Consider the following 68926-nt stretch of genomic DNA (forward strand, 5'->3'; position numbering starts at 1 on the left):
TGAACGTACAGTTTACACTTATGAGAGGAGGACAATACTCAGCTCCATTCATGAGTCCACCATTTGTAGTCAGCACAATTGCTGGTGTTGTGATGCGTGTGGTGGCCTCAAATCTAGAATATAGTAGAAGTAAAATCCCAGCATTCCACTCCACACCAAATCTGATGCAAATAGGAGTTTATAATACATTTATTTGTACGACAGCTGTCGGTTGTCTGTGCATGCTGGGAGTTGTAGTTTTGCAACCACTGGAGGCACTCTGGTTGGGAAACACTGTTCTAGAGTGTCACTTTTGTTCTGGAAACATACTAGGAGATAACATTCTTCTTGGGAATTTCTAGTAGAGAAACCACATCCAGCCTGCAATATAATATTCAAAGAATATGTAACATGCCTTTGTAATTTATCCACAACAGATAAAAGATGTTTTGTATCTTTAATATAACTAGGATACTTTGCAACAGGAGGCTGTAAGATAGAATCTAGTCTTTCGCAAACTCTCTCATTCAAGGAACTGATCCCCACCACTGTAGATCTCATAGGTGGTGGGAATCGGTTCTTGTGAATCTTGGGCAAAGAATGCTATACTGGAACCACAGGTTCATTATCATATAGTCATATTTATCATGTGGGAGTATGGCCTAATTCACATCAGCCAACAAGGAAAATAATTCCCTTTGAAATGTGTGTGTAAGATCCTCGGACAACTTGATATTGTTACGCCGAGCGCTCCGGGTCCCCGCTCCTCCCCGGAGCGCTCGCTTCACTCCCTCCGCTGCAGCGCTCCGGTCACGTCCTCTGACCCGGGGCGCTGCGATCCTGCTGCCAGCCGGGATGCGATTCGCGATGCGGGTAGCGCCCGCTCGCGATGCGCACCCCGGCTCCCCTACCTGACTCGCTCCCCGTCTGTTCTGTCCCGGCGCGCGCGGCCCCGCTCCCTAGGGCGCGCGCGCGCCGGGTCTCTGCGATTTAAAGGGCCACTGCGCCGCTGATTGGCGCAGTGGTTCCAATTAGGGTTTTCACCTGTGCACTTCCCTATATATCCTCACTTCCCTTGCACTCCCTTGCCGGATCTTGTTGCCTTAGTGCCAGTGAAAGCGTTCCTTGTGTGTTCCTTGCCTGTGTTTCCAGACCTTCTGCCGTTGCCCCTGACTACGATCCTTGCTGCCTGCCCCGACCTTCTGCTACGTCCGACCTTGCTTCTGCCTACTCCCTTGTACCGCGCCTATCTTCAGCAGCCAGAGAGGTGAGCCGTTGCTAGTGGATACGACCTGGTCACTACCGCCGCAGCAAGACCATCCCGCTTTGCGGCGGGCTCTGGTGAAAACCAGTAGTGGCTTAGAACCGGTCCACTAGCACGGTCCACGCCAATCCCTCTCTGGCACAGAGGGTCCACTACCTGCCAGCCGGCATCGTGACAGTAGATCCGGCCATGGATCCCGCTGAAGTTCCTCTGCCAGTTGTCGCTGACCTCACCACGGTGGTCGCCCAGCAGTCACAACAGATAGCGCAACAAGGCCAACAGCTGTCTCAACTGACCGTTATGCTACAACAGTTGCTACCACAGCTTCAGCAGTCATCTCCTCCGCCAGCTCCTGCACCTCCTCCGCAGCGAGTGGCCGCTCCTGGGATACGCTTATCCTTGCCAGATAAATTTGATGGGGACTCTAAGTTTTGCCGTGGCTTTCTCTCCCAATGTTCCCTGCATCTGGAGATGATGTCGGACCTGTTTCCCACTGAAAGGTCTAAGGTGGCTTTCGTAGTCAGTCTTCTGTCCGGAAAAGCCCTGTCATGGGCCACACCGCTCTGGGACCGCAATGACCCCGTCACTGCCTCTGTACACTCCTTCTTCTCGGAAATCCGAAGTGTCTTTGAGGAACCTGCCCGAGCCTCTTCTGCTGAGACTGCCCTGTTGAACCTGGTCCAGGGTAATTCTTCCGTTGGCGAGTACGCCGTACAATTCCGTACACTTGCTTCAGAATTGTCCTGGAATAATGAGGCCCTCTGCGCGACCTTCAAAAAAGGCCTATCCAGCAACATTAAAGATGTTCTGGCCGCACGAGAAATTCCTGCTAATCTACATGAACTTATTCACCTAGCCACTCGCATTGACATGCGTTTTTCTGAAAGGCGTCAGGAACTCCGCCAAGATATGGACTCTGTTCGCACGAGGCGTTTCGTCTCCTCGGCTCCTCTCTCCTCTGGTCCCCTGCAATCTGTTCCTGTGCCCCCCGCCGTGGAGGCTATGCAGGTCGACCGGTCTCGCCTGACACCTCAAGAGAGGACACGACGCCGTATGGAGAACCTCTGCCTGTACTGTGCTAGTACCGAACACTTCCTGAGGGATTGTCCTATCCGTCCTCCCCGCCTGGAAAGACGTACGCTGACTCCGCACAAGGGTGAGACAGTCCTTGATGTCTACTCTGCTTCTCCACGTCTTACTGTGCCTGTGCGGTTGTCTGCCTCTGCCTTCTCCTTCTCTACAGTGGCTTTCTTGGACTCTGGATCTGCAGGAAATTTTATTTTGGCCTCTCTCGTCAACAGGTTCAACATCCCAGTGACCGGTCTCGCCAGACCCCTCTACATCAATTGTGTAAATAATGAAAGATTGGACTGTACCATACGTTTCCGCACGGAGCCCCTTCTTATGAGCATCGGATCTCATCATGAGAGGATTGAACTTTTGGTCCTCCCCAATTGTACCTCGGAGATTCTCCTTGGACTTCCCTGGCTTCAACTTCATTCCCCAACCCTGGATTGGTCCACTGGGGAGATCAAGAGTTGGGGGTCCTCTTGTTCCAAGAACTGTCTAAAACCGGTTCCCAGTAACCCTTGCCGTAACTCTGTGGTTCCTCCAGTAACCGGTCTCCCTAAGGCCTATATGGACTTCGCGGATGTTTTCTGCAAAAAACAAGCTGAGACTCTACCTCCTCACAGGCCTTATGATTGCCCTATCGACCTCCTCCCGGGTACTACTCCACCCCGGGGCAGAATTTATCCTCTCTCTGCCCCAGAGACTCTTGCCATGTCCGAATACGTCCAGGAGAATCTAAAAAAGGGCTTTATCCGTAAATCCTCCTCTCCTGCCGGAGCCGGATTTTTCTTTGTGTCCAAAAAAGATGGATCCCTACGTCCTTGCATTGACTACCGCGGTCTTAATAAAATCACGGTTAAGAACCGCTACCCCTTACCCCTCATCTCTGAACTCTTTGATCGCCTCCAAGGTGCCCACATCTTCACTAAATTGGACTTAAGAGGCGCCTATAACCTCATCCGCATCAGAGAGGGGGACGAGTGGAAAACGGCATTTAACACCAGAGATGGACACTTTGAGTATCTGGTCATGCCCTTTGGACTGTGTAATGCCCCTGCCGTCTTCCAAGACTTTGTCAATGAAATTTTTCGTGATCTGTTATACTCCTGTGTTGTGGTATATCTGGACGATATCCTAATTTTTTCTGCCAATCTAGAAGAACACCGCCAGCATGTCCGTATGGTTCTTCAGAGACTTCGTGACAACCAACTCTATGCCAAAATTGAGAAATGTCTGTTTGAATGCCAATCTCTTCCTTTTCTAGGATATTTGGTCTCTGGCCAGGGACTACAGATGGATCCAGACAAACTCTCTGCCGTCTTAAATTGGCCACGCCCCTCCGGACTCCGTGCTATCCAACGCTTTTTGGGGTTCGCCAATTATTACAGGCAATTTATTCCACATTTTTCTACCATTGTGGCTCCTATCGTGGCTTTAACCAAGAAAAATGCTGATCCCAAGTCCTGGCCTCCTCAAGCAGAAGACTCCTTTAAACGACTCAAGTCTGCCTTTTCTTCGGCTCCCGTGCTCTCCAGACCTGACCCTTCCAAATCCTTCCTATTGGAGGTTGATGCCTCCTCAGTAGGAGCTGGAGCTGTTCTTCTACAAAAAAATCCTTCCGGGCATGCTGTCACTTGTGGTTTTTTCTCTAGGACCTTCTCTCCAGCGGAGAGGAACTACTCCATCGGGGATCGAGAGCTTCTAGCCATTAAATTAGCACTTGAGGAATGGAGGCATCTGCTGGAGGGATCAAGATTTCCTGTCATTATCTACACCGACCACAAGAACCTCTCCTACCTCCAGTCGGCCCAACGGCTGAATCCTCGCCAGGCCCGGTGGTCTCTGTTCTTTGCCCGATTTAATTTTGAGATTCACTTTCGTCCTGCCGATAAGAACATTAGGGCCGATGCTCTCTCTCGTTCCTCGGATGCCTCAGAAGTTGATCTCCCTCCGCAACACATCATTCCACCTGACTGCCTGATCTCCACTTCTCCTGCCTCCATCAGGCAGACTCCTCCAGGAAAGACCTTTGTTTCTCCACGCCAACGCCTCGGAATCCTCAAATGGGGTCACTCCTCCCATCTCGCAGGTCATGCGGGTATCAAGAAATCTCTGCAACTCATCTCCCGCTTCTATTGGTGGCCGACTCTGGAGACGGATGTTGGGGACTTTGTGCGAGCCTGCACTATCTGTGCCCGGGATAAGACTCCTCGCCAGAAGCCCGCTGGTTTTCTTCATCCTCTGCCTGTCCCCGAACAGCCTTGGTCTCTGATTGGTATGGATTTTATTACTGATTTACCCCCTTCCCGTGGCAACACCGTTATTTGGGTGGTCGTTGATCGATTCTCCAAAATGGCACATTTCATCCCTCTTCCTGGTCTTCCTTCTGCGCCTCAGTTGGCTAAACAATTTTTTGTACACATTTTTCGTCTTCACGGGTTGCCTACGCAGATTGTCTCGGATAGAGGGGTCCAATTCGTGTCTAAATTCTGGAGGGCTCTCTGTAAACAACTCAAGATTAAATTAAATTTTTCCTCTGCATATCATCCCCAGTCCAATGGACAAGTAGAAAGAATTAACCAGATCCTGGGTGATTATTTGCGACATTTTGTTTCCTCCCGCCAGGATGACTGGGCAGATCTCCTTCCATGGGCCGAATTTTCGTATAACTTCAGGGTCTCTGAATCTTCCTCCAAATCCCCATTTTTCGTGGTGTACGGCCGTCACCCTCTTCCCCCCCTCCCTACCCCCTTGCCCTCTGGTCTGCCCGCTGTGGATGAAATTTCTCGTGACCTTTCCATTATATGGAGAGAGACCCAAAATTCTCTCTTACAGGCTTCTTCACGCATGAAGAGGTTCGCGGATAAGAAAAGAAGAGCTCCCCCCGTTTTTTCCCCTGGAGACAAGGTATGGCTCTCCGCTAAATATGTCCGCTTCCGTGTCCCTAGCTACAAGTTGGGACCACGCTATCTTGGTCCTTTCAAAATTTTGTGTCAAATTAATCCTGTCTCTTATAAACTTCTTCTTCCTCCTTCTCTTCGTATCCCTAATGCCTTTCACGTCTCTCTTCTCAAACCACTCATCCTCAACCGTTTTTCTCCCAAATCTGTTCCTCCCACTCCTGTTTCCGGCTCCTCGGACGTCTTCTCGGTCAAGGAAATTTTGGCTGCCAAAAAGGTCAGAGGGAAAAATTTTTTTTTAGTTGACTGGGAGGGTTGTGGTCCTGAAGAGAGATCCTGGGAACCTGAGGACAACATCCTTGACAAAAGTCTGCTCCTCAGGTTCTCAGGCTCCAAGAAGAGGGGGAGACCCAAGGGGGGGGGTACTGTTACGCCGAGCGCTCCGGGTCCCCGCTCCTCCCCGGAGCGCTCGCTTCACTCCCTCCGCTGCAGCGCTCCGGTCACGTCCTCTGACCCGGGGCGCTGCGATCCTGCTGCCAGCCGGGATGCGATTCGCGATGCGGGTAGCGCCCGCTCGCGATGCGCACCCCGGCTCCCCTACCTGACTCGCTCCCCGTCTGTTCTGTCCCGGCGCGCGCGGCCCCGCTCCCTAGGGCGCGCGCGCGCCGGGTCTCTGCGATTTAAAGGGCCACTGCGCCGCTGATTGGCGCAGTGGTTCCAATTAGGGTTTTCACCTGTGCACTTCCCTATATATCCTCACTTCCCTTGCACTCCCTTGCCGGATCTTGTTGCCTTAGTGCCAGTGAAAGCGTTCCTTGTGTGTTCCTTGCCTGTGTTTCCAGACCTTCTGCCGTTGCCCCTGACTACGATCCTTGCTGCCTGCCCCGACCTTCTGCTACGTCCGACCTTGCTTCTGCCTACTCCCTTGTACCGCGCCTATCTTCAGCAGCCAGAGAGGTGAGCCGTTGCTAGTGGATACGACCTGGTCACTACCGCCGCAGCAAGACCATCCCGCTTTGCGGCGGGCTCTGGTGAAAACCAGTAGTGGCTTAGAACCGGTCCACTAGCACGGTCCACGCCAATCCCTCTCTGGCACAGAGGGTCCACTACCTGCCAGCCGGCATCGTGACAGATATACACAGATTGTGTGTGATATTGCAGCTCAGTTCCATTTAAGTGACAGGAGTCATGTTGTAATACACACACAACCTGAAGACAGGTGACGCACTGATCCTGTAAGAAAACAATTATGATTTTCTAATCCTGGAAAACCTCTTTATGCCTCATTCCCATGGTGAAATTCCATTGCAGCAGAATCCCATTGTTTTCAATGGGATTCTACTGCACCATGCACACTGTGGAGTTTCCATGGCAGAAACATCTGCTGCAGAAATTCTGATTCAGGCCTCCGCAGAATTAATGGACATTCAGCAAAAAAATCCAGCCTTTGAACATACCTTAAGTTCCCTTGTACACATTGTTGAAATGTAGGCAATGCTGAACACCTAGATTAAACTGGGTAAAAATCAGGATTTCTTTTGATTAAATTATGAGCCCCATTTATACTGTTCCCCTCATATACACGTTGAGCCTCATAGTACAATTCACCATAGGCTATTTGTTCAGAATTGCACTGTGGTACTTCTGAATAGAGAAGCCATATGGATTCATCAAATGAATTGTCTAGCAGATAGAAAAGATTAAATAATGGCACTCACCCATTGGGGAAATCTTCATCCCACTTTATGTAAAATTTAGTGTGTACAAACTGAAGACAGTGTCTGTGCGCAGCTCTCCACTGCATGTTTGTACACACTGAATTTTGAATAAAGTGGGATCAAGATTTCCCCAATGGGTGAGTGCCATTATTTCATCTTTTCTATGATGTTATGGACGTGATTCAATAATAGAGCACCTCATAAATGTGGTGAAGAGTGTGGACTCCAGTTCAAGCACTTCCTCTCTGGAGTGTGTGTATTTTTCCCAATCCTTAGGGAGTGCCAGACTACTACTTGCTGCAGCTTTGTTGTATTCAATGAACTGTGTATGTTCAAATGGATTTAAATATTGTATTACTGTAATATGTGCTTTTTGTGGATATGTGTTTTATTTTATGCTTGTCACTGTAGCATACATTTCTCCTGTGCTTAAATGGATTTTTATTAGTGGCTGTTTTTGTATAGGGTTTTATGTATAAAGGAATTAAAGCTGTAAAGATTTTATACTGTATGTACATCTTTGCGCATTGTTGTCTAGACTTCATTCCAAGAGGGTTGAGCAGTGGATTCCACCATTTGTATGTGTTTAAACATCTACTCATGGTTACTAGTAACAATCGTAAGCAACTGTGTGCATTACTTGACGTTGTTAGAATAACACACCTCGGCTTCATATAACAATAATAGGTGAAGAAACGCTGACCACACCAGGGTTGTGCACATATATTTTGGAAGGCAGGGACCCAATTAAAAAAAAGGTCACTTTACTGTGTGTAGTATGCCTGTACTGTGACATCACTGAGCGCATTATCCCTGTAACTTGACGTCACTGTGTATTATCCCTGTAACTTAACATCCATGTTTGTATTATCCCTGTACTGTGACATCACTGTGTATTATGCCTGTACTGTGACATCAATATGTGTATTATCCCTGTACTGTGACATAACTGTGTGTATTATGCCTGTTCTGTGACATCAATATGTGTATTATGCCTGTTCTGTGACATCACTGTGCTCATTATCTCTCTGAGTGTTACATTACTGTGTGGATTATTTCTATACTGTGACAACACTATGTGTTTTATTCCTATACTGTGACAACACTATGGGGGAGATTTATCAAAGGTTTAGACTGTTTTTTCTTGTCTAAATTTGTCGCACAGAAAGTCGCAGTCTAAATATGTGCGACTTTTCTGCGACTTTTGCTCTAGAGGATTTTTAGAACATGATGCATGCAAGTCTATTTTAGACTGAAATGCATTGAAAAATGCATAGGTGCTGAATTTATCAAAAGCGACTTTTCAGCGACAAGTCGCATAGGCTGAAAGTACGCCGAAATGTCAGACCATGTTGGAGCAGGTTTAAATATAGACTAAAGCATAGATCATGCAGTCTGTGCACATAATTTATCAAGAGCTGTGCGCCATTTGATAAATTAGGTGCACAATAGACCAGACTAACCCTCTGTAGTTTGGTCTATATTGATGCGGGACATAGGCAACTTTGATAAATATCCCCCTATGTGTTTTATTCCTATACTGTGACAACACTATGTGTTTTATTCCTATACTGTGACATCATTGGCCCTCATTTACAAAGAAATTCAGGTTGCATTTATCTTTTCCCTTGCAATCCGAATGTGTTTTCCCGTAGGTATTTATCATTGTGTCGCAGATGGTATGTTGCATGTGCGTTTTTTTGTCGCATGTGCATAATTTTGTCGCAGTGGGTTTCAAGCATACTAAGGGTTCATTTTAAACCACATTCATGCGCGGGAGTTTGTGATGAGAAGCTTAGAATAAGTAGTGTCACAATGGCCAGTCAAAAGGATAAAATTTCGGCTGCCTTTGCAGTTTCCTCAATACATATTTCCCTCAGGAAGAGGGTCCTTTAGCAGAAAATGTTAATCTGCCTTACTGTCCACTGCTGAAATTACCCCTAACTTTACTGTTCCTGCTGTTGTTGTGGCCCCTGAAAATGTCCCCCAAACTGCACCTAATATTTTGGCTGGAATGGGGGAATTTGATGATCCTGATAATAATGAAGAAAACTCTCAAGGTCGGAAGAAAAGATTTACTGCTGAAGAGAAGCATTTAATAGTTTTTGAGGTATGTGTTTTTTTAAAAAATCAGTTTGTTTATCCAATATAACATTGAGACACTATTGGCCGAGGAACTAAAGGATGAAATCCAAACTAATTTAGAACATAATTTACCAGCTGACAATGCTGGTCAGATGTTAAGGCAACAGCTGACCAATCAATATTTTGACACCAATTAATTGTACTCCAATACTAATTGTAATATAATGTAATATGCATAATTGTTCCTATATAAGATTTTTTTAATATAAAGTTAATAGGTGAACTGAAAAACAATGAAAAGTTTGACATGAGCAAGTTGAAAATTAAAGAAATAGTTGAAAAAAGCAAACCAAAATGTAATTTATTTCTACTGAAATACTTTGCATAAATGGATAAGCATTCCTGATGGTCATTTTCCCACTGCTTTGAGTAGTCGGGAAAAAATACCCTGAAAACCCTCAATTTCGGGTTGCAAATTTTGATAAATCAGTGGGAATTGTTATAAATGTCGGGTTACGCCCCTTTTTCGGGTTCTGGACAATCCAAGTCGGGTTAATCGGGGAAAATGGTCGCAGACTGTCGCACAAATGCGACAAAAAAACCCGAGAAAACTAGTCGGGTTCACATTAGTAAATCAGGGTCATTGTGTGTTATCTCTGTACTTTGATATCACTGTGCGCATTATGCCTGTACTGTGACATCACTGTGTGTATTATCCCTGTACTGTGACATCACTGTGTGTATTATCCCTGTACTGTGACTTCACTGTGTGTATTATCCCTGTACTATGACATCACTGTGTGTATTATCCCTGTACTGTGACATCACTGTGTGTATTATCCCTGTACTGTGACATCACTGTGTGTATTATCTCGGTACTGTGGCATCACCGTGTGCAGTATCCCTGTACTGTGACATCACTGTGTGTAATATCCCTGTGCTGTGACATCACTGCGTGTATTATCCCTAATCTGTGACATCACTGTGTATTATTCCTGTACTGTGAATATCGCTGTGTGTATTATCCCTGTACTGTGACATCACTGTGTGCATTATCCTGTACTGTGACATCACTGTGTGTATTATCTCTGTACTGTGACATCACTGTGTGTATTATCCCTGTACTGTGACATCACTGTGTGCATTATCCTGTACTGTGACATTACTGTGTGTATTATCTCTGTACTGTGACATCACTGTGTGTATTATCCCTGTACTGTAACATCACTGTGTATTATCCCTGTACTGTGACATCACTGTGTATTATCCCTGTACTGTGACATCACTGTGTGTATTATACTGTACTGTGACATCACTGTGTGTATTATCCTGTACTGTGACATCACTGTGTGTATTATCCCTGTACTGTGACATCACTGGGTGTATTATCCTGTACTGTGACATCACTGTGTGTATTATCTCTGTACTGTGACATCACTGTGTATTATCCCTGTACTGTGACATTACTGTATTATTACTAAACTGTGACATCACTGTGTATTATTCCTGTACTTGGACATCACTGTGTATTATTCCTGTACTATGACATTACTGTGTGTATTATCCATGTACTGTGACATCACTGTTCGCATTATCCCTGTACTTTGACATCACTGTTTGTTTTACTGTGCATCATCCCTGTACTGTGATATGGGTCTGTGAAAAAAAAAAAAAGAGTTATGACTCTTAGAAGGCAAGAAGGAAAAATGAAAATGCAAAAATGCTAATTGGCTGTCTTCAATGGGTTAATCTTGGAATACAGACCCCAAAATAAATTCAAAAGGCCCCCCTCTCCACACACTGCCATATATACTGGTCCCTATACCCTCTATATACAGCTCCCTCTGGTCCTCTATCTCACATATACTGCTTCCATTTCACATACATATTCTACTTCTTATCCCCCTATATACTGCTCCTTATTACCTCCCCCACCCCTACATGCATTGGTTTCTAAACCTTACCTCCCATCACTGTGTATTTTCCCTGTACTGTGGCATCACTGTGTGTATTATCCCTGTACTGTGACATCACTGTGTGTATTATCCCTGTACTGTGACATTACTGTGTATTATCCCTGTACTGTGACTTCACTGTGTGTATTATCCCTATACTGTGACATCACTGTGTGTATTATCCTTTACTGTGACATCACTGTGTGTATTATCCTGTACTGTGACATCACTGTGTATTATCTCTGTACTGTGACATCAATGTGTTTATCATCCCTGTACTGTGACATCACTGTGTATTATTCCGGTACTTTGACATTACTGTGTGTATTATCCCTGTACTATGACATCACTGTGTATTATCCCTGTACTGTGACATCACTGTGTGTATTATCCCTGTACTGTGACATTACTGTGTATTTTCCCTGTATTGTGACATCAATGTGTGTATTATCCCTGTACTGTGACATCACTGTGTATTGTCTCTGTACTGTGACATCACTGTGCGCATTATACCTGTTCTGTGACATCACTGTGTATTATCCCTGTACTGTGGCATCAATGTGTTTATTATCCCTGTTCTGTGACATCACTGTGTATTATTCCTGTAATATGACATTACTGTGTGTATTATCCCTGTACTATGACATCACTGTGTACTATCCCTGTACTGTGACATCACTGTGTGTTACATCTCTGTACTGTGACATCACTGTGTATTATCCCTGTACTGTGACATCACTGTGTGTTACATCTCTGTACTGTGACATCACTGTGTATTATCCCTGTACTGTGGCATCACTGTGTATTATTCCTGTAATATGACATTACTGTATCTATTATCCCTGTACTATGACATCACTGTGTGTATTATCCCTGTACTATGATATCGCTTTGTATTATCCCTGTACTTTGACATCACTGTATGTGTCTTTGTTCCACAACAACTGGTCTGCTGGTTATACTAGTCTGTAGAAGGTATAATCCATACCCAGCAGTCCAATCCTAATAGTATTTGAGAGAGAGTCTTTTTTCAATTTTGGGTTTAGTACACAGTGACTGTGTCTGCAGCATTGTTGTGTACTGCTGGTGCTGTGGGCAAATAATTTTTTCTTTTTCCGTACTGTAGAACATTTTTCTGCCCTCATAAGTGCATACCACATATGTACATCTAAGTAGTGTACTATTTTGTACCTGTTAATTTGTCAAGGGCCGCAGAAGGTGAAGCGTGGCCAGGGTCCCAATGTTGGCACCACGGCCCTGCGTCAACATTTGCTTCGCCACATAAAGCGGCCTGGGAGAACCGTGGCTCCGATGTAGTGGTCCAGCCTGCTGCATCACCCAGTGGCACGCCGCTCCCTCTTTCAGCCAGCCAAGGATCCACCAACTCAGCCAAAGGGAGTTGTGTGTCATACCCTCCTTCTGTCGCTCCAGATGCTCCTGCTCCTCCTACTTTTAGTCAGCCATTCTGCCAATAAGCCATCGAGGAAGCCATTTCCTCGAGACAACAGTATGCGCCCACTCATTCAATGGCGCAGAAGCTGAATGTGCTCCTGTCCAAGTTGCTGGTGCTGCAGTCCCTCCCTTTTGAAGTGGTGGACTCTGCACCTTTCAGAGAACTGATGGCTTGTGCCGAGGCGAGTTGGAGAGTGCCAAGCCGTCATTTCTTTGCGAAGAAGGCAGTACCAGCCCTGCACAATTGTGTGGAAGAGAAGGTGGGCCAGTCCTTGAGACTGTCGGTGTGTACCAAAGTGCATGGTGTCTGGAGCTGTAACTATGGTAAGGGACAATACATGTCCTTTACGGCACACTGGGTGATTGTGGTTCCTGCACAGCCACAACACCAACTTGGACAGGTCACGCCGCTTCCTCCTCCACTCTCTCAGGCCGGTGGTCCTATGATAGTGTGTGAATTTGCCTCCTCATCCTCCACTGTGTCCTCAGCCTCCACTGCCCAGACAAGTCTCAGTGGCCCTTCAGCATACCATGTGTGTAGGGCACGGCAGTGTCACGCTGTTCTTCACATGGTTTGCCTTGGCGAACTGAGTCACACAGGGGAGGAACTGCTAAAAGTCATTCGTAAAGAAATCAGAGCATGGCTTACTCCACTCAAAACTTTAAATGGGGGCCATGGTGACTGACAACAGAAAGAACATCTTGTCTGCGTTGTGTCAAGGAAGCCTGAGCCCTGCATGGCACACATGTTCAATCTGGTTGTGAAGCAGTTCCTGAAGTGCTCCCCCCAATTGCAAGACATCCTAACAATGGGAAGGAAACTTTGCATGAACTTCAGCCACTCGTACACGGCAAAGCACACCCTTGAGCTGCAGCGTCAGAACGGCATCCCCCAACATAGTCTGATTTGTGACGTTGCCACTCGTTGGAATTCCACCCTCCAAATGTTGGACCGACTGTACGAACAGAGAAAAGCCATCACTGATTTCTTGATGATCCAAGTGGATAGGGGGACTCCTCTGTGTATCTTCAATGTGAACCAGTGACAGCTCATACGTAACACCTGCCATTTTCTCAGGCCCTTTGAGGAAGCCACATTATTAGTAAGTCACCAGGATTAGGGGATGAACAAAGTCATTCCACAGTTTCATTTCTTACAACACATGTTGTAAACGATAGCTGGTCAGGGCAATGGAGACATGGCGCCTTCATCTCACAGCCACATGAGCACTGTGGGAGCTGAACTGGAGGAGGAGGAGGTGGGGGAGGGGCACAAAGGAGCACAGTTTAGGTTTCGTCAGATGGGTGGTTTTTCTAGTAATCTGACAGGAGAGGAGGAGCAGGAGCAGCCAGAGGCACTAGAGGGTTATGAGGAAGACGAGACAGAGGACCCAGACACACCGTGGCAGTATGCAGTGGAAATGGAGGCAGGGAGTCCCTCCGAGTCACTTGCACAAACGGCACGATGCATGCTTACTTGCTTGCGTAGTGACAGCCAAATTGTCACCATTCGGCAGTGGGATGATTCTGGATCTCAACCTTATTGGACCCTAGCTACCGCCAGAAAATAGGGGCCTTTTTTACACCCACTGAGAGGGAGGACAAACTGACCTACTACAGAGGCATCCTATGTAGTCAGTTGGCCGATGCCTATCGGCACCATCGTTCATCCTCTCGCAGGTCTGAATCAGGGGGCCACCTGCGTTTACCTTCCACTGCCATGGCTGCTGGAGAGGGGTGGGGTGGCAGGAGCAGTGCCATCTCCATCAGAAGCAGCCTGAGTCTACAGTCACTGATGAGCAGCTTTCTTCACCCGCATAGTGAAGCAACTCATCAGCAGCAGGTAGATCTGGAGCAGGACCTGAACCAGCAGGTGGTGGCATACCTTGACATGCCCATGCCAACACACATTGAAGATTCGCTGGACTTCTGGGTAGCCAAACTTGATTTGTGGCCGCAACTAGCAGAGTTTGCCCTGAAAAAGCTCTCCTGCCCGGCTGGTAGTGTGCCATCAGTGCAGGTGTTTAGTGCAGTAGGGGCCAAAGTGACCCCAAGGGACAACTCGTCTGTACACGAAAAATATGGAGAAACTGAAGAGGAATCAGGCATGGATCTGGCAGGATTTCCAACCACCAATGCCTGATGCATCAGAGTAGATTGACCATGATGCCACACCAACACTTATGGATGGATAGTGCCGAATAGATTTAAGGCGCTGCTCCCCAGTAACAAACATTCCTCTGCATCAGATCTTTTTTCATCCACCTTCGTCTCCGGGTACTGGTATTGCCATCCACCGCACCACTCTGTCACCGGGTCACTTTCAGGACTCCTGCTGCTGCTGCTGCCACATCCAGGCTGTCTCATTCAGCCACTATATGGTATCCTCATGCTTCAACCACCTCCAGGCTGTGCCATTCAGTCACTATATGGTCTCTTCATGCTGCTACAAACTCCAGGCTGTGCCATTTAGTGTTGAGCGGCATAGGCCATATTCAAATTCGCGATATTTCGCAAATATATGGACGAATATTCGTCATATATTCGCAAAATTTGCAGCCTTTTTTTAAATATGTGCTATAAAATTCACCATGAAATTCGTATTTGCATGCGCAATATCGCATGATAAAAGAGCTAAAAGAAGGGAGGGATCAATATGCGTGAAAATTTGCATACACAAATTTTTGGGCGCCCGCCAGTCTGACACAGTGAATAATATTGGAGCCTTGTTTACACCACAAGCTGGAAGCAGGGAGGGATGATCACTGTGATGTGTACTGTGAAAAAAATGTGAATATTCGTAATTGCAATGCTATATTCGCAATATCCACGAATTAGCAAATATGCGCAATATATATTCGCACTGTGAATATTCACGCCCAACACTAGTGCCATTCAGCCCCTGCCATGTTCCCCTTATGCTTAAGCCAACTCCAGGCTCTGCCATTTAGCCGCTATATGTTCTTCTCATGCTTCAGCCACCTCCAGGCTGTGCCATTCAGCCACTATATGGTCTCGTCATGCTTCAGCCACCTCCAGGCTGTGCCATTCAGCCACTATATGGTCTCTTCATGCTGCCAAAAACTCCAGGCTGTGCCATTCAGCCACTATATGGTCTCGTCATGCTTCAGCCACCTCCAGGCTGTGCCATTCAGCCACTATATGGTCTCTTCATGCTGCCAAAAACTCCAGGCTGTGCCATTCAGCCACTATATGGTCTCGTCATGCTTCAGCCACCTCCAGGCTGTGCCATTCAGCCACTATATGGTCTCTTCATGCTTACACAAACTCCAGGCTGCACCATTCAGCAACTATATGGTCTCTTCATGCTGCCACAAACTTCAGGCTGTACCATTTAGCCACTATATGGTCTCTTCATGCTTCAGCCACCTCCAGGCTGTGCCATTAAGCCACTATATGGTCTCCTCATGCTTCAGCCAACTCCAGGGTATGCCATTCAAACACTTTATGGTCTCCTCATGCTTCAGCCAACTACAGGCTGTGCTATTCATGTAACTATATGGTCTCTTCATGCTTCAACCACCTCCTGGCTGTGACATTCAGCCACTATATGGTCTCCTCATGCTTCAGTCACCTCCAGGCTGGGTCATTCAGCCACTATATCGTCTCCCCATGATTCAGTCACCTCCAGGCTGTGTCATTCAGCCAATAAATGGTTTACTGATGCTGCTGGGCCTAAAAAAATGTATGGTAGCACTAGCTACCATAAATCTTCAATTTAAATTTCAAAATTCTTCTTTTAATCTTAGGTTTTGTGAAGCCCTAGTGTCTCTAGAGCTGGGCGGTATGACCAAAAATGTGTATCACTGTATTTTTGTAACTTATAGTGGTTATACGGTATATAACGGTATTTCCCCCCCCCCAAATCATGTGACCCGCGAGCGCTGTTCTGCTCCCCCCCCCCCCAATAATTATCAGCTCAGCGTAGCGCTGTCCCCATCAGGGAACTAATCACATGTCACCAGCAAGTGCTGCCCTCCTCAACCTCCTGTTTGTTGCGGGCCGCCGGTGCTGGAACTCTATACTGTAATGCTGTATCCCTATGCCCGGGCTGCAAAAGATAAACAAAATAAACTTTAACTCACCTCCCGTTGGTCTGATACCGGCCTCACCTGCTTTCTGGGGACAGGAACGTCATAGAGATGTTCTGCCTCGGCCGGTGATAGGTTGAGCGCACTGTCATTAAAGAAGCTGGCACTGTCATGTAAGAAGCCATCTTCTCCTCATGCTTCAGCCACCTCCAGGCTGTGTCATTCAGCCACTATATGGTCTCCTCATGCTTCAGCCACATCCAAGCTGTATCATTAAGGCACTATATGGTCTCCTCATGCTGCCAACACCTCCACGCTGTGTTATTCAGCAACTTTATGGTCTCTTCATGCTGCCAACACATCCATGCTTTTTCATTCAGCCACTATATGGTCTCCTCATACTGATGCCAGCTCCAGGCTCTGTCATTGTGGCACTCTGCAGCAGTGATTCTAATAGCGATTCCTGTCATCTGCATGTCATACTGAATAACAGTATTATTTCCATACCCCAGCACACTCCATATGCGTGTTAGAACCCAGCAAAGTGTTCTACACCCCTATTGAGGCTCCCTGTAGGTCAGAAATCTACGTTTTTCAAAAGTTCGCCCATTTCTAATTACCTCATTTTCCTGGACAAAATATATAGTTTTTTTTTTTTTATGTTGAAAAGATTTTTACTGATTTACTCATTTCTCTGCTCTATATATTGATATAAAGTCATAGGGGGAGATTTATTAAAACCAGTGCAGCGGAAAAGTTGCCCACATCAACCAATCAGATTGCCTCTTTCATTTTTAACAAGGCCTCTGAAAAATGAAAGAAACGATCTGATTGGTTGCTATGGGCACCTGGGCAACTTTTCCTCTGGACAGGTCTTGATAAATGTCCCTCATAATATTCTTCTAAACAACTGCTACTGATCTATCTACTATCCTCCACACTTTACCACAACTGAGAGCAAACAATTACAGAAATGTTTGCAGTGGTCGTTTTCTGAATATTCCCTTGGAGGGTTGTTTCATAAAGACAGACCCTTACAGATTAAAGCCAGGCCATGATACAGGTGATTGAGAACATTAGCTGTTGTCAGTAAAGGATTTTACATGAGCTGTACATTTGCAGTATTCTGCAGTGGCTGTAGTTCAAACAATGTCAGTGCTGTTTTCATCACACCACAGGTAGGCACAATGACACTAATGCAGTATGTCAAGTCTATGAGAGTGGTGGAGCAGGGAGCCAGTGACTCCATTCTCCACTATAGCAGTCTACTGTATCTGTATAAGGATGCCTATACAGTTATAGGAGGCTGTTAAAATTGTGGAACTCCCTTTTTGAAAATACCCCTGAGATAGGTAATACAATGTATTTATAAAAGTGTAAATTATGTACACTGTGAAATAGACATACATTTATAATTTGACATAAAGAAGTTATATAGTAGAAAAAAAATATCCACAGGATAGAGCATAGGTGTCAGATTGCAGGGTCTGACTACTGGGACCCCTGTACCGCACCCGCTTTCCTCATGAATAGAGGCACGGTAACCACGGCTTAATGCGGGGGCCAACGTGCCCCTTTCATGCATTTCTATGGGAGAGCCGGACATACAGCCTATAGCTATCTCCGGCCCTCCCATAGAGATGCATGGAAGGGGCATGTCGGTCACAGTATTGTGCCCTGGACGACACACTGCATTCATGTAAAGAGCAGGGGCACCAGGCAGATCGCAGGGGGCCCCAACGATTAGACTCCCTGCAGTCTGACACTGCAGATAGGGGATACGTTTTTTGATATTGGACTAGGACTACCTCTTTAAAGCATTGCTGCCACTAAAAAAAAAAAAACTTTGACATGTCATACAGACACATTAAAAGTTTTAATCAGTCAGGGTCTGGGTGCTAAGCCCACTTATCACTAGATATAGTCGGGAGAAGTGCTCAGCTGTATACTTCACTCCTCTCAATCTGATTAATGGCAGTAGTGGAAGTACCACTTAAATCTTTGTATGGTACTGAAGACAAAGGACACATGGACCACAGAAGCCTTCTGTATTACTTACAGTGCATCTTAACTAAATAATCACCAATCTTCAGATGACTTTTAGAACTGCCAACTCTTTGACCATAATGTAAAATGATATAGATTTTTTTTCATACTCATTTTACTGTGAGAATGTCAGTAGTGCATAAATGGTGACAGTAATATTTTACTTGAATTCCTTATGGGAAATAGATGTTATGTCTTGCAAATAGTAGCAAACAACAATCTATTTTATAAGCAAAAACATGTCCAAGCCAGGTCTACAGCAGTTTAAACTAAAAATCCCAAAAGAATATTTAAAAACGTAATTGCAGCTGTCAGTGGAATCTTTTGTAGCCAGATGTTATAACTAGAAAGGATTTGTTAAATTTGAGAAGTTCATACACTTTTCACTTTATGTCCCTATATGTAAAAGTGGATCAATAACACCAAAGCCAAAACTCATACCTGTGGCTCTTTGAATCAGTTTCACCTGCATTAACCTGTCAGTACAGATAGGTAGTGCTGATGACACTGGTGACAACAATACTTACCCAGTCCTGTACCGTGCTTTGTGCAGCATTTGTGGGCATAACAAAGTGGTATCTACCGTGAAACTGGACCGTTGGCTCCACGAGCTCTATGGAGCTCTGAGTTTTTCTTCCCTTCCCTCCCTGCTATTGTCTCCTGTAACATGGAATAAAGTGTAACCATTTCTGTATTAACATTTGGTGAGTGCAGTACTTCTATTTCTATACCAGTCCAGATATCCTTTAAGCCTAGTTATACAAACAAATCTGTTCAAAACCTTACATAAATGTATACTATGAAGAACCTATGTAATATACTCTAATACAGTGGTATACGGCTGTCCGGGCATGCTGGGAGTTGAAGTTTTGCAACATCTGGAGGGCCACATTTTAAGACCCCTGCTTTAATAGATGATATGTACACGATACAAGTAGGGTCTCCCTTAGCTTAGCTAATGCTCCCTTTGATTGACTAGTTATCTCCACTTAAATAAAAACGTTAGTTCATAACTTTAGACCTGCATACGTTTCTGTAAATATTTACTATTTCCAAAATATACAGTAATAGAACTGAGGATTCTGTGATTACACTAAATTAAACAATAGGTTAATAGACCACATGAAAATGTAATTACACGGAGCACAAAATACTGATGTCAATTTTATTATTCTGGGCTAAATCCAAAGCATGTCTGTGTGTTTTTTATGCGAACCCTGGGACATCATAACTCTTTCATTGAGACCTCCCATGGTTATTTTTGTTACAATTCCTTTAAGTAGACACTTTAAGTGTCTATTGTCATAGACCTCACAATCAAATAGTTTCTACCTACTTAAAATGACGACCTAAATAGTATCCCACTGTGGGAATAGACCAAACCTGAATCACCTGAATCACCTGTAACACCATAGAGACCCAGAATAATCCAGCTATAAGCCCAGGCTTTCTACAGCTTTCTACATGCTTCTTAGTTCATCTAAGTGAGATTTAAAGTTTCCTTTAAGATGGTTTCAGTGGCACTAAAAAGCCCATAAAATCCTTGTATGAAGGATATTTACAAGAAAAGGATGTGGGACTAGAAGAAACTTGCATTAAGCAATAATTGCATAACAGTATTACCATTAATACTCTCTCTCGGTTTTGATCAGAAATAGTGCTGTTTTCGTCATTGGCATTGTATTAATGTTGACATTTCTGCTCACATGCGATGAATTGCCATTTCTGACTTATCTCCAGGACATTTTGAACATTTGGCTTAGAATGTGCAGTTAAGTTTGCCTCTGGCAGGATTAAAATATGTCATTTAAGCTTCTTGCGTGGGGCTCCAGACTTGCATAAGTCATACTTTACTTTGACAGGTGTTTCCTATATCCAAAATATTGCAGCATACCTACCATGTGGAAATATAAGTACATTGTCTAGGTGAAAAAATGCACTGTAAGAAGTACTTTGGAGCATTTTTGTTCCGGTCAGCTAGGTGGTGGTAATGGGAAGCGGTCAGCTAGAAAAATAAAGGTTAATTACGCAGTAGTAGGGGTATTCTGGTGTCCCCAAAAATGTTGTTTAATGCTGGGGCTGTAGAAAAAATTAAATAAGAAATTGATACTTACCAACCTTTGATCCCCTCCTGTTGCGGATTCTTCTGTCCTTCAATGCTCATCTCTTCTGTCTGCTTCCAAGACAAGATGTAGAAGCAAAGTGAAAATGAACAAAAAGAGGTGCGCTCCTAGTGAAATATTGCGGGGTAATAAGTAAGACGAATGTAAAATATTGCACCTTACCATATGGTGTTGCACTGAGAGTGCAACACCTTCGAAGACATATAGACTCTATGAGCCAATGAAGGTAGCAGCCTCCGCGTCCCTTTTCCCGTGACTCTGCTGTCCGGTAAGAAAATAAGGAAAGGATAAAAGATATGGAACCTCCGGAAGGCGCCGTCCTTGGAAGATGAAAAAAACTTGCCAGAGCGTTAAAAAGGCAAATTTTTATTTCTTAAAATGGTGCACCATTTTAAGAAATAAAAATTTGCCTTTTTAACGCTCTGGCAAGTTTTTTTCATCTTCCAAGGAAGGCGCCGTCCGGAGGTTCCATATCTTTTATCCTTTCCTTAAGATGTAGAAGCAAGACCTTAATGCTTGGACACTCATTGGCCAAAGCAATGTCCTATCCCTGCCAGTGGTTGGCTGAGTGGGCAGGTCCTGCTCCCATCTCTCATCACCACTTTTTCATTTTTCCAAGTTGAGCCATTTCAGCAGAAACTGCTTGCACACCCAATAACTAACTGCAGTGGAACAACACTGCAACCAGTGATTAACAGAGTAGGCAGTTCCTCCTCAGAAGACTTTTCTCCTAACCAGGAAAAAGCAAAGATGAGCAGGGATCGGGAGTCATATCAGCAAACACCCAACATAACACATGTGAACCTGGCTTTATACTGTGTTACAGATGGAGCTATCACATAGCTATCAAAATGATATAACAGCTACTGAAACTATTATACGCACACTATGACTGGCCCTATTATGTACACTATTATGTAAGTGGGGGAATATCGGGAGAGAGAAAAACTGAAAACCGGGGGTGCTCCCGCGTAACGTATATCAAATGGTGTGCACCCTCCACCACACCAAAGTGATATACTGACCTGTTGAGCTGTTACACCTCAATGAACATCTCTGTAGGAAAAAGGTCGGTGGGCTTAGGTAAGACTGCTGCACTCTGACCAAGTCCCAAGCCCCTAAGTGGAGCTGGTTGGCAAATAGTAGAAATAGGAACAAAGAACTTGTGTTAAGTGCCGAAACGCGTAGTCCTGTCTGAAATAAACTATATGTTGTCCTGTGCTGACCTGGGTCTTTAATGCGGCAAAGCTTTCTGTGCAGAACCTCCTAGACCAATCCTTTGTTCATATTTCTATTATTATGAAAATGGATATATCAGCTATGTCAAATGTACGAAACTCAATCCATGCTGCTATCATAAGAATATGCTTCTTTTAGGGTTTAGAAAGACACTACAAAACCATCATAATCTGAGGAACAATATTCAAATCCTTTTTTCAGACAGATGTGATTATTATTTAATGCAATTTTATGTGTAATTTTCCTTTATTGGCAAAAATTTACATAACAGTATGATGGTACCATAATATGAGTACAATCATGAAAATGGAAAAAAAACTATAAAGTACAGTAATTGCCACAATAATTAGCCAAAATATTAGCAAAGCCACAAGAAAATAAAAGTGTAAGGATCTCCTAACACAGCAAGCAGAAAAATGTGATGCTAATAACTGTTAGGGCATATACAATCCAAATATAATAACCTCTATAATGTAACTGAGTGTGACCTATGTTGATATGGCTGCAGGCATGATCAAATTAAGACAAATACAATAATAAGTAGACAAAAGGGGTAATAAGAGGAAAAAGAAATGCAAGAAAGAAAGTTAAAAAAGAGAAGAGAGGGGGAAGGATAGGAGAAGGATGGGGGAAGGGGAGGAAAGGGGTACAGAATGGGAGGCATGAAGTCAGAAAATAGATAAAACACTGAATGGAGGAATGCCACAAGTTTGGCAAAATCCATGAAACAGCATCAAGGGGGCTTACTTGCCTGAGTTTGCTAAGCCATTAAAGTGTACCTGTCGTCAACAAAAACTTTTTATATAATGTAGATAGTACCATTATATGTATATTTGTAATATACATTGGTTTAAAAAAAATGTGCATATTTTTGTCCCTGCAGCTATTGCATGTGTGTCTCTATGAGGAGTCCAAATACAGGAACTGTGGGTGGACAAGCAGGGCTCTGTGCAGTAAGAAAAATCCGGAGAGTGTGCAGTGAGGCTCTATAACATGCTCCTGGCTCACACATCAGGATGATTGACAAGCCAGGAGCCTGCACAGAGCCCTGCTTGTCCTGCCCTCACTTCCTGTTTTTGGACTCCTCATAGAGACACACATACAATAAACCCAAAAATAAACACAATTTTTAACCAATGTATATTACAAATATTCATATAATGTTATTATCTACATTATATAAAAAAAATTCTGTTGACGACAGGTACACTTTAAGATAATGTTGGAAGAGTACAGAATTTCCAGTGATGATTGGTTATGAAATAAGAAGCATGAAATGACAAGAATGTCCTTCTTGGTCGTGGCCAGGGAACCCAGAAGCAATGCTGATAGTGTAACCGATGTGTATTAGAACCTCAGTTTCCATAAAAAACATGATATACATCTAACACCTTTTTCAGAATGACATGATGCCTGGGTATCCCCACCATATATGTAGCATGTTCCCTACAGCATTAAAACAGCACCACAATTGATAAGAAAACATGTCATACAAATAATGAATTTTGTACTTAGCCTTGGACATTGGAGATTATTTTATGCAATTTCATGAAGAAAATTTCATCCGCACGTTATATTCTCAATCTATGGCTCTGTAATACAACATGCTTTATCTGCTTTTCAGGAGCCAAGGTTTCCTCAGTTAGCTTTATTTCTTGTCTCTATCAGAATGACAAGATTTAGTCAGCAAAGCCATTAGTTCATTCAGTAAGAAACAACACATGGCGAAATGCACTGATCTGGCAGTCTAGCCTTTAATGCAATCACTTTCCTAAGGACTTTATGTGAACAAGACTGATGATCTGGTCACCATTAAGCATTTCAAAAATTTTACAATTGTAATAATGTGTCTATTGTGATAAAAAGGAAGAAACAAGAAAGCCAATAATAAAAACCCATTATCTAGATGCTGTTTAGTGTAGCCAACATACCCCAATCAGTGATTATATTAAAACCTTTAGATTGCTGTTGGTCTCCGAACACCCTGTGGGCCAGCTGGATGAAGAGTTGCTTATTTTAGTGCTGCAGCCTCTTCACTACTTACCAGGTACAGGTCCATACTGTACATTTTGGAGCCTGTGTACCTGGTATAGCCCATTCACTTGACCATCAACATCCGGGAAAACTGCAATAGGAAAGAAGATATGGCAGACCGGGGGCTTTCTTCAAGCCTTCACCTACAATAATAACTCATCAGCACAATGTGAGCACATGACAGAGTGAGCCCCCTCCATTTTTCTAACCACTTATATGCTACAGTCCATACTGATTTTGGCTTAATGTGATTAATCAGACCATAGTATCATAGTTATAACTGATATACAACCTGTGCATAAAGCAAACTCAGCTCCTTAGCCCTCTCCAAGGCCTTTCCACACAATCTGTTGTAAATGTATGTCATCCGGTACCAATAAGTAAAAGGGACCCACATACACTGCTTAATAAGATGCTTGATAAACCTTTTTATTTATGTATTTTATACAATAGAGTCATTCAATGCTGCCTTTGATATACAGGCAGCAACACTGTGCAGGGATAAAGAGCCACGGTTGCCCCCCAAGGGTTGGTGGGAGCACTAAATTCCTTTTGATGCAGGTGCAAAGTCCAAACTGGGCAAGGAAGGCTTCACCCACAAACTCTACACAATTCTACATGTGAAGTATATGGAGAAGTGTTTTGGTATGGCTCTTTCTCACATGCACCTGCAACTGTTAGATGGCAGCAAAGTAGAAAGTTCACAGTGTTCACATATGTATTCCATCTGGGGCCTCATGTACTATTGGAGTTTTGTAAATTTGGGTGAAAAAGTATGAAAAACAATCCATTTCACTTTATTTATTAATGTTTTTTTTTTCACAGTTTTAGCTAATTTCCCAAAAAATGGGTGTGGTTTTCAATTGTTTCACAATTTGTGTGGTTTCTGAAATCTTTCACTCTGTTTTTGGAGTCTTTTCTGGCTGTGGTTGTTCACTTTTAAGAGAAAGGTTAATTAAATGAAAACCACCAAAGTTTTACGACATGTGTAAACACATTCATGCATATGAGAGAAAATTTATAAATATTCATTATAAAAAGGGGAAAAAGGAGGAACATTTTGTAAAAAGGCCCATGGTATGAATTACACAGAAAATAAAAGTGAAAGATAAAGGTAGAAAAACACAGTAACAGAACTGTAACATATGACAACCAATAAATCATGGAAGCAGGATCGGTTTCGGGATACTGCGGGGCCATTGTGCAGCCCACCAGCCAGTAGTTACAACAGACACTGCAGCACACAATACAACATTTATATATATTGAAGACATAGCCAACAAACAGGATGACAATAAGACAATTTTACATAAGGGTGAAAATATATAGTATCTAACTTTAAAAGTAGGCATTACAAGATATTAATCTTATGAAAAATATGGAATAACACTGTTAACACTAACATAGGTTTAAATCTCACAGGTCCACAAATCATAAAGGGCCATTTATGCCAATATTTCCTCAAAGCTCTATATACCTAGATCTAAATATCTATTTTAAACAAATACGTATTGAACAGAAATTCAAACTAAAATATAAATTATAAAAATATAAAACATTGTTTTGTGTCTGTAGTATATACAAATATAGTGGTTAGAAACAATAAGTGTTAGTTATCATATTATGCAGTTCCCTCTTCCTTTCTGTAAAGAGATTTGTTGGGTGAGTTAATGGATGAATTCTTGCAGAACTCTTGTCTCTTAAATCCCAAACTTGTTGTAACATATGGTACTACATCATAGGTGTTCTGTCTTTAGGGTACAATGTGGCACAGACAGAACTTCACTTTGAACTCAGACAAAAAGTTACATAAACAAGCCACTGGTTTTTGAACATCGGCCCCTGAATCTCTCTGGGATTATCTCTTAAACCACCCGCTGGTGTGAACAAAACATTGGGAGCAATTCCAAAAATAGTTTCAAAGCTGAAAGGGTTGCACCACATGTGCTTTTTCACCTTGGATGCTCCCTGGGTTCTTTTGACTTGTGACTGCCCTTTAATTTAACCCTTGTCCACTTAACAACATTTCCAAGACATTGCCTTTGCAGAGCACTGGCTGTTTTGTCAGCAAAGAATGGGGTTAATATGTTTTGTTTTTAGAAATGTCTTAGTGTGCTTTCATTAGCCATTTTTTTTTTTAGTTTACCTTTTATTCTCTAGGCAGTGTCCAAAAAACATGTTTCTGAACATCAAGGATGTTTTGATTCTAGAACATTAATTTAGTCCAGGCTTGAGACACAATCATAGTGCAAGGCAGGAGACTTGAATAAACAAACACAAGGGTGGAAAAATCAAATGTACATTGCATACACATCTCATAGAAGCTGGAGGAAAGACAACAATGGTAATGTCTCAAATATTCATATGATATTGTGATTGGCTCACTGTACCTTACAGAGATCTGTGAATTGAAGGCAAAAGTATCTTATTATCCTAAAACCGGTAAGTATATGATGTTATGCTGTGTTGCAATATGCTTTTTAAGCCATAAGATAACTAAAGAAGAAAGTAAAAAGTGAAAAAAGGGCAACGGACATAGTTTTAACACAAACGAATTAAGAAATATACCAACTTGAAAAATGATTTACTGTTCTTTTCTAAAAACATACTGAGATAAAACTTTTGAAATAGAATGATACATTCAATAAATAGAAGAACATGAAACATACTTTGAGAAAATACAGGTGCAGTTATAAAAGACAATGCATTGGGAAAGTTTTCAGACCCTTTCACTTTTCCCCACTTTGTTTTGTTGTGCTAAAATAAAATCAAGAAAAAAAACTAATAAGAATAAGAACTCAATACCCCATAATGACAACGTGAAAATGTTTTAAAAACTAAAATATTGCATTTACATAAGTATTCAGACCCTTTACTCAATACTTAGTTGAAGCACCTTTGGTAACGATTACAGCCTCCAGTCTTCTTGGGGATGATGCCACAAGGTTTGCACATCTGGATTTTGGCAATTTCTACCATTCTTCTCAGCAGATCCTCTCAATCTGTGTCAGGTTCAATGGAGACTGTTGGTAGATATTTGATTAGGTTCCAGTCAGGGCTCTCGCTGGGCTTTTCTTCTTTTTAGCCACTCTTCTGTAAAACCCAGAGACATGGAGTGCTGCAGTGATGGTTGACCTTTTGAAATTTTTTTCTTTCTGTACACAGGATGTTTAGAGCTCAGCCAGAGTAACCATTAGGTTCTTGGCCACCTCTCTTACAGAGGTCCTTCTCCCCAGATTACTGAGTTTGGTGTGACAACCAGCTCTAGAAAGAATTCCAGTTGTTGGAAACAATTTCTATTAGAGAATTATGGAGGTCACTGTGCTCTTGGGAACTTTAACTGCAGCAGAAATTTTTTTGTAGCATTCTTCAGATTCCCACATCCACAGAATCCTGTCTCCGAGGTCTACATGCAGTTCTTTTTGGCTAGGCTCTGATCTGCATTGACAGCTGTGTAGTCTTATATAGAAAGGGATGTGTCTTTCCAAATGATGTCCAATCAACTAAATTTACCACAGGTGACTCTAATCAAGGTGTAGAGACATCTTTAAAGGGGTACTCCAGTAGAAAACTTTTATTTTAAATCAACTGGTGCCAGAAAGTTAAACAGATTTGTAAATTACTTCTATTAAAAAATCTTAATCCTTCCAGTAGTTATTAACTGCTGAATACTACAGAGGAAAAAATTTTCTTTTTGGAACACAATGCTCTCTGCTGAATCATGAGCACAGTGCTCTCTGCTGACATATCTGAACATTTTAAGAACTGTCCAGAGTAGGAGAAAATTCCCATGGCGAACATATGCTGCTGTGGACAGTACCTAAAATGGACAGAGATGTCAGCAGAGAGCACTGTGCTCGTGATTCAGCAGACAGCTTAGTGTTCCAAAAAGAAAATAATTTCCTCTGTAGTATTCAGCAGCTAATAAGTACTGGAAGGATTAAGATTTTTTTTAATAGAAGTAATTTACAAATCTGTTTAACTTTCTGGCACCAGTTGATTTAAAAAAAAAAAAGTTTTCCACCGGAGTACCCCTTTAAGATGATCAAGAGAGATAGAAGGCCTCAGAGCTAAATTGCAAGTGTCATAGAAAAACCTGATTTTTATTTTAGTACAAGGTCTTAACATAACAAAATGTTAATAAAGTCAAAGGTTCTGAAGACTTTCCAAAAGCATTGCACATAATAAATATTATTACGCAACCTAATAATTACAGGTATCATTACTTACCACCACAAAAAAAAAATAATAAAACATACCACACTTTTTTACTTACACCAACTGGCTCATTTATGTTGTTTAGTCCAATTTTGAATATATGTATATATTGCCTACTTGCTAGAATTTTGACATTTCTTAAGGATCAAATACAATACAAGGCTATGAATTATCTTGCTATCTATAACAGTTTTCATGTGCAAAGCAAATAACAGGTGGGTACTGTGACGGAAGCCTCCATCACGATTCTATTTGGAGGGGCATGGGAGCTGGACATATGTTTGCCCTTGGTTAATGCCATCTTTTGGCCATTATTGGATTTATGTCTAAGTCACCCTGCATCTGTTAGTGGCCAAAAAAAGGTGTTGCTTCGGCCCCCAACCTCCAATTAGGGTTATGTTTGGACAAGAAACAGTGGGCACTCTGAGCTATGAAAGGACAACCTAGTTGAGGGTAAGCACCCAAAGAAGGAGCACTGTTACATGACATGTGCAATGGTTGTATGTTATGAACTGTGAGGAATCCCATCAACTCTTCCCCTATGCAGTCTGAGGGCTGTTACTGTGTTTCTTCCACCTGCGGAGACTCTGCCCGGCAACAGATTACCTAGTTTACCTAAAAAGCCTTTTAAGGGCAATGGAATGTGATAATGTCATGTGACCTGCCTTGAGGGAAGGGGATTCAAAACTATTGTTTTACCTCATGCCTTGGGGAGGGGGATATGAAAACTGATGTTTTACCTCAATTAATCAGTTTATGTTTGGAGTTCACTTGAACCAGAGGTGTGTGGTGTTTCTCTAAGGGAAGAGGGACATAAGGACCACATGGTCATGGATGTCCGGATTGCATGAACTCGGGACAACACAAAGCTACTTAGTTGGTGTATAAGGGCTCCGTTAATGTCTTTGTGACGTTGCATAGAGCGGTAGTTATTGAATGCTATATCTAGTTTTATATATATATATATTTTTTTTTTTATATCATTGAATATAACAACAATTCTGAAGTTTGCATGCTTTCTCTGTAGACTCTACTTTCTTGCCACAATTTATCAGTTTGGCTTATAAACATTAGTAAAAAAAAAAACGTGTACACATTAGATATTGTTGTAATTGCACTGACTTAAAGAATCAAGATAACATGTAAGTTTGACTGCACGGGGAACAGCGTAAAAAGGAGACCCTCAATTTGCAAAATTGTATTTTTTTTTTCAATTCCAGTGAATGTTTGCTGAAATGAGCAATGAGCTGACATGAGCAATTTGGACACAAAATGGTTAAACAGGTATTTTTTTTTTCTATTACAAAGAGCAGATTTAAAAGAAGAAGAAACAAAGCACAGGCTTGCTAAAACTAAAACAAAAAACACCTGTAATTACCTTCCCACACTGTACGACCCCCTCCCCCCCCCCCCCCCCCCCCCCCGCTTCGCTGCTTTGCAGGAAAAGTTGCAGGCTGGTCCTGTGTGACTTTTCCTGCAACATTTCATTAACAATGGTTTCATCTTTATGACCGCGAAGTGATCTGTTTTAGATCACATTGTGCAGTGGTCACTAATTTATCATGTGCGACTTTTCTGCGAAAAGTTACAAAAAAGTTGCACAGACCAGATATAGAAGAAATTACAGGGCAATTCGACCCTGCCCTATATCACTCCATGCGACAATTGTATTAAGGTCCATGCGACTTTTAATACAATTGTCATAGGGCCCGCCACCGCTCTGAGAAATTTAATCAGAGCAGTTCAGTGGGCATTCATTAACGTTTGTGCACCACTTGATAAATTTGGTGCACAGACCCCACTTTCCCCACAACTTTTTAAAATCTAAAATTAACAAAAAACAATATTTGCTCCTCCTTGATATTTGCTCCTCACTATCCCCATGCATTAACCCCCAGCACCACGTAGTGAAGCCTACAGAAACTGCAAACAGCAATACAAGAGGCTAAATAAAGACGTCAGAGGGAAGTAGGAAGGTTTTAAGTAAACAGCCTGGCCATATTTTTAGAAAAACACTTTTTACCAGACAACTCCTTTAAACATCAAAATGTATACTGTACAGAGAAACATTCTGGTATGTCTGCCCCCGTGAAATCCACGGATGCTTTACAGTATTACACCCAAATGTACAGTAAACTTCTGACATACGATTTTTAGGTCCGACCACGGGTACCCCATTGTGATCTTCAGAACAGGTTCCCTGAGCTGTACTCAGGTATCTCTGGTATTCCCATAGGCAATGCATGGAGTATGTGCCAACACACTGCTCTATGCAGCAGGTAGAGCCGTGGACCAATTCTGGAGATCGCAGGAGGGACCCAACATAAAATAGTTCCAGGAACCAATTAATATTCTATATAGAAGGACCACTGTATAGTATTTGCAATATTATTTACTGTAATATGGCACCTATAGAGGTGAATGTGTCTCTATCGTAACTCCATTACAGTAAACCTATTACTCTTCCGAAGTGTGCATTTCCCTTAGTGAAAGGAAGTAACCAGCTTTGCCTTGTTATCATAACACAAATAAATTAAGGGAAGCATTTAATGCTACTTTACTTCCCTCATCCTTTTTTATTTTTATTAACAATATCAACTGTACTGCCCAAGCATATGAATGCAGAACTGAAAATACAGTATATAAAATGGGGAGAATAGCACAAAATAATCATTAACTCGCATAACAAAGCATTTCAAAGATCTACAATGTGAATGACAGATGACTTGGTGCTCACATTTGACAACATGAGGAGAGGAAGAAGGAACAAGAGGGGACAAAGAAGAGGTAAGTAGCTTTTAACCTTAAAACTTTCTGTGGCTTTTCTATTTGAAAGTGCTCTGGCTTGGATTAGTAGGTGACTAACATTATGGGGTCACTATGGATGGCACTGTTGTGAGGAAGTGGCTAGCACTGTGTGGTGTACACCTCTTGAACATCTGGAGAGCTTTAAGAAATACATAATTTATTATGACAGTATATAGTATATTAAGCAGTGATATGTCCTTTGTTGCAATATGCCTCTTTTCTGGGCAAAATGTGTGTCCTCATTATATTCAATTTTAGTAATTTGGTACCAAAAATCCTTCTGGGCATAATTCATAGATACAAATACTTAAACTTAAACATATAAACTTGGTCTGCCATATCCAATGTATATACTTGTTTTGATACCTGGCGACCCCCAGCTGATTTCAGTAGCTGGTGGCAGAGGCACCTAAGTGCAAGTACAGGTATCTTTGATGATACAGTGGGTCAGATCTTCTGGCCACTGCGCTATTGTGGCCAGGAGATCCGTCGTCCTGGCAGACGGAACTCTTACCTGAGTTTTCATGGTTGCTGATCTGCTCCTATTGAGAAAGCCTGTGGCAACCTCTACCAATAAAGCACAGATTTCATGGATCAATGCAGTAGATATATATTGTAATCATCTATATGAGCTGTCTAATGATGTCTAAATAAGTCTAAATAAGTGTTAAAAAGAAACAAAAAAAAACAAAACACCATTGTGTTAAACTCTATATAAACAGAGGCATAACCAGTGCTCCTTGCACTCCTGATGAGGCGCTGTATCGGCCACCCCCTTCCTTTCCCATACTGTTAAATTAAGTGATGTTTTAAGTGACAATTTACATCTTTTTTGATTGGTGTGGTCCTCTTTCCTTTTCTTCTCCATCCGGCCCAGACTGCCATGTTAACTTCCAATCAAAACTTCATCTCTGCAGGACAAACATGTTAAACTCCACATTTTCCAGTACCTTATACTTCTCTACATAAACTCCCCATCTATAGGTTCCCGAACTGTAATAATGCCCCCTTGGGATACTGCACAATAAAAGTGCCAAGGTTAGTAGGTGACCCATTAAGTAGGTATATCCCCCTTGTAGACAGGTAGGTATGTCCCCCAGCAGTTAGTTCCCTTATTAAGTAGTCCCCCCATATGCAGGTATATAGGCAGGTTGGTAAATTCATCCTTAGATAGGTAGATCAATCCCTCAAGTATGTAAATATGTTGGTTGGTAGGTAGGTAGTCAAGTAGCTAGGTATATAAGTAGGTAGGTAGCTATGTAGGTTGGTAAATAAGTAAAGCATTTGGTTGGTAGATAAATAAAAGTAGTAGGTAGCTAGGTATACAGTTAGGAAGGTAGCTATGAAGGTAGGTTAGTAGACATGCAGCTAGGTAGGTAGTCAGGTGGCCAGGTAGGTAGCTATGTAGGTAGATTGGTAGCCAAGTATCAAGGTAAGAAGCTATGTAGGTAGGTAGCCAGGTAGCTAGGTAGGTATCTAGGGAATTAGCTATGTAGATAGGAAGGTAGCTTGGCACATAAGTAGATTGGTAGGTAAATAAGTAGGTAGGTAGGCAGAGGAGGTTGTGACCCACATGAGATGCCGGGACTCGTGGAGTGTGGGAGAGCAGAGGAAAGGTGCACATAGATGGGACTGGTGAGAGGAGCTGAGCTCCAGTTCATATTACAAAATAGTTTGCCTATTTAACTGAATCTGAGGAACCTGAACTCTGGGGAGAATATGTTAAATTATTGAATGGTGTAAATCTCAGAATGTGTGCCCCAAAAACTTTTCTCCTCCTATTAGCAATCAACAACTATCCTGCTATTATGATTTCATCTATAAAGGTTCTGGTGCTCTAATATCTAATAGCAAATCACTTGTACGCTATTATTTAACATCTGCTAGCCATAATAAATAACATTAAGAGGGGACTCTTTTGGACATAGGCAATAACTGAATTACCCCTAATAAGGGAGCTTAAAAATTGGATTTATTTACAACTAACAATTTACTCCTCTTTTGGTTGGTCACAAAACTAACAATTATATAAGAACTGCAACTAACTGTTGGACCCTTGAACTGCTATAGCGCAACTGTAGCAATCAACAACTATCTTGCTATTATGATTTCAGCTATAAAGGTTTTGGTGCTCTAACATTCAATAGCAAATATTATTTGCACGCTACTATCTGCTGGCCATAATAAATAGCATTAAGAAGGGACTCTTTTGCACAAAGGAATTACCCCTAATAGGGGATTATAAAAATTGGATTTTTTAACAACTAACAGTTTACTCCTCTATTGGTTGCTCACAAAACTAACAATTCTATTAGAACTGTAAATAACTGTCGGACCCTTGAACTGTTATAGTGCAACTCCCAGGAGTTATTTAGCCTTTGTTTTCTATTGCTTGTCTTTTTTTCCCCCCGGTCTTAACATCTAATAACAGATTTTGGGACAATTGAATTCCTATTGTTTGACTGTAATAATGATCTGAGGACTAGTGGGAAGGGCCGGGAGAGGAGAGAGTAAAAGTGATTGCTGAGAAAGTAGAGTAATAAACTGGTTCTGGAGGAAAAACAATGGGAGGAAAGGAGGAATGCAGGGAAAGACGATTCGGCGCCCAGCCGCATGTCAGGTGGTTGGACATCGACTCGCCAAAAGGACAAGGTAGATGTTATGGTAGGTGGAAGCTCAATGGAAAAAATGTTTAGATCCCCAAAGGCGAAGGGTGGAAAGGTGAGCCAACAGTAGTGGAAAATTCTGAGGATGAGACAGAAGAAGACAATCAGGCAGAAGAAGGGACAAAAGCAATACTTAACAAAATATTTGAGGGTGTAGAAAAAACAAATGAAGCAATAAGGGAGGTCCAAAGTCAGATAGGAGAGGTAAGACAGGATACTGTAATACTAAGACAGGATTTTCCAAAAATTTGGGAAAGGTTGAATGAGGTAGAAGTGAAAGTTAAATTTGGGAAGAGAGTGTTAATAATATTAAAAACGGATCACATAGGATTACACAATTTTTTTGTAACACACAGGTTATATTACACGCCGCAACTTATGGCAAAAATAGATAATTCAAAAAGTTATAAGTGCCCAAAATGTGATGGCGAAGGAAAAGGGTTCTAACATATGTTTTTCGATTGTCCAATGCTCAAGGAATTCTGGGTAGAGGTAATGGAGACGACTGAGAAAAGGTTGGAGTTAGGAGAGGGACAACTTGAACAACTTGGTTAATAGGAGGAGGAAGAACAGAGGGAAGAAGGATGGATAAGATCTTGAGAGGGAAAGTGCAATTTGTATCTAGACTGTTAGTGGCGAGAAAATGGATATAAATGGATGTATGTCCCAAATATTGAAGAATTTCATGCTACAGTACGTAAAATAATACATTTTGAGTTTGGATGGGCAGTTAAGGTCGGGTGTCTGTCAAAATTTTACGCAATCTGGGATAAATGGATTGGAGGTATGTCGGAGAGAGAGATTATGTTTAGTAGAAAATCTTCAATAGGAGGGATGAATAATTTTTTTTTCTCCCTTCTGCCATGGGGTGTGGGAGGGGTTGGTAGGTTAATAATGTTTTGTAAGGGGGGTGCTCTGCCCAACCAAGATGACCCCAATAATAGATTATATGGAAATTATAAGATAGGAAGATAGGAATACTGAATGGGATGAAAATATTACTTAGTTTATGTTAAGTAATTATTTATTAAATTATTATTATTATTTTTTTTCTCCTCTTTCTTCTCTTTCTGTCCTCCTTGTTTTTGGCTTACCCCTCACTGGAATGTGGAAGGTATCTAACAGAACGGAGGGCTCTTCCACTTTAATTAATGGAGGAATGGAATGAATGGATGAAGACCTCCTCTTATTAGAGAAAAAGATAAAAAAAGAGAAAGAAGAGGGAAGGGGAAAAAAAGAAAAGGAAAGAGAAAGCTGCATGGTAGTTTTGCACAAGAGTACAACAGTTTATAATAGAAGAGGGATTGAATAAGCAGTACTTTTTCCTCGAGCTTGATGATCTTGGGGATGTGTGACAGACCCATCGTCAGTGGATCGCGAGAGAGTCAGGAAGGATGGTGGCACAGAAGGGCAACATTGCTTGCTGGCAAGAAGAGAAAGTCAAATTTAATGAAATATAAATGTTGGTATATTGTAAAGAAAAGAGCAAGCAGCTGAGAATAGGTGAAAGAGGATGGTCATGAAAATGGAAGGATGTGATGATGAATGATGAGGAAAGGCCCTAAATGAACATTGCAGTGAGGGGAAAGGAGTATTTTGATAAAAGGGAAGGGGGGGGGAAGGGGAGAAGAGAGAGGGGAAAAAATTTCCTCCTTTTTTTCTCTCCTCCATTTCTGGTTTGGAGTAAATGGAGAAAAGAAGGGGAAGGAGAAAGAGGGTTTAATAATACGAGGAATAAATATGAACATGGGTGATATGGGTCGGACAGGGCACTGGACACAAAGTGGGAAATTGCAAGGGGGGGACGCGGGTTAGAAAGATTTTATTTTTAATAATGAAGTGTGAAGACAGTGATGGTGGCAATTATGTAAAGAATTAATAATTATTGTAAGTGAGATATAGAGGAATCATAAAATAAATAAATAAAAAAAGTAGGTAGGTAGGCAGGTAGCTAGCTAGGTACGTAAGTACAGCAATTAAAATCTTTTTTAATAGGTATGTAAGTAGGCAGGTAAATAAGTAGGTAGGTAGGTAGGTGAATATGTGGGTGTGTAGGTAGGTAGCCAGCTAGGTAGCTAAGTAGATAAGTAGGCAGCCATGTATGTAGGTAACTTGGTAAGTAGCTATGTAGATAGGTTGGTAGGTAGCTTGGTACATACGTTGGTAGATAATTAAGTAGGTAGCTAAGTAGGAAGACAGCTAGGTACATAAATAAGTAGGTTGGTAGGTATATATATGGGTAGGTAGGTAGGTAGCCAGGTTGGAAATTATGTTTGTAGGAAATTATGTTGGTAGGTAGGTAGGAAATTATGCTGGCAGGTAGCATGGTAGGAAACTATGTTTGTAGGTAGCCGGGTAGGTAGCTATGTTGGTATGTAGCCAGGTAGAAAATTATTTTGGTAGGTGGGCAGGTAGAAAATTAAAATGGTAGGTAGCCAGGTATGCTTTAAACTAGCCTGGTAGGTAGTTATGTAGGTAGGTAGCCAAGTAGAAAATTGTTGGTAGGTAGTCAGCCACATTCACTTTCTCCCACCCCCACCAACCACTCACTCAAGATCGCAGGGAAAAAAACAACTTCTGCTTACCAGACGAGGTCTCATTTCAGCGCAGGCTGTCCACATACTTTTCTATCCACAGTGCAGATGCCGATAAGTGACAGGTCTCCTCTCAGTGTAGGATGCAGATGCAGCTCATATCTCCGGGCAGCCTGACAATTTAAAAAAAAAAAAAACTTTAAACATCAAAATTAGAGATGAGCGAATTTTTGAAAAATTCGATTTGTCCGATTCGCCGAATTTTCCCCCAAAATTTGTTTCGGTCCGAAATTATTTGTGGCAAATCACTATTAACAACTGCTATTTCTGCAATAGAGAGAGCCTCAATAGGGGTATGGAACACTTTGCCTTGCTGTAACACGCATAGGGTGTGTGCTGGGTTAGTGAAATAATACTGTTATTCAGTATGACATGCAGATAAGAGGCCTCACTATTAGAATCACTGTTGCAGAGCGGCACAATGACAGAGCCTGGAGGTGGCATCAGTATGAGTAGACTTTATAGTGGCTGAATGACACAGCGTGGAGGTGGCGGCAGTATGAGGAGACCATATAGTGGCTGAGTGACACAGCCTGGAGTTGGTGGCAGCATGAGGAGACCATATAGTGGCTGAATGACACAGCGTGTGTTATGATTCAGGATGTGGATCCACTGACCTGTGAGGCCGATGACTTGGGCCGTATCGGGGAGGAGCTCGCCGCAAGGCAGGATGGGCTTGCTGCGGCAGGCGACACCCAGGTCGCTACGCAGCACCCACAGGTAGCTGGGTGAAGCGAGGTACAGTAGGATGAGGCAGAGGCATATTCGGACTTAGCAGAAGGTCAAGGCAGGCGGCAAGGTGGCGTAGTCAAGAAACGTAGCGGAGTGGTCTAATACACGGGCAAACAACAGACTTGGGAACTCTTAATCTCAGGCTATGGGGCACTGAAGATCCGGAAGGGAAGAGGGGGAGGTGCAGGAACTTATAGAGTGGGGACAGGTGTAAGACATACTTATGGGCGTACAGGCCCTTTAAATTTTATAGCGGAGGCAAGCGAGAAGCGGGAAGGTGATCACTCGCAGTCGGAGCACTGGACCGGAATGCTCACCGTGACAGCGTGGAGGTGGCAGCAGCATGAGGAGACCATATAGTGGCTGAATGACACAGCGTGGAGGGGGCGGCCGCATGGGGAAATCATATAGTGCCCAAATGACACAGCGTGGAGGTGGCGGCAGCATGAGGAGACCATATAGTGGCTGAATGACACATTGTGGAGGTGGCGGCAGCATGAAAAGACTATATAGTTGCTGAATGACACAGCCTGGAGTTGGCGGCAGCATGAGGAGACCATATAGTGGATGAATGACAGGGGGTGGAAATGGCGTCAGCATAAGGAGACCATATAGTGCCTGAATGACACAGCGTGAAGGTGGCGGCAGCATGAGGAGACCATATAGTGGCTGAATAACACATCGTGGAGGTGGCAGCAGCATGAAAAGACTATATAGTTGCTGAATGACACAGCCTGGAGTTGGCGGCAGCATGAGGAGACCATATAGTGGATGAATGACACGGGGTGGAGATGGCGGCAGCGTAAGGAGACCACATAGTGCCTGAATGACACAGCGTGGAGGTGGCGGCAGCATGAGGAGACCATATAGTGGCTGAATGACACAGCGTGGACGTGGCGGCAGCAGGAGGAGACCATAAAGTGGCTGAATGAGCCAGCGTGAAGGTGGCGGCAGCATGAGGAGACCATATAGTGCCTGTATGACACAGCGTGGAGGTGGTGGCAGCATGAGACCATATAGTGGCTGAATGACACAGCGTGGAGGTGGCAGCATGAGGAGACTATATAGTGGCTGAATGACACAGCGTGGAGGTGGCGGCAGCATGAGGAGACCATATAGTGGCTGAATGACACAGCGTGGAGGCAGTGGCAGCATGAGGAGACTATTGAGTGCCTGAATGACACAGCGTGGAGTTGGCGGCAGCATATAGTGGCTGAATGAAACAGCCTGGAGTTGTTGGCAGCATTAGGAGAACATATAGTGACTGAATGACACAGCCTGGAGGTGGCAGAAGCCTGATGAGACCATATTGTGGCTGAATGACACAGCCTGGCTTTGGCGGCAGCATGAGAAGACCATATAGTGGCTGAATGACACAGCCTGAAGATGGCGGCAGCATGAGGAGAGCATATAGTGGTTTAATGACACAGCCTGGAGATGGCGGAAGCATGAGAAGACCATATAGTGGCTGAATAACACAGCATGGAGGTGGCGGCAGCATGAGGAGACCATATAGTGGATGAATGACACAGCGTGGAGGTGGGGGCAGCATTAGGAGGCCATGTAGTGCCTGAAAGACACAGAGCGGAAGTGGCGGCAGCATGAGGAGAACATATAGTGGCTGAATGACACAGCCTTGAGTTGGCGGCAGCATGAGGAGACCACATAGTGGCTGAATGACACAGCCTGGAGTTGGTGGCAGCATATAGTGGCTGAAGGACACAGCCTGGAGTTTGCGGCAGCATTAGGAGAATATACAGTGGTTGAATGACACAGCCTGGAGATGGCAGAAGCATGAGGAGACCATATAGTGACTGAATGACCCAGCGTGAAGGTTGCGCAGCATGAGGAGACCATATAGTGCCTGTATGACACATCGTGGAGGTGGTGGCAGCATGACACCATATAGTGGCTGAATGACACAGCGTGGAGGTGGTGGCATGAGGAGACTATATAGTAGCTGAATGACACAGCGTGTAGGTGGCGGCAGCATGAGGAGACCATATAGTGGCTGAATGACACAGCGTGGAGGCAGTGTCAGCATGAGGAGACTATTGAGTGCCTGAATGACACAGTATGGAGTTGGCGGCAGCATAGTGTTGAGCGGCATAGGCCATATTCGAATTCGCGAATATTCGCGAATATATGGACGAATATTCGTCATATATTCGCGAATATTCGCATATTCGTTATATTCTCGTTTTATTTTCGCGTCTGCGAAAATACGCGCATGCGAAAATTAGTATATGTGGAAATTCGCATATGCGAAAATTAGCATATGCTAATTTTCGCATATGCGAATTTTCGCACGCCAGTCTCACACAGTAGTATTACAGCCTTCTTTACACCACACAAGCTGGAAGCAGAGAGGGATGATCACTGTGATGTGTACTGTGAAGAAAAAAAAACAAAAAAAAAAAACGAATATTCGTAATTACGAATATATAGCGCTATATTCGCGAAATTCGCGAATTCGCGAATATGCGATATTCGCGAATAATATTCGAATTGCGAATATTCGCGAGCAACACTACGGCAGCATATAGTGGCTGAATGAAACAACCTGGAGTTTATGGCAGCATGATGAGAACATATAGTGACTAAATGACACCACCTGGTGGTGGCAAAAGCATGAGGAGACCATATTGTGGCTGAATGACACAGCCTGGCTTTGGCAGCAGCATGAATAGACCATATAGTGGCTTAATGACACAGCCTGGAGGTGGCAGCAGCATGACGGGAACATATGGCGGCAGAATGAGATAGCCTGTAGCTGGCATCAGCATGAGGAGAACATATGGTGGCAGAATGAGACAGCCTGGAGGTGGCAGCAGCAGCATCAGGAGTCCTAAAAGTGACCCGGGGACAGAATGGTGCAGTGGGTGGCAATACTAGTACCCGGTGACGAAGGTGGGTAAAAAAAAGAGAACTTGGAATTAGATGTGGGGTATCAGGCTGGTGGCAGGATCAGAATATTAGCTGAGGCAGGTAGGCAGAAGAAAACAGTCTCTTTTTTTAAAGTGTTAGTGTGCACAAATAGGTATTGAGGATATGCATTACGTAAAACTTAAAGGGGTACTCCGGTGGAAAACTTTTTTTTTTATTAACTGATGCCAGAAAGTTAAACAGATTTGTAAATTACTTCTATTAAAATATCTTAATCCTTCCAGTACTTATTAGCTGAAGGAAATTATTTTCTTTTTAAAACACAGAGCTCTCTGCTGAATCACGATCACAGTGCTCTCCGCTGACATCTCTGTCCATTTTAGGAACTGACCAGAGCAGCATATGTTTTCTATGGGGATTTTCTCCTACTCCGGACAGTTTTTAAATGGACAGAGATGTCAGCAGAGAGCACTGTGCTCGTGATGTCAGTAGAGAGCTCTGTGTTCCAAAAAGAAAATAATTTCTTCTGTAATATTCAGCAGCTAATAAGTACTGGAAGGATTGAGATTTTTTAATAGAAATAATTTACAAATCTGTTTAACTTTCTGGCACCAGTTGATTGAAAGAAAAAAAGGTTTCCACTGGAGTACCCCTTTAAATTTTAATAATATGCTTAGGATAAAATAGACGTACCCACATTTTTTTTTTAAATCAAACAAAAGGAAAGGTGTGCAAAACAAAAAAAAACATGCGCCACCTATACCATCAAGTATTGATGTGATGCAAAGACCTCTAAAATGTGGAAGGGAACAACATATGGTCCATTGTAACCTGTTTGGGTACAAATTTCCCCTGTAAAGCCCTTCTCTCGCATTATTGATTCCCTTCTTGGCAAGTGTTACTCGCCCTAAAAAGGGCGGCCCTACACAGGAGCCTCTCCCTATTTCCACCTACAAACACTGCCATTTCCCATGGCTTTTAGGTGGAAATAGGGATTGGTTCCTATGTGGGGTTGCCCTTTTTAAGACGAGTAACACTTTCCTCGAAAAGGTGGAAGGGAACAACGTATTGTCCATTGTAGCAGGTGGGGGTAAAAACTTCCCCTGTAAGGCCCTACTTTTGCCCTATTAATGCCCTTCTTGGCAAGTGATACTCACCCTAAAAAGGGCGGCCCCACACAGGAAATTCTTTCTATTTCCACCTAAAAACCCTGGGAAATGGCAGTGTTTGTAGGTGGAAATAGGGAGAGGTTCCTGTGTGGGGCCGCCCTATTTAGGGCGAGTAACACTTGTCAATAAGGAAATTAATAATGCAAGAGTAGGGCCTTACAGGGGAAGTTTTTACCCCCACCGGTTAAAATGGACCATACGTTGTTCCCTTCAACCTTTTAGAGGTCTTTGCATTGCATCAATACTTTGTGGTGTAGTTTTTTGCACACCTTTCGTTTTGTTTGATTTCAAAACAATTTAGGGTACATATATATTATCCTAAGAATATTATTAAAAGTTAAGTTTTACGTAATTCATATCCTCAATACTTACTTGTGGTCTGATGCGAAGGAATGTCTGTAACTGGGGATCAGCGCCTTAAAGGGGTACTCCCGTGAAAAATTATTATTAGTTTTTTAATCAACTGGTACCAGAAAGTTAAACAGGTTTGTAAATTACTTCTATTAAAACATCTTAATCCTTCCAATACATTTTATGGGCTGTATTCTACAGAGGAAATTGTTTTCTTTTTGGATTTCTCCGATGTCACGACCACAGTGCTCTCTGTTGACCTCTTCTGCCCATTTTAGGAACTGTCCAGAGCAGCATATGTTTGCTATGGGGATTTTCTCATGCTCTGGAGAGTTCAAAATTTAGACAGCAGAGATCAGCAGAGAGCACTGTGGTCATGACATCAGAGAAATCCAAAAAGAAAAGCATTTCTTCTGTAGTATAGCCCCTAAAAATTACTGCAAGGATTAAGATTTTTTAATAGAAGTAATTCACAAATCTTAAATATGTTTAGCACTATCCATATTTGGGAAGTGTTGGTGTGGCATCATGGTCAATCTACTCTGATGCATCAGGCATTGGTGGAAATTCTGGCTGATCCATGCCTGATTCATCTTCACAAAGGTCGGCCTCTGCACGTTTTTCATGGACAGACGACTTCGCCTTGGGGTGACTATGGCCCCTGCCGCACTAAACACCCGCTCTGATGACACACTACTGACCAAGCAGGACAGCTTTTCCAGGGCAAACTCTGCTAGTTGCGGCCACAAATCAAGTTTGGCTGCCCAGAAGTCCAGTGGATCTTTAAGGTGTGTTGGCATGGTCATGTCAAGGTATACCACCACCTGCTGTTTTCGGTCCTGCTCCAGGTCTACCTGCTGCTGATGATTTGCTTCAATATGCGGGTGAAGAAAGCTACTAATCAGCAGCTTCAGACTCAGGTTGCTGCTTATGGAGCTGGTATTGCTCCTGCCACCCCTCCCCTCCCCAGAAGCCATTGCAGTGGAAGGTGAGCGATTCAGACCTGCGAGAGCATGAACAATGGCGCAAATAGGCATCGGCCAATTGACTACATAGGATGCCTCTGTAGTAGGTCATTTTGTCCTCCCTCTCAGTGGGTGTAAAAAAGGCCCCCATTTTGTGCCGGTAGCGAGGGTCAAATAAGGTGGATAGCCAGATGTCATCCCGCTGCCGAATGGTGACAATTCAGCGATGACTATGCAAGCAAATAAGCATGCATCATGCAATTTGTGCAAGGACTCCCTGCCTCCATCTCCACTGCATACTGCCACGGTATGTCTAGGTCCTCTGTCTCACCTTCCTCATAACCCTATAGCTTTTCTGGCTGCTCCTGCTTCTCCTCTCCTGTTAGATGACTAGAAAAACTGGCCATCTCATGAAATGTAAACTGTAATCAACTGTGCCCATCCTCCTCCAGTTCAGCCCCCACAGGGCCCATGTGGCCGTGAGATGTAGACGCCACATCTCCAATGCCCTGACCAGCCAATGTTTCCAACATGTGTTGTAGTAAATGAAGCAGTGAATTGACGTCATTCATCCTGTAATCCTGGCAACAGACTAATAAGGTGGCTTCCTCAAAGGGCCTGAGCAAACGGCAGGTGTCACGTATGAGCTGCCACTGGTTGACATTGAAGTTACACAGAGGAGTCTCCCTATCCGCTTGGATCATCAAGATATCGGTGATGGCTTTTCTCTGTTCGTATAGTCGGTCCAACATATGGAGGGTGGAATTCCAACATGTGGAAACGTCGCAAATCAGACTATGTTGGGGGATACCGTTCTGACGCTGCAGCTCAAGGAGGGTGTGCTTTGCGGTAGCTGAAGTGCATGCACAGTTTCCTTCCCAATGTTAGGATGTCTTGCAGATGGGGGGAACACTTCAGGGACCGCTTGACAACCAGATTGAACATATGTGCCATGCAGGGCGCATGTCTCAGGCTTCCTTTTCGCAGCGCAGACAAGATGTTCTTCCCATTGTCGGTCACATGGTTCCAATTTCCAGTTTTCGTGGAGTAAGCAATGATTCGATTTCTTGATGAATGGCTTTTAGCAGTTCCTCCCCTGTGTGACTCCGTTCACCAAGGCAAACCATGTGAAAAACAGCGTGACACCACCATGCCCTGCACACATGGTATGGTGGCGGAGCACTGAGACTTGTCCATGCAGTGGGGGATCGGGAGGCAGAGTTGCACACTGTCACAGGACCAACGGCCTAAGAGCGTGGAGGAAGAAGCGGCATGACCTGTCCAAGTTGCTGTTGTGGCTGTGCAGGAACCACATTTTCCCAGTGGGTCGTAAAGGACATGTATTGTCTCTGACCATAGTTACATCTCAACACGTCGCCACTGCCGTGCACTTTGGTAAACACCGACAGGCTCAAGGACTGGCCCACCTTCTGTTCCACAAAATTGTGCAGAGCTGGTACTGCCTTCTTTTCAAAGAAATGATGGCTTGGGACTCTCCACCTCAGCTTGGCACAAGCCATCAGTTCTCTGAAAGGTCAGAGTCCACCTGCTTCTGCACCGTTGGATTAGTCGGCACATATTGTTGTCTCTTGGTTTCGCCGATAGATTGCTGGCGGAATGACTGACTCGAAGTAGGAGGAGTAGGAGCATCCGGAGCGACAGAAGATGGGTATGACACACAGCTCCCTTCGGCTTAGGTGGTAGAGCCTTGGCTGGCTGAAAAAGGGAGCGGTGTGCCACTGGGTGATGCAGAAAGCTGGACCACCACATTGGAGCCACGGTCCTCCCAGGCCACTTTATGGTGATGCTGGATATGTTAACGCAGGGCCGTCGTACCAACATTGGGACCCTGACCATGCTTCCCCTTCTGATGACACATCTTGCCTGTGGTCAAGTTAACATCCTCCAGATGTTCGATGAAAAACTGCCACACCGCCGAGTAGCTGATTTTCCCACCAACAGTCTGCACTTATTGACTTCTACTGCCGCCAACTCCAGGAACCCCTGTACCACTACCTCCTGGGAAGGTAGGCTGCCACGAAACAGGTAGTCTACCCTGGGCACGTTTGGCTCCAGAATTTCCACTGCTGCTACCATGCTGACTTCCAACCATGCTACCACCTTGCTGGCTCAGCTGCTGTCTCACAGGCAACCTACAACCCTCTTCTCATGATGATGAAGCCCCTTCTGCACCCAGCTCCCAAGTGCGATCGGCTTCATCATCATTGAGTTGTGTCTGCACGTCACTGATGTCCTCTTCAGGTTCCTCAACAGTGTCTGCTTCAGGAGCCTGAACGCTTGCAACACCACCTCCCATGCCACTCTCCTCATCACTACTTGCCTGCCTAGCAGAGGAAGCAGTGGATGTCTCTTCCCTTTCTTGGCTGGGCAGTAGCTGCTAACTGTCCTCTAGTATATCATTCTCACTAAATAGTGGAGCTGAACCCACAGCATAAGATATTTCTGTGGGGGGGGGGGCAGCATAGGACAGAGGAAATGGGAGGACAAGGATTGCTCCCAGGCCATGCCAACTGAGGAACCCACCGACTCTTTATGGGGGGTGTCAGATGTCACTTGTGATGAAGTGAATGACCTAGTTAACCAATCAATGACAGCAGATGGGTTGCTGGTTGAGACACGACCGCTAGCTGATACTGGGAGCTCAGGCATGTCACTGACTCCTTCTGCCACTTGCCCCTAGTCTGCTGCAACCTCTGCCTGATTAATTTAGGCCTCTGCCACTCCTCTGTGCACATCCTGGCACTTCTCTGCCTCACATGCATAGTGTGTATATGAGGGGAGTACAATACGCTCCATTACACTTAAAACAGTATTTTCTACAACACCAGCAGTTGTGTACTTTTGCCTGGCCTTTCACAGTATCTAGGCCCTTAAGACTGTACCAGGAACAAAATGGTACACCACTTAGATGTACATACGTGGTATGCACTTATGAGGGGAGAACAATGCGTTTAAGTATGCTTAAAACAGTATTTGTCTACAACACCAGCAGGTATGTACTTTTGCCTGGCCTTTCACAGTATCTAGGCCCTTAAAACTTTAACAGGAACAAAATGGTACACCACTTAGATGTACATATGTGGTATGCACTTATGAGGGGAGGACAATGTGCTCCAATACGCTTAAAACAGTAATTGTCTACAACACCAGCAGGTGTGTACTTTTGCCTGGCCTTTCACAGTATCTAGGCCTTTAAGACTGTACCAGGAACAAAATGGTACACCACTTAGATGTACGTATGTGGTAGGCACTTATGAGGGGAGGACAATGCACTCCAGTAGGCTTTAAACAGTATTTGTCTGCAACACCAGCAGGTGTGTACTTTTGCCTGGCCGTTCACCGTATCTAGGCCCTTAAGACTTTAACAGGAACAAAATGGTACATCGCTTAGATGTACGCACAGGTTACACTTAAGAGAGGACAATATGCTTTTAGTATACAAAAAAGAAAGTTGCAGCACCACTCCTGGTCAAAAAAGGGAGGCTCTTAGCGCACTTTTTGAAATGTGAAAAAGGGGAGGGGTGCATGGCTAGAGAGAGTGCCACTCCCCCTAAATTGCACAGTAAAAAGAAAAAGAAACATAGCCAGCACAACTACCTAATACACGGGTGCACGCCACTGTGGCAAATACAAAGTATTAAAAAATTAAGGTTGCTGCAGCAGTCCTGGTCAAAAAATGGAAGCTCTTAGCGCACTTTTTGATCAAAATGTGTCCCTAATCCACCACGCGGAGTCGGCCCCACTTCGGATGGGACCTAACACTCATTTCACTCACCTCAGCTGGGCATATGGCCTCCGACTGGGTGACATTCCGGATCCATTATCAATTAAAAAAACCTCCTGTGAAAAAGGGGAGGGGTGCACGGCTAGAGAGGGTGCCACTCCCCCTAAATTGCACAGCAAAAGCAAAAAGAAACATAGCCAGCACAACTACCTAATACACGGGTGCATGCCGCTGTGGCAAATACAGAGTATACAAAAAGAAGGTTGCAGCAGAACTCCTGGTCAAAAAATGGAGGTTCTTAGCGCACTTTTTGATCAAAACATGTCCCCCATCCACCACGCGGAGGTGGCACCACTTCGGATGGGACCCTAACACTCATTTTACTCACCTCTGCTGGGCATATGGCCTCCAAATGGGTGACATGCTGGATCCACCATCAATTCAAAAAACCTCCTGTGAAAAAGGGGAGGGGTGCCTGGCTAGAGAGGGTGCCACCCCCCTCCCCCTAAATTGCACAGCAAAAACAAAAAGAAACATAGCAAGCACAACTACCTAATACACGGGTGCATGCCGCTGTGGCAAATACAGAATATACAAAAAGAAGGTTGCAGCAGCACTCCTGGTCAAAAAAAGGATCCTCATAGCACACTTTTTGATCAAAACGTGTCCCCCATCCACCACGCGGAGGTGGCCCCCCTTCGGATGGGACCCTAACACTCATTTCACTCACCTCTGCTGGGCATATGGCCTCCGACTGGGTGACATGCCGGATCCACTATCAATTAAGAAAACCTCCTGCGAAAAAGTGGAGGGGTGTAAATACAGATGTGGCAAATACAGAGTATACAAAAAAGAAATTTTTCTATTTGTTTGGATACAAAAAAGAAGGTTGCAGCAGCACTCCTGGTCCAAAAAAGGAGGCTCTTAGCACACTATCAAAAAGCCTCCTATGAAAAAGGCACTCTCTAGCCTTGCACCCCTCCCCTTTTTCACGGGAGGTTTTTTGAATTGATAGTGGATTCGGCATGTCACCCAGTCGGAGGCCATATGCCCAGCAGAGATAAGTGAAATGAGTGTTACGGTCCCATCTGAAGTGGGGTCACCTCCGAGTGGTGGATGGGGGACATGTTTTGATCAAAAAGTGCGCTAAGAGCCTCAATTTTTTGACCAGGAGTGGTGCTGCAACTTTCTTTTTTGTATACTCTGTATTTGCCACAGCAGCGTGCACCCGTGTATTAGGTAGTTGTGCTGGCTATGTTTCTTTTTGTTTTTGCTGTGCAATTTAGCAGGAGTGGCACCCTCTCTAGCAATGCACCTCTCCCCTTTTTCACAGGAGGTTTTTTGAATTGATGGTGGATCCGCCATGTCACCCAGTCAGAGGCCATATGCCCAGCAGAGGTGAGTGAAATGAGTGTTAGGGTCCCATCCAAAGTGGGGCCACCTTCGCGTGGTGGATGGGGGACACATTTTGATCAAAAAGTGTGCTAAGAGCCTCAATTTTTTTGACCAGGAGTGCTGCTGCAACCTTTTTTTTTTGTATACTCTGTATTTGCCACAGCGGCGTGCACCCGTGTATTAGGCAGTTGTGCTGGCTATGTTTCTTTTTGAATATGCTTTTAGTGCTCTGCTCAACCTAATTGGCTGGCAACTATTAGCTTTTCAATTGTTGTACAGACCAGTGCTGCAGCACACAGTTGCTGTGTACTACACCCAAAATTGCACTTTCTCTCTCAATCTCACTCCCTTTCCTCTCAGTGCTTCTAGGCTGGATTTGGGCTTGAGGTGAATCACTGCTGTAAAAAAGCTTTTCTGTGCCACACACTGCTCTCTGTCCCTCTCTGCAATAGAACGCTGATGTGACTGGGAGGTGAATCACTGCTGTAAAAATGCTTTTCTGTGCCACACACTGCTCTCTGTCCCTCTCTGCAATAGAACGCTGATGTGACTGGGAGGTGAATCACTGCTGTAAAAATGCTTTTCTGTGCCACACACTGCTCTCTGTCCCTCTCTGCAATAGAACACTGATGTGACTGGGAGGTGAATCGCTGCTGTAAAAATGCTTTTCTGCGCATCACACACTGCTCTCTGTCCCTCTCTCTCTCTCTCTCTCTCTCTCTCTCTCTGTAATAGAACGCTGATGTGACTGGGAGGTGAATTGGTGCTGTAAAAATGCTTTTTTGTGCATCACACACTGCTGTCTGTCCCTCTCTTTCTGTAATAGAATGCTGATGTGACTGTCCTCAAGATGGCTGCCGATTATATAGGGCTGTGACATCACAGGGGTAGCTGGCTGCTGATAGGCTGCATGCTGCATGTGATTCAGGGTCATCCCGCTGACCCTTGTTCCCGCCTTCCCAGGATTCCTTGCCCCATGTCCTCACATGTGGATCCGCCATTTTAGATGCCCTGGAGCCTTGGCTGCACTAAATGGAGTTTAATGAAGCAATCGAATCATGGCGATATTCGCATTTGTTGCGAATCAAATTTTTCCTGATATTCGTAACGAATTCAGATTCGTCAGATTTGATTCACTCATCCCTAATCAAAATGTATACTGTACAAACAGGAAAACATTTTGGAATTGCTGCCCCAGAGACATCCATGTACAGTAAACTGCTGACATACGATTGCGGTCCGAACACTGAGACCCCATTGCGATCTCCAGAACGGGGCACCAGTGCTGTACTCCGGTATCTCGGATGTTACCATAGACAATGCATGAAGGATGTGCTGAAAACAGAGAAAAAACAGCCCACCTTTTCCCAACTCATTGCATGGATTCACACCTGACTTGGTGTGTCTCTGGATAGTTATAGAAAATATGGATAATCCAGCACTGATGATTCTTTTGAAAAAGGGCACATGTGCCCGAAACGCATCAAGATGTAAACAGGTGTTCTGTGCAGGTGGGATTTTGTGTACATTCTGCTAATTTGGAATAAATCTGCATTAGTTTAAGTGCTGGATTGTCTGTATTTTCTACAAGAATGTGCCGACACACCGCTCTATGCAGCAAGGAAGGCTGGGGACCTATTCTGAAAATCACTGGAGGGACTCAACATACAATGGCTGTCCCAGAACCATTTAATAATGTATTTTGAAAGGCCACTGTATAGTATTTAGCAATATTTTGTACTGTAATAGGGCACCCATAGAGGTTATTATGGTAAACCTATTACTCTTCCAAAATGAGCACTTATCCCCAGGAAAAGGAAGTAACCAGCTCTGCCTTAGTATCTTAACACAGATAAATAGTTGAGGGAAGCATATGGTGTTACTTTACTTTCCTTGACCTTTTTTATTTGTCAGTAGATCCTCATCCTCTGTATGAAGAAGGTGATCATTATTATTTTGCTAAATACTGTAGCCGCCGAATATAATACTACCACCCACTTTATCCCCTGAATATGAAATTACCATCCACTGTACCCCTTGAATATAATACTGCCACCTACTGTACCCCTGAATATAAAACTACCATCCACTGTACCCCTTGAATATAATACTGCCACCCACTGTACCCCCTGAATATAAAACTACCATCCACTGTACCTCCTGCATATAATATAATACTGCCACCTACTGTACCCCCGAATATAGTACTGCCTCCTATTGTACCTCCTGCATATAATACTGCCAACCACTGTACCCCCTGAATATAATTACTGCCACCTACTGTTCCCCCTGAATATAATCCTGCCACCTACTGTTCCCCCTGAATATAATCCTGCCACCTACTTTCCCCCTGAATTTATTCCTGCCATACACTGTACCCCTGAATATAATACTGCCACACACTGTGCCCCTGAATAAAATACTGCCACACACTGTGCCCCTGAATATAATACTGCCACACACTGTACCCCCTGAAAATAATACTGCCACATACTGTGCCCCTGAATATAATACTGCCACACACTGTGCACCTGAATATAAACCCTCAAAAATAACCATGCTATACGCTGTACCCTCCCACACATCACACATACATACATCTTGCTTACACATCTATCATTCATACACATACATTATTCATACATACATCATACATACAGTACATACACACATCATTCATACACACGCCACCTCCGGACCCCCCCCAACACATGCATAATACATACATACACACACATCATACATATATGTACATCATACATACACCCCCCGCCTCCAGATCCCTCTGCATAATTCATCTCCACACATCATACATACATACTTCTAGCTTACACACATCTCCACACATCTCCACACATCATACATATACATGTAGCTTGAGGAAGTGTCTGTCCGGCATGAAACTGAGCTGTCCTACCTGCACCCCCTGCCTCGTACCCTGCCCTCCTCTGCATGATGTGCATCTGTAATTTCCTGATCAAATAAAAGAAGTTTCTGCAGAATGGGGAGTCGCCGAGTCTTTCCTTCTGATTTTCTGTATATATATATACATCTTGCTTACCCACATCGTTCATACATCATACATACAGTACATACACACACATCATTCATACACACCGCCTCTGGACCCCCACATATGCATAATACATACACATCATACAAACACATACAACATACATAAACACATATCATACATACACCTGCCGCCTTCAGATTCCCCAACATAATACATGTCCATACATCATACATATATCCTTCTAGCTTACACACATCATACATACATACATCTTGCTTACACAACATCTACCATTCATACATCATACACACAGTACATACATGTATGTATGTAATGTATGTATGATAGATGTAAGCGCGTATGTAGGTGTAAGCGCGATGTATATATGTATGGGGGGTATTTGGGGTCTGGAGGCAGCGTGTGTATGAATGATGTGTGTGTATGTACTGTATGTATGATGTATGAATGATAGATGTTGTGTAAGCAAGATGTATGTATGTATGTATGTATGATGTGTGTAAGCTAGAAGGATATATGTATGATGTGTGGACATGTATTATGTTGGGGGATCTGGAGGTGGCAGGTGTAGGCATGATATGTGTTTATGTATGATGTATGTATGATGTGTATGTATTATGCATGCGTGGGGGGGTCCAGAGGCAGTGTGTATGAATAATGTGTGTATGTACTGTATGTATGATGTATGAATGATGTGTGTAAGCAAGATGTATATGTATGATATGTGGAGATGTGTGTAAGCTAGAAGTATGTATGTATGATGTGTGGAGATGAATTATGCAGAGGGATCAGGAGGCGGGGGGTGTATGTATGATGTATGTGTATGTATGATGTGTGTGTATGTATGTATTATGCATGTGTTGGTGAGGTACGGAGGTGGCGTGTGTATGAATGATATGTGTATGTACTGTATGTATGATGTATGTATGAATAATGTGTGTGTATGAATGATAGATGTGTGTAAGCAATATGTATGTATGATGTGTGGGAGGGTACAGTGTATAGCATGGTTATTTTTGAGGGTTTATATTCAGGGGCATAGTGTGTGGCAATATTTTATTCAGGGGCACAGTGTGTGGCAGTATTATATTCAGGGGGTACAGTGTGTGGCAGTATTATATTCAGGGGCACAGTGTGTGGCAGTATTATATTCAGGGGCACAGTGTGTGGCAGTATTATATTCAGGGGGTACAGTGTGTGGCAGTATTATATTCAGGGGGTACAGTAGGTGGCAGGATAATATTCAGGGGGAACAGTAGGTGGCAGGATTATATTCAGGGGGAACAGTAGGTGGCAGGATTATATTCAGGGGTACAGTGGTTGGCAGTATTATATGCAGGAGGTACAATAGGAGGCAGTATTATATGTGGGGGTACAAAAGGTGGCAGTATTATTTTCAGGGGGTACAGTGGGTGGCAGTATTATATGCAGGAGGTACAGTGGATGGTAGTTTTATATTCAGGGGGTACAGTGGTTGGCAGTATTGTATTCAAGGGGTACAGTGGATGGTAGTTGTATAGTCAGGGTGTACAGTAGGTGGCCGTATTATATTCAAGGAGTACAGTGGATGGTAGTTTTATATTCAGGGGGTACAGTGTATGGCAGTATTATATTCAGGGGTACAGTGTATGTCAGGATTATATTCAGGGGGAACAGTAGGTGGCAGGATTATATTCAAGGGGAACAGTAGGTGGCAGGATTATATTCAGGGGGAACAGTAGGTGGCAGTATTATATTCAGGGAGTACAGTGGTTGGCAGTATTATATGTAGGAGGTACAATAGGAGGTAGTATTATATTCGGGGGGTACAGTAGGTGGCAGTATTATATTCAGGGAGTACAGTGTGTGGCAGTATTATATGCAGGAGGTACAGTGGATGGTAGTTTAATATTCAGGGAGTACAGTAGTTGGCAGTATTATATGCAGGAGGTACAATAGGAGGCAGTATTATATTTGAGGGGGTACAGTAGGTGGCAGTATTATATTATATGCAGGAGGTACAGTGGATGGTAGTTTTATATTCAGGGGGTAGAGTGGGTGGCAGTATTATATTCAAGGGGCACAGTGGATGGTAGTATTATATTCAAGGGGCACAGTAGGTGGCAGTATTATATTCAAGGAGTACAGTGGATGGTAGTTTTATATTCAGGGGGGTACAATAGTAGGTGTCAGTATTATATTCAAGGAGTACAGGGATGGTAATTTCATATTCAGGGGATAAAGTAGGTGTCAGTATTATATTCAGGGGTTACAGTATTTAGCAGAATAATAATGATTACTTTCTTCAAACAGAGGATGAGGATCTACTGACAAAGTGAGGAGCCTATGATGTCCGGGTGTCAGACTCTGCAGAGACGATGGAGCTTGAAGACGTCCTGACGTCTGGACCAGATGGAGGAGAAAAGAAAAGACAACAGAGAAGACGTCACTCAGGTCACTGATATCATTGTGTATTCTCCTGACTGTCCCATCAGCTGGAGTCACTTGTAAGTTCCGCAATGATGATGGGTGATGTTGTACCCTAATCTATGGCTCTCCAGCTGTTGAAAAACTACAACTCCTATAATGCCTGAGGCTCTCCAGACATGATGGAAGTTATAGCTTTACAACAGCTGATTGGGTGATTGGTGGGGGGTCCCTGCAGTTGGACCCCCACCAGGAAAATGGGCTGCTTATTCTTCCATGCCTGTTTTGTCTGTCTGGCCCTGCCTGTTAGTCACTTATATAGTTGTGTATTCCCCTGACTGTGTCCCATCAGTGCTGTAGTCACTGATACCTTTGTGCAGCGGAGTAAGGGGTCGTCCGGGATTGGAGAAGAGGGTCGTCAGGTGGTAGGAGGGCCCAGGGCAATTATTCGCAATTTTTCGCCTTTGGTTTCTAGCTAAGCCCCTGATTATAATCATTAACTCACATAACAAAACATGTCTAACTTTTACAATGTGAATGACAGATGACTTGGTGCTGTCATTTAACAACATGAGGAGGAGAAGAAGAAGGAAGAAGAGGGGACAAAGAAGAGGTAAGTAGCTTGTAACAATGAAGCTAATTGTGGCTTTTTTATTTAAATGTAGTCTGGCTGGAATAGGTTGGTGACTACCATAATGGGGTCACTATGGATGGCACTGTTGTGAGGAAGTTGCTAGCTTTGTGTGGTGGCTCTACAGCACTATATGAAAAACTGCAGTATACCTCTTAAAGGAACTGGAGAGTTTTTAAGAAATACATAATTTATATTATTACATAACAGTATATATTAAGCAGTGATTTGTCATTTGTTGCAATATACCTAATTTCCAGGTAAAACGTATGTCCTTATATTCACTGTAAACATAATTCATAGATACAGATACATGAACTCAGACACATAAACTTGTTCTGCCATATCAAATGTATATACATGTTATGATACCCTATGAAACAGATGGCAGAAGTTTATTTTACTCCCAATTATTTTCTTAGCTCCAGGTAGTATTTGTTCAGCAGTGAAGGGGGTGGTGTATAGAAAGCAGAGAATAATAGGGCCACCACTCTGTGTTTCTCTTCTGGTTTAGAGTAAATGCACAGACCACTAAATATTTTATATGTCTTGTCACTGGGATATGAGGAATTAAGTATCTGCATAAACCGTGGTTTTAGTGTAAAAATTTAGAAATTAGCACATTATAGAAAATATGCTCCTTCTGACTTCTGAGAGTTACACACAGCACTGTGCTCTTAAAGGGGTACTCCGCTTGTAAGCGTTTGGAACAAATTGTTCCGAACGCTGGAGCTGGTGCCGGGAGCTTGTGATGTCATAGCCCTGCCCCCTCATGATGTCACACCCCGCCCCCTCAATGCAAGTCTATGGGAAGGGGTGTGACAGGTGTCACGCCCCCTCCCATAGAATTGCATTGAGAGGGCGTGACATCATGAAGGGGCAGGGCTATGATGTCACAAGCTCCCGGTGCCAGCTCCAGTGTTCGGAACTATTTGTTCCAAATGCTGAGTAGCGGAGTACCCCTTTAAGAAACTGCTGATAGTTGTGCTGTTTTCCATTTGCAGGAGTGAAGAGAGGGCAGAGGTTAGCCCAATTTTGTTTATTGTTATTCATTTTATTGTAAATATGTGCGGTTTTGCTGATAAACTGTAAAGACAGGTGGTTTCCATGAGGTTTACAACATGGCGGCTGGGAATCCCCCTCCCCATTACTATACACCATCTTGTGGGCCCAAGAAAGACTGCAGATGGAAGGTGTTGTACCCATACCATTGTTGTTTAGCTGGGTTGTTGAGGAAAAGCGCTGCTGAGCTGACTTGCTGCTGAGCTGGATAAAGCTGCTGACAGTTACAGATATCTGACGGTATTGTCTGTGAGGACTTGCATGTATTCCTAGACCAGAAGTCTACTCTTAGCAATTGCCACCTAAGAGAGAGAGTAACTGACAGCAGGTCAGGACAGTACCATGGCAGTGATTGGGAGCTGTATTGGCCCCAGAAACAAAGTAAATGATATTGAAAGGTATTACCCCCAGCATCCTCCACTACTCATTATCACTCAACATGAGCTTCGGCATTCCCTGCTCATTGCCTATCACTCATAATAATCTCCAGCACTTCCTAGCATGACATTATATAACCTCCAGCATCCTCCACTCCCTGGCTATCACTCAATATAATGATCACCGACTAGGGACCCATGACCATCAAGCAACTAAGACATAACTTTTATTACATATCTCTTAAAATGTAAAGGACATACATGTAACGTAAACAAAGTGTATACCCAAAGCATCGTGTATTTAAGAACAGAAAGAACTAATGGGATTTAATTTATCAGATAATCCACAGATATGCGAAAAGAAGAGATCTGGAGCACTCACGCGGTTCTTGGTTGTGGGTACTTTATTGATACATATCCATGGAAATGGAAACTTTAAAAGTACATACAGGAGAGCGGAGGCATAGGCGTTCACCGGGCGACAGAGTCCGTTTCTCGCACAGAGGCGTGTCACTGATGGGCCTGATGACACGCCTCTGTGCGTGAAACGGACTCCGTGAAGCACCACGCTGTTCTATGTAAAAAATTGCTGAAACTCAAGACACACCTGCAGGTGATTGTAGACTTGTTGTTTAACCAGTGCCAGGTAGCTGTTTTTTTTATTGGACTGCATTTATCAGATAATCACTCCCCTACATATAGCAGGTAAGTTGAATAGTGGTAGGTAGGGACTATTGTATTAAAAAAGAAAAGGGGGAGGAAAGGAGAAAGTGCCACCTATTTTTAAAATCTGTACCTCTCTGTGCCTACTGTTTGAGGGACCCCTGCCAGCAGATATTATGGAGGTGTAGTAGGCCTGCAGCACTCTCCGTGCGGGTTAACCCGTTCCTGACCCATGACATGTATGTACGTCATAGGTAGGGTTAGCAGACCTGACGCGGGCCTCTCATGGACAGAGGCGTCAGCAGAGAGCACTGTGGTAAGACAGAAAAGATATTCAAAAAGAAAAGAACCTCCTGTGGAGCATACAGCAGCTGATAAGTACTGGAAGGATTAAGATTTTTAAATAGAAGTAATTTACAAATTTGTTTAACTTTCTGGGACCACTTGATTTAAAAAAAAAAATTGTTTCCCACTGGAGTACCCCTTTAACTGTGCTCCTCAGGCTTCCCTGGCTCTGTGATTGTTGAAGGCAGCCCTTAAGCAATCGAGTGGAGATAACAAAGATTAGTAAAAAAAAAAAAAAAAAAAAGTTTTTTGCAATATAAAAAAATACCCCTCCCCTAATAAAAAATTTAATCACCCCCCTTTTCCCATTTTTCAAATAAAATAAAAAATACACATATTTAGTATAGCCTTACAACACAAAAAAGTAACTACACGAAAATAAACCCTAAAACAGGGTTTAAATAAAAAAAAATCATAGGGTTCAGAAGATGGCAATGAAGTTTTTATTTCTTTTTCAAGTTTAAAATTTTTTATTAACCACAAAACGAAACAAAAATTATTAGAGTTGAGTATCATTGGAATCGTACTGACCCATAGAATAAAGTTAGCATGTCAGTTTTACCGTATTGTAAACTGCAAAAAAAATGATTGACCCACAAAATTGTGAAATTCCATATATTTTTTCAATTTTGCCATACATATATTTTTTCCTGGCTTCATAATACATTATGGCCGACATTTATGATTCTCTTTAGACTGTTTTTTGTGTCTAAAAAAGGCGCAAGCAGGGTTTATTTGTGCCTTTTTTGCGCCTTTTGGTTTACACATTTCTGCTGATTTTGAGTTGCAATCCACTGATTTTGGCAATACACATAATATGGAAGGGTTATATGAACTGCACCTACTTTGTGAAAAGACACAAAAAAGTTGCAAAGTCACTGAAAACTCTCTAAAACTACACCCGCCCAGACTTAGTTTTTGGTGTATGTGAAGAGAGAAATTTTAGAAAATGTGACCTGCACAAAATTTATCACATGCTCTGCTACCATTTAATAAATGTGGTGCTCCTACACATTACCAGCACACAAAAAAAGGTGTAGAAAAATACTTCACTTACATCTACAATCATAAATGCTTCACTTACACCTACAATGATAAATGCTTTACTTACACCTACAATGATAAATGCTTCACTTACACCTACAATGATAAATGCTTCACTTACACCTACAATGATAAATGCCCCCTATATGATAAAATAAAGTGTATTACTGGAAACAACAACTTGTCCCACAAATAATAAGCCCTAATACAACTTTGTCAGTAGGAAAATAAAAAAGTTATGGGTCTTAGCATGGAAAGACATTAGCCAGAAATTAATGGGTGCGCCCTGGATGTAGGTTGCAGCTTCAGGCTGCGGGCTGCGTCAGGAGCAGCGCATGATCTCTGCCCTGGTGCAGGTGAAGCGACGTCACTCTGAGTGCACAAGAGCAGAGGACGAAGGATGCAGGAGGTGCGTATAATGTTTTTTTGTTTGTTTTAGTATGGGGGTACCTTCTTCCTGTCACCCAGCTTTTCGACAAGCTGGTATGTTAGGAGACTGGGAAACTGGGTGACAAAGGCTGGAGAAGTACTGTGACTGCATGTCAACCAGATTTCCCAGTCTCCTGACATATAGTCTCTTTAGGAGACTAGGAAAGTTGAGTGACAGGTAGTAGACAGTACTTTTCTAGCTTTTAAAGGGGTATTACCATCTCAGCATGTTATCTCTATACATAGAATTGGGGGTAATATGCTGATCAGTAAGGGTCCGACCGCTGGTACCCCCATAGATGCACAATGAAGGACACATATCGCTGCCCATGAGCAGCCTTTGCGGGCAATACTCCATTTATTATCTTTAGTGCTCCTCAACGTTTTCGTGTTTAGAGATCAAAATACCAAAATCCCCCAGAGTGGGTTAAGGGCCAACATTATATTGACAGCATAAGACCATGGACATAAAGCCCAGGGTCACAACCCTATATTAACACTCCCATACACAGAGTGCTGATGGTTAAAATAAAACACTATGCCCCCTCATAGTGGCATAGTGTTTCATTTTAACCAGCAGCACTCTGTTGTTGTTTGTATCCAGTGGGGAGTCAGAAAGTTTAAATAAAATAAAAAAAGTTTTGTTTTGCTTTATTATTATAAAAAAAAAAGCTCATCCACTAATAAAAACTGAAAACACACCCTTTTTTCCATGAAAAAATAAATAAACAAAAAAACCTGTCACATGACATAAATCAAAAGTATCAGTAATTGGTATCTGCAATTACTTAAAAAAAAAAAAGTATCAGTACTCGTAATTTTATAAAAATGGTATTGGGGCATCCCTAATACCCAGGGTGTAGATGTTAGGGTAGATCAGGTAACATCTTTACAATTCCACATTGCGGGACTGAGAATGTGTGTGTCATTCATACTATCCTATTAAAGGGAACCAATCAGCACATTTTAGCATTTATAACGGTTGACATTGCGTTATATATGCTAAAATCATTATCCTCACCATCCCCGGGGGATGAATTTTCCCCCAGGGATGGAATTTTCCCCCCCCCCCGGCTGCCCAGCAAGATGGCACTTGTCGCTTTTCCCGTGGTCCTGTCCCCTCATCTTGATTGACAGCTCACATTACGCTCTGCTCCATCTGCTTAGGGAACAGAGCAATGATGCAAGCCGTCAATCAAGATGACAAGGCAAGGTCACGGCCGGAGCAATGCGGAGCAGCGGCTGCTGGTAAGCATAAGTCCCCGCCCAGGGGAATACTTGCCGGCTGGCCGGGGGAACTTTATAACTTAAGCGTTATATATGCTAAAATCTGCTGATTGGTTCCCTTTAAGCCGTTTTCTACAGAACATACATCTTGGATGGGTTTTTATAAAGAACCATAATTATTGATGTTCACATAAGTGTTTGTGTGCATATACAAGGAATTTAACACTTATTATCTGGTGCCAGGCTTTAACACAAAGGGCATCTGTGTGTAGTGAACAGAAAGAAACCCATCACTTACCAAACAATAATAATAAGAAATTTACAGAAACATAATAGAATACATCAAAGAAGCACTTGAGGCAATTGTGTAAGTAACAATTCCAGCTATTTATAAGGATTTGCTTTGTAAAGTTGTGACTACATTCAAAAAGAATGTAAAATATCACATTAATAAGACCTACTGTAAACTGACATCATATGCCTCCTATCCACCAATACAGGCTAGAACACTGGAAACTATTTAAAAGTTAAGCTATTTTAATGTTAGATTTTGGTGAGCAAATTACACCATGTTCGGGGTACGTTTGGGGCAAAAAGGAAGCTGAACTTACCCTTTTTTTTTTTTTTTTTTTTTTTTTTTTTTTTTTACAATGGACACAGCAGGGCCCCTAAAAATCCCACTAACTTGAGAAGAGTCCATTTGGTGTCATTTAAAGGATTTGTGTAGACAAAAAAAATAGGACATGCAGTTTTTTTTACCATTCACCTCCCACACGGGTTAAGCAGCAGAGCTTCCTTAAGCAGAGCCTTAGAGTGAACTTAGCCTTACAAAAAAATGTCTAATTCTTAGTGTAAATTTAGGCTAGAAAATAATCAAAACTGTCTGTGCGAAACTTGTGTAATTTATGCCAAAAAAAAGCTTATTGAACCACATTTTTAATGTGTTTTTTTAGACACATTTATAGACACATTTATGCTTGACAAGGAGATGTGGCTTTGGGAAAACTGGGGATGGCTTTGTGTATCAAAGATGCTCAAGCTTTTGGTGCAAGTAAAACAAGTAATATATGGTGCAAGCTTAAAGTTAACTGTTTAAAGGAAATCTGTCATCAGGGTCACCTGTACTAACCTGTCGGTACAGACAGGTAGTGCTGGCGACACTGATGACTACGATATTCACCTGGTCCCTTTCCGTGCAGTGGTTCTCCGGCTATCCTCTTCTGTATCTTCAGCTCTGGGCCTTACTTGGAGCATGGGCGGAGCTTAGTGATGTCACCGCTGCTGTTTGCTAGCAGAACAGACCCAGCAGAGAACAGCACCTGTGACATCACGAAGCTCCGCCCATGCTCCAAGTCAGGCCGAAGCGGAAGGTACCGAAGAGGATACCGATGGTGTCACCTGCAATACCTGTCTGTATCGACAAGTTGGTGCAGGTGACACTGATGACAGATGTCCTAGATTTTCAAATATTCTTCGCTTTGTTACAAATGTGGCACTGTCTAGTCTAAGCTTTCATTGTATGAGAATTGCACAGTTTTTGATTACCTCCTCCAGTGCCTTATGTTTAGAATGTCTAGTCTACATAAATATACATAAATTAGTTTACATAATCGTTTAGTTCACATACTTCCCACCTAAATTTTGCCACATTTTGTTGCACTGCATAGCATTTAAGTCATGCAAAATCTCCAATAAGCACAGCCTTTGCTTGCTAAACAAAAGAGTCTAAAACAAATAAAAAAATGGTCATATAAGTACCGTAATGAAAGATAGCTTTTTGGTGCAAATTACCTAGATTGTTGCCACATGCCGTTTTATTTCTTTTCCATTTAAAACTATAAGCTGTGGACAAAAGTTTTGAGACTCAAATTTTGGTTTTCACAAAGTTTGCTACTTCAATTTGCGTTATCAAGCAAGCCAAGGCAAATTGCAAAAGTCCTGAATAGAAGGCTACACTGTAGATATTGTGTCTTTGCATAAACTTTGATGCATATGTCAATGAAAGTTTAAAAACATGTTAAATGCTTGTAATAATACTACGGTATAACACAGAAAAATCTGGCTTAAAAATATAAAAACAATATTTGGTGTTAGTCTCAAAACTTTTGGCCACAACTGATTTAAAAACCAGTGGCCAACACATAAATTTCTTTTTAAAGTTATCAAATATCTTAGGGTGCCCTTGTTAAACACCTTTTCTCCGTTTCTTGATATGCCATTCCACTCCTAAAATATGAGGATTTATAATTTGTTGTCAATTCGAACTTCATGTGGGGGGTGCGATGTTCATTGAGGAGCGTTTCTGCTTATCCTTTGGATAGGGGATAAAATGTTTTTGCCCGGAATACCCCTTTAAGTGTCAGACAAAATATAAACCTACATATCTCAGGAACAGAAGGGCTTATCAAGAAACCACAAAAGAGCTTGTCATCAGGGAACCCTTAGCTATTTAATAATAAGTCTATCTATTTTAGGGGGTTGGCCAAAGGTTCTCCTTTACAACGATGGTATACATTACATGTAATGAACCAACCTATTGTTAAAACATGATCATACAAACTTGATCTTTTTTTTTTTTCCAAACCTTTTCATATGTTTTACTTTGATAATGGAAATTAGTTACTAGGTATGCATGCAGAACAACTCAAGGTACAGCCTTATAAAATAGATGGCTTGGTCTCTGGATAGGCAATCAATATTAGATCAGGGAAGGTCCAAGTCGGAGGGCCCCCACCAACCAGCTCTTTGAAGGGTCTCTCATGGGAAAGCCACAGTCTTTTCTATGTTTATCAGCACCATGTTTACCTGTATCACAGTAAAGTATTTACATATAATGCTGTACTAAAAAGGGTAGCGCCTCTTAGTGGCAGTCTGCGTTTTTACCTGTAAAAAGATGGGCTTTTGCTGTCCCTACAGATGCCTGACAGAGGTAGACAAAGCAAATTCTCCTGCCACGCATCTTTTAAAGAACTGACATTAGTTTGCTATTGCCATCACTACTGTAAAGGTCTTGTTGTTGCTTCTAGGGTACCAGGGACACAGTTGTGAATCATTGGTTTAGTACAACAGCCATGTGTCGGTTGCAAACAAATATTTGCAGTATAATTATTGCCTATTTTTGTTGCTTACTGTATGTAGCTTAAATGCAGTTCTTTCACAGCAGATGTCACTCCAGTGACCTCTATACAGTATGTGGTTAAATCTTGATATATAAGAATTACATCAAGAGCAGTAGAGTGCTGCTAAAACTTCCAAACTGTATTCCATTACATGGTGCATGATACACCAACAGTGGAAAAAAGTGATGCATTTCATGTGCATATAACACCTTTACATATGTTAAAAACACACATGCGCACCAGTGCTTAAATAAGGGCCATGTAAGACACCAATAAAAGATCAGAGGCTTACATTAACCCTTAAAGGGAAAAAAAATGTTTTCAAATCAACTGGTGCAAGAAATTCAAACAGAGAGGAAATAACTTGTATTTAAAAATCTTAACTCTTTAAAGGGTTTGTGCACTGCCCTGACTTTCGGAGCTCCGCTCACAGCGTCCGGAAGTTCATTACTCCAAACGCTGACGTCACGCGTGGCCCCTCGCGATGTCTCGCCCTCCCCTTCATGACGTCTCACCCGCCCCCTCAACGAAAGTCTATGGGAAGGGGGCACGACCCCTGTCACGTCACGAGGGGGCGGGCGAGACGTCACGAGGGGGCGGGTGAGGGGCCGGGCATGACGTCATGCCCGGCGGTCGTGAACACGGAAGCCTGCACACAGCATTCGGAGTAATGAACTTCTGGACGCTGTGAGCGGAGCTCCGAAAATTAGGGCAGCGCACAACCCCTTTAAGTACTTATCAGCTGCTGTAAACTACAGATATACTACAGAGAAATTTGTGAAGTTCTTTTTAGTCTGACCACAGTGCTCTCTACTGACACCTCTGTCCATGCCAGGAACTGTCCAGAGTAGGAGCAAATAGAAGTAATTTACAAATCTGTATAACTTTCAGGCACCAGTTGATTTGAAAACATTTGTTTTCTACTATATATATATACAGTATACACACACATATATACATATATATATATATATATATATATATATATATATATATATATATATATTCATGTAGATTCAAGTGTGCTTAAATGTTTTTTTTAGTAAATCTTGCAAAAAGTTTGAAACTGGTTTGCACCATATTGTGCTGTTTCAGTACGGTGCACTACTACATGGCTTTATTTCCTTTACTGTGACAAAGAAAGGTCCACATTAAAGTGTATATCAATTTACTATAAGTATTTTATGCTTTGCTCTCTGGACACAAAGAGCCGCTTTAACAATAGTCAGCAATAGTCTTCTTGTTTACTTTGATCTGTAAGTAAATCCATTGTAGATGGCCAGTAGTGATGTCATCCCACCAAACACATAAAACATTTCTCAGCCTGGTTCCCATAGTAGAAACATTCACTCACTATAGTTACAAAGGACAATAATGTATTTAATTACTAATACACTCAATAAAGAAGGAATTGTTTTCTCATCTCCCCTAAGAATAATGGAAATCCAACCGTTACAGAGTGAAGTGGTTGCTTCTTCACCTGATGTCAGGAATGCCTTCCTTGAAATTACTTCTTAATAAGTTTGTGAAGGTTAAGTGGTTTCCATTCTGTAAGTGATGTGGTTACAAACATTTACAGCTCTGACGTTACCTGCTTCAACTACAAAGGTACCTGTCTTTCAAAGAATATTTATGCTGGAACTATATCAAGCTTCTAGAGTCGCATAGTGCAGAGACAGTGGTGGTTAGGATGCATTTAGTTGCATCAGTAGGCCAATGCCAATGAAGACCTAAAGTAAACGTCCCCTGGATTTAATTATGTGTTGTTTTTTTAAACATTGTAGCTAGTTAGTTTTTATTCTTAGAAAAATGTCCCTGAGGAAGACAGAGACATAAACTTCCTTTCTGCATTAGCTGTATAGATAGTACAACAAGGTGTGTGTGTGTGTGTGTGTGTGTGTGTGTGTGTGTGTGTGTGTGCGCGTGTGTGTGTGCGCTCTGTTTGGCATCTGCAATGATTGAGCGTGAAAGAGGTTGTCCAACCACTTGAAGTTTTATATTAAAAAATGTTGAGAATAGTGTATAATAAAAAGGAGTAATACTCATCTTACCAATACCCAAATGCCCTGTATTGTGAGGGGTCATGTTGTAAAGGCAACAGAAGAAGACCCAAGAAGCATCAGAAAGGAAGTGATGGGGATCAGTAAACTATGCATTATCTTTTTATTTATTTTACATATTTCTCAGCATATTTAAATAGTAAATGGTATTTCAAAAACTTTGCACTTATCATCAGTTGCAGCAACTTTACACTGATATTTATTTTACATCATTCTGGGCAGATTTCAATAGTAACTGTCATTTCAAAAAACTTTGTATAAATAAGTAGTACAAGCAAATACAGAAACTAGACTATGAATATATATAAAACTCAATGGGGGAGATGTATCAAATCCTATGCAGAGGAAAAGTTGCCCAGTTGCCCACAGCAACCAATCAGATCACTTCTTTAATTTTGCACAGGCCCTTTTAAAAATGAAATAAGCGATTGGTTGCTATGGGCAACTTTTCCTCTGGACAGGTTTTGATACATCTCCCCTAATGTGTGCGTGTGTGTGTTCCAGAATCAATTCCAAATGGTTGAAGACATGAACATGAAGCTCGGTACACATGTTACTTATATGTCAACAACAAACACAGGATAGGTAATTTAACCCTTACTTACCCCCATTTGCGAGAGTCGGGTTTTTGTTTAAAGTCCCATACAATTCTATAAGAAATATATGTTACTGCATAACTTCCAAACACCTGGAGATATTTCAATAATACCTGTTACTTATATGTCAAATAAAAATATATATTAGTTAAATTAACCCTATCCCATGCAAGTATATAGGACTTCTGGTACCTTAATCCACAAGCTCCATTCTGCATCTCCTGGTGAATGTGTCAGTCCGGCTGGCAAGCCACACCCTCCACGCTTTCCTTCCCCATCTTGAAAATACACGCCCATCCTTCAAGCCACACCCCTTTAATTTTCAGCTTGCAATATCTTCATCACAACCCCTTCCCACCTGAGGACGGGATATGAGGATTCAAAATGAGGATTAGATATGAGGACAGGATATGGGGATATGAGGTCCAGATATGAGGTTGGGATATGGGGATGGGACATGGGGATGGGATACGGGGAAGGGATATGAGGTCTGGATATGAGGTTGGATATGGGGACGGGATATGAGGACATGATATGAGGTCGGGATATGGGGATGGCATATAAGGATGGAATATGAGGTCAGGATATGAGGTCAGGATATGGGGATGGGACATGGGGATGGGATACGGGGAAGGGATATGAGGTCTGGATATGAGGTTGGATATGGGGACGGGATATGAGAACATGATATGAGGTCGGGATATGGGGATGGCATATAAGGATGGAATATGAGGTCAGGATATCAGGTCGGGATATGAAGTTGAGCTATGAGAAGGGGATTTGGGGTCGGGAAATGAGAAGGGGATATGGGGTCAGGATTTGAGGACGGGATATGAGGACACATGTTTTCTCCTTTGTTGCTTTTCCTCCCCCACAAGGAATAGGCAGGGAAAACCAGGCAGAGTATCTTTTTAGAGAAAATGCCCATTTCTGCTCTGATCAAGCTACTTTCCTCCATTGCCCCGAACTTTTATCTGTTCATCACTAAGGGGAATCCATCACGCATAGTGATGATTGCTTTTAGCTCCAATGAGAGTCCAGGATAAACTACTCTTAAAATTCTATGGAGAGGGGAACGACAATGGTGATGTAGGAAGAAAAGAATTGCAGGGTGAAACACAGAAACTTTGCAGACTTACTTAGTTCAGAGCTGCGTTCACAGTTTAGGACGCTTTCACACTGCCATTGTGCCCCATCAGGCACTTATTTCTGAAGGGGCATAACAACATCCCAGGATTCTACCTTGCTACTATAGACATTCATTAAGAAGTTTTCTCGCCATTGGAGCAACGGGGACTATAGGTCCCAGCATGTCCTATACAAAGTCATTTATTATTAGAATATAATCCGGTTATATCCTAAATGCAGCACTACATTCTCAATATTTTTTGCATTTTATGTCTATATGCTTTTCATGTCTGTAAAAGTGAACTAATATTTTATTATTTTTATTTATCTATACGGATTTTGATCCTAGGTAGTCACAAGGGCCCTGTGACTTACCAAAAGAAAGTATATTTGTGTTATAATAAATTGTACATTGATAGTATTTAATGCCATTTTGACTTTGTATATTTAATCTATATTATTTTTTATCAATTTTAATATTTATCACACTGGTTTTAGTTACCGTATTTATTGGCGTATAACATGCACTTTTAGGCTAAAATTTTTAGCCTAAAGTCTATGTGCGTGTTATACGCCGATACACCCCCAGGAAAGGCAGGGGGAGAGAGGCCGTCGCTGCCCGCTTCTCTCCCCCTGCCTTTCCTGGGGTCTAGAGCGCTGCTGCCGGCCCTTCTCTCCCCCTGGCTATCGGCGCCGCTGCCCGTTCTGTCCCCCTGGGTCGGGTCCGTGCTGCTGCAGGCCTCCGGCGTGTGTCCCCGGTGTTGTTGCTATGCGCTGCACGGTGCGGCGCATGACGTCAGCAACAACGCAGGGGACGCGCGCCGGAGGCCTGCAGCAGCGCGGACCCGACCCAGGTAATTATGCCACCGGGGATGGGGGGAGGCAACGGGGCTGTCGGCGCCGCTTCTCTCCCCCTGGCTATCGGCGCTGGCAATGGGGCGCTGGCACCGATAGTCAGGGGGCAGAACGGGCAGCGGCGCCGATAGCCAGGGGGAGAGAAGGGCCGGCAGCAGGGCTCTAGACCCCAGGAAAGGCAGGGGGAGAGAAGCGGGCAGCGACGGCCTCTCTCCCCCTGCCTTTCCTGGGGGTGTATCGGGGTATACACGCACACACACGCACCCTTATTTTACCATGGATATTTGGGTAAAAAACTTTTTTTACCCAAATATCCTTGGTAAAATGAGGGTGCGTGTTATAGGCCGGTGCGTGGTATACCCCGATAAATACGGTATATAATATTATATGTAATTAATTGACTCATGTGATGTAGTGGATCAGCAACACATAGTATTGCAACTTTGACTCCAGATATTTGTGACTTTGAGCACCAAAAATCTATTTATACTACTCATTAATGCCCCCATAAAAGGAATAGAAAGATCTGGCCAAGTGCCATCTTTTTGTGGTCCTGTGTGTAGGACAGTCCAGTAAAAACTGGGTCACTGGGTGGTAAATCACCTACCCTAGAAACTAGAAAGTCATATAGGATTTTCATGCAGAGATTATTAAGTTAGTATAGTATATATTTTTGTTATGCTGCCTTATCTAGGCCTCCTGCAGTACAATTGAGTTGTCATTTGTCTTAAAATTCCCCACTCTTTATAATACTCAGATGACTCTGCTGACTCGTACACCGACACAGCAAGCTAAAAAAAGTAAGCAGCAGACTACTGGAAATGTCAGCCTACTATGTGTGCTCCAGTGACCATAAACTGGAACATGATACAGTGTATCTGTATTTTTTATTTACTGGCAATAAATAGTTAAAAATAGGACAGCATCAAAAAATTTGAAAACCAGTTTTATAGTAAAAAAAAAATGTTATTTATATAATATGATATTTCCAATAACACTTTTACTGTAATAACTACTACTTGTCTCCTAAGTTTTCCTGGTGGGTCGGTGCATTCCATAAAGTATTATGTTTCTACATATGTTTCTGTTATCTAAAAAAAAAAAAAAAAAAAAAAAGTTCTACATACAGAAACATACAAATGAGCCGCAGAACATGTTTTCTGTCTAGTCTCTACCAGTATAATAAGGATCCTCCTAGGCAATGAAGTGAGAACAGAGCTATCTATATCATTACACAGTTTATTGGAATGTTAACTGAAATGATTTGTTTGAGATCCTACTATTCGTCAGCTCTATGAAGGGATTCTTAGATGTTGCACAGGGGTTCTTTACTTGAAGGGGTATTCCAGGAAAAAAGTTATATATATATATATATATATATATATATATATATATATATATCAATTGGCTCCAGAAAGTTAAACAGATTTGTAAATTACTTCTATAAAAAAATCTTAATCCTTTCAATAATTATTAGGTGCGGAAGTTGAGTTGTTCTTTTCTGTCTGGTAACAGTGCTCTCTGCTGACATCTCTGCTTGTCTCGGGAACTGCACAGAGTGGAATAGGTTTGTTATGGGGATTTGCTTCTACTCTGGACAATTCCCGAGACAGGTGTCATCAGAGAGTACTTAGACAGAAAAGAACAACTCAATTTCAGCAGCTCATAAGTACTGAAAGGATTATGATTTTTTAGAAAGTCTAGGGGCTTTAATTTGAGGCTGAATTCCGCAAGCAGAAGTTCTGTCATATGAATTGACCATAAGTGTAGTCTGGTCCTGCAATCATGTTACTGAGGCAATTCAGATATAATAAAGACTGGCTGGGCAGTAGGGGCGATACATGTGGCATGGCTGGCAGCAGTCTCTGTAGTGCCTGTAACATTGCATATGGCTCCATAAGGTCATCCCATGTTCCTTATCCAGGTGCAGTGAAGAGGGGCCCACACAGTGGATAGTTACTCTGGGGCAAACCCTATGAATTGTCTGGTCAGACAGAATATAGGGTGGCCCTGGAGTTGTTAGTGCAGATAGTGAGCCAGACACACAATATTTTACTTGGCAAACACGTCTTCCAATAGGATAGAGTCACAGTCTATTAGAACACAATATTCCAAACAAGAACTGGAGTAAGGTAAAGGAAAGAAGATAGGAATTTTGCATCCCAGTAATCCTCTATGGCCACGCTAACATTTGGGCGTCCTAATATTTTCTTGCAGACAAGTATATGCCAAAAGGTTGGCTCCAAGCAGAATCACAATAAAATAAGTAGTACTAACTGAGCTGAGCTGCAGTGCTCACAGTGGGGTCCTTTGGATAATGTAGTTTTGCAGCCACAGAGTCTCCAGGCCCGGAGTGAAACCCTGAAAGGTTATAATATGCTACAGGACTTCTGTACTACTTCTCCCTACAATTTTTGTCTCTTTCTGTCTGTAAAATATGTAGAACTCCTCTATTTTCTCCCTCAGGAATATCAATTAGGAATGTCAGAAGAAATTCTTACTC

The 68926-nt window shown here is 42.7% G+C and overlaps 1 long non-coding RNA gene across 1 annotated transcript; it reads right to left on the minus strand.

Annotated features, from left to right (window-relative positions):
- Window positions 1–31677: 31677 nt before the first annotated feature.
- On the minus strand, window positions 31678–59906 carry LOC130355419 (uncharacterized). The gene is made up of 3 exons (XR_008888516.1): window positions 59846–59906; window positions 36196–36317; window positions 31678–31855 (listed from the first exon to the last, which is right to left on the minus strand). It is a non-coding gene; the product is annotated as an uncharacterized LOC130355419 (long non-coding RNA).
- Between the last annotated feature and the right edge of the window lie 9020 nt (window positions 59907–68926).

The sequence above is a fragment of the Hyla sarda genome, chromosome 2 (assembly GCF_029499605.1).
Source record: "Hyla sarda isolate aHylSar1 chromosome 2, aHylSar1.hap1, whole genome shotgun sequence".
Classification (NCBI taxonomy): Eukaryota; Metazoa; Chordata; class Amphibia; order Anura; family Hylidae; genus Hyla; species Hyla sarda.